General features: G+C 39.4%; 3 protein-coding genes, 1 long non-coding RNA gene and 2 pseudogenes across 4 annotated transcripts; 5 read left to right on the top strand and 1 right to left on the bottom strand.

The window, feature by feature from the left end:
- Window positions 1-13,472: 13,472 nt before the first annotated feature.
- LOC148730347 (uncharacterized) lies at window positions 13,473-14,820 on the top strand (annotated as a pseudogene).
- Window positions 14,821-15,818: 998 nt separating this feature from the next.
- On the top strand, window positions 15,819-19,774 carry LOC148730346 (endonuclease domain-containing 1 protein-like). Its single transcript, XM_088759289.1, has 3 exons — window positions 15,819-16,081; window positions 18,107-18,457; window positions 19,031-19,774. The coding sequence occupies exons 1-3, from the start codon at window positions 15,976-15,978 to the stop codon at window positions 19,636-19,638; spliced, it is 1,065 nt and encodes a 354-aa protein (XP_088615415.1). The 5' UTR covers window positions 15,819-15,975; the 3' UTR covers window positions 19,639-19,774.
- A 4,105-nt stretch (window positions 19,775-23,879) lies between these two features.
- Window positions 23,880-24,117, top strand: LOC148730345 (uncharacterized). Its single transcript, XR_016002181.1, has 2 exons — window positions 23,880-24,030; window positions 24,061-24,117. It is a non-coding gene; the product is annotated as an uncharacterized LOC148730345 (long non-coding RNA).
- Window positions 24,118-32,510: 8,393 nt separating this feature from the next.
- LOC148730344 (uncharacterized) lies at window positions 32,511-33,653 on the top strand (annotated as a pseudogene).
- A 1,089-nt stretch (window positions 33,654-34,742) lies between these two features.
- Window positions 34,743-38,604, top strand: LOC148730343 (endonuclease domain-containing 1 protein-like). The gene is made up of 3 exons (XM_088761333.1): window positions 34,743-34,914; window positions 36,929-37,279; window positions 37,851-38,604. Exons 1-3 carry the CDS (start codon window positions 34,809-34,811, stop codon window positions 38,456-38,458), a joined length of 1,065 nt encoding a protein of 354 aa, XP_088617459.1. The 5' UTR covers window positions 34,743-34,808; the 3' UTR covers window positions 38,459-38,604.
- A 10,320-nt stretch (window positions 38,605-48,924) lies between these two features.
- Window positions 48,925-61,082, bottom strand: LOC111335333 (adhesion G protein-coupled receptor L4-like). The gene is made up of 14 exons (XM_088761777.1): window positions 60,968-61,082; window positions 60,388-60,472; window positions 56,217-56,307; window positions 55,904-55,953; window positions 55,607-55,739; window positions 55,283-55,377; window positions 54,684-54,786; window positions 54,279-54,429; window positions 53,532-53,613; window positions 53,201-53,267; window positions 52,644-52,726; window positions 52,332-52,452; window positions 51,078-51,119; window positions 48,925-50,400 (listed from the first exon to the last, which is right to left on the bottom strand). Exons 1-14 carry the CDS (start codon window positions 61,080-61,082, stop codon window positions 50,296-50,298), a joined length of 1,323 nt encoding a protein of 440 aa, XP_088617903.1. The 3' UTR covers window positions 48,925-50,295.
- Window positions 61,083-72,089: the final 11,007 nt, after the last annotated feature.

Here is a 72,089-nt window from a genome sequence, read left to right as displayed (position 1 = left end):
ATATAAAAATTGATATAATTTAATTTTAAACTATTTACGTTTTTCTTTCCATTAAGGTAATAGGATTTTATGAGATGGTGTGAAATTGCGAGGTATGTATCGTAAAATATGTTAATCTGTTACCCAACACGACCATAATAGACTGCCGAGATATTTCCAATCGTTTTTGCATTTTCATCCGCAATCTTATTAAGGTGGCTCTATATAGTATTTCACAAGGCTTTGGATATTACGTAGGCATAAATGATTTCTCCCTTGGCAATGTTTATCACACAGCACTCGGTAGAAGGTCAGTAATAAAAACCTACAGCGTTAGACTATGTATGGAAGACTCCTTCTGAACCTAACTGTTGGTGCTATGGCAACTACCGATAGAAATACTTGGCTTGTTTTTTATTATTTTTTACCTACCTGACTTCTGTACGGTGTTTCAGACGAGTCCAGAAAATCAAAGGATAAAACACTTTAGGGCGACTTTTTTAATCGACCGAGAGAAAACCGAAAAATGTGGTATATAGTCGAAAAATTGAAAACCTTCATATTTTATGGTGAACATGGAAACGTGGTAAGGTTTTTTCTTTTTTTTTTTTTTTTTTCCAGGCTTGCCTCTTTATCCTAGAAATTTCACGAAAACTTAAATGAGCGTCGGTGGCCGTAAAATGGCGGAAATCAATGCCCCGAGTAGAGGAATATAAACTTTGCTCGTGAAAAGCGCAAAAGAAAGCAAGCTCGTACCAATTTTCTAAATATAGGAAGAATAGAAGTATAGTTTAAGTCTAAAACGGGAGCATTTCATTTGATTTGGAGCTCACGGAACGCTTTTCAAAATCACCAATATTTCACAAGCTAAATATCGCATTTCGTAGCAAATTTTCAATTATCATTTTCCCCTTGCGGTAAAGTTCATAATCGGTTCGGTTAAGTTCATGATATTAAGTGTTGTTTTCGAGAATATAAAAATTAGTTTAGGGCTTTTCATTTCTCCTCGGAATAAAACCAGGCTGATCTTTGTGAAAATCGCAACACTGGCATTTACGTCACGATGTAATCTAATTAGGCACCTTGTGGTTAACTTCGTAATTCCAAGCACATTTAGCAATTATTCCACGAGCGCGCGTTGGATATGAGATGATAGATAGCCAACGAGGCGCGTAGCGCCGAGTTGGCTATAATCACCTCATATCCAACAAGCACGAGTGGAATAATTGTTTTATTAAAAACGTTAAATTAAATTAAATTTTATTAAATTTTTAGCTCTCTTTTAATTTCAAGCTGACACGTACGCTTACCATATTTGTAGATTATGGTATATTGGCTGATATACCATAATGGCTAAGCCAATAAAAAGTCTTGAATTGCATTATCCAATGATCTAGTTTTTAATGATTAGCAGTTAGCACTGTGTTCGATTAGGAAATCAATACAATAAGCTAGCCTTGCAAAACGACGACAAATTGGTTTTTATCGCTGCCTTCCTTTCAAATTCTCATCCATTTCCCATGAGCTTCATTGTGGAATTGAAAGAGGACTATTCTTAACAAATAGAGAAGCCTTCACTGTGCTCTTTTCTCTAGTAAAGCACGCAGGAAGCGGCTAGAGCTCGAAAGAAGTGTAGGGAGAAACACGAGACGTAGTCGAGTGTTTCTCTCCACTTCTTGAGTGCTCTAGCCGCTTTCTAAGTGCTCTACTACAGAACAGAGCACAGTCATGGCTTCTCTGCAGTAAATGGTTTGATTCTCTATTTGTTTTATTTTTTATTTTTTTTATTTTTATTTTTAAGAATCCGTTAAATTCCCCACGAATTACTTGCAATTTTCAAACAAACTTTATTTTCAAAGCGAATGACAGTGTCGTCAGCATGCTCTATACTCTGACAGAGCACGCTTACAATAAGCCAATCAGAATCCGTGTTAGAATGGGCAACCTAATTTGATTGGATGAACAAGACTAAAGCTGTCGAAATGTCAAATCATCAAAAGCTATCACGAAGAATCGCAAATCTTACTTAATAATTCGAAGGCATAAAAGTGTACTTTTTTCGTACAAAAACCAGTATCTTTAGTGACATGATTAATGAAATCCGGCCGAAGTTTCGCCCATGAAAACCTGGACGTTATCAACGTGACAATTTGCAAACAAATTTCTTAAAGCCTGTGGTTGGAACTTGACAAACTGCTGCGCTGTGTTGTTCTGTGAATAAACAACGGTCGAATTTACAGCAGCGGGGGGATTTCCTGAACTGGTGGCTGCATCAGAGGAACTTGGCTGCGATGGTCTTCCATTCAATGCACCAAAGAAGATATCTCAACAAGCCCTCGGCTGTTCACTGGATGGACGAGTGTTGTAATTCCTCAGGCTAGCCTCACTACGATGACGAGAGATCGCCATTCTGTGCCTCTATGGAACTTGCGCGTTGGACCACAGCGTGATTGCAGTGGCTCTGACACTTTGGTTCGTGTAGATTCTCGAAAGAGATGCCAGTTTAGAAATTTCTTTCATCATTCCTTCAGTTTTTTTGACCCCCAGAGGCTTGTTGTCTTCATGACGAGCTTTGCCCACCAAAAAAATTTATGCAAATTAGGCTAAGCCGGATCCGAGTTCCGCCTGGCAATTATTAACTGTAAGAAAAGATCTCAGTTCGCGCCCACAGGACGTTCAAGGTGTTGCGGATGAAGTTTCTGTAATTACTTTTTGGCACTTTTCGGCGTCAAAATTGCATAGTTTGGGTAACCCAAAACCCTTAAGCTGACCTTTCTTGTCATAACACGAATGTTTTCCAGAAAGGGACACGCGGTAATGTCGGTGTCTCTCGTGTGCAGGCATTTTTCCAGGTAAAACCCTCGCGTGGAATCAACTCATGTTTAATTTAACGCTCCTTTTGTGCGCACAATGTAAGCCAAAGCAATTTTATAGTTAAACGTAAAGATCAGAATATTTTCTTCTAAGGATGATAAATGATCGACGCTGAACTAAATCATACGTTGAAGAAAATGCAAAACGGCATAACATGTAAAAGAGGAAATTTGGAAAAATACGAATTTACGGAAACCATGAAAATCTTCGATTTTTAAGAAAGGAAATTTTTATAATTCCAAGCTAAGTAAGCTTTTCTAGTGTTTCATTCTTTAAGGCTTTGTGTAGAGCGGGGCCTTTGTTTTATAAACCGTAAAACTTAGTGACAAGTCGAAAGGGCTCGCTCTTGGTTATGATACCAAAGAGTAGAGGGACACCACGGTGATCTTCCAGGTGTTTGATCATCGTCGCCGCTCGTGGTGTACTTCGCTACTTAGGTGAGCGAGATCGACGTTCTTCCTCTCTTTAATTCTGACAGCTGTGTGAAAGACCTTATCCTTACAATGAAAAACGGTCGATTGTGCTTTTTCAGTGGCGGCTTTAACGCTCGTCCATATTCAGCGCTTATCCTAAACATGCATGGCATCTCTAGCTATCTACAAGACACGTTGCGACGTATTATTCGTCCATGTTCAACACAACAACTGCACTAGTGAGATAGAGAATCGAAAGATCACATTCTTGCGCTCGAAGCAGAGTGCGCTAAGTTTGCCAAGTTCTACAATGGACAACAGATCGTACGGCCTCCCGCAAGAATAAGGACAAGGTCTATCAGTTACAAGCAATGGATAAGTGGAATTGTAAAAAGTTTTAATTCGTCCGTGCATCGAAAGGCCGATGGTATGTAATTTTGCTCTTTTCCGTTCTTCACACACTCGAATAGCTGTTAAAATTACATTTAATTGCGGGTTGTGCAGTCAAAATATAACGTCGCCCAACATGGTTTTAGTTAAACCAGTGTCTTCTGAGGCGCTTCCACCAAAACAATTTAGAAGGGAACAACAGCGCTAACCGATTTAATATCTTCTCAAGAACATGTCAAAATCTATTAAAACGCAGAAATTAAAAGTAGTAAGAATTGGTGGTTCATGTTAAAAATCATTAAAGAACAGTTCTCAGTTTGGCTCGATACTGCTGTCACTTTGCACTAGTTGTTCATAGTGACTTACTCATTACTTTCAGTATTTGTTCGAACTTTTCTTCGACGAAATAGGGGACATACAAGAAATCGCAATTCACCTCTAAAACAAAAATAATAAGCTCTTCTCCCAATTGGACACCAGATATGACTGCGTAGTAATAATTGCGTAGTACGCGAAGTTGCAGTGTGAGAAAAATGAGTGAGGAAAATAATTCTAAGTGCTGTACAGCGCGGTTTTTAACATAGATTACCTAGCTAAATGACCTGCTTGTCTTAGATATTTATGATAATATAAGAAGGTCCCCAAGGAATACTAATAACCCGGCGTGTAATTTTGTGATTGACAAAACCTGATAACTCAGGTTTATGTTTGAAAGGGCAAATCATTTAGTACATTTCACTCCAGAAGTAAATAATCTCTAAACTTTCGAAATTATTATTTTGGTTTCAGGCAAATGGTGTCGAGTTGAAAGATACTAAGTTCCTGAAACATACATCCAAGCTTTGTTAGCAGGCATGCCGAATGCTTTTATAAACGTGCGAGGGTAAAAATACATTTGCGGCCCCCTGTATGGAGAGAAAAATCCAAAGTTTTTTATTACAGGGATGGTAGAGTGAATGATGTTATTTCTGGTCTGAGTCATCAAAGTTCTGTACCATTAGAGTTAAGAAAAGCTATCGGGGGAATATGGATGTTGCTGCAACTAGTAGCTGTTAAACTCTCAACAAGCTTTACAGGCGGCCAATTAAAGAGCATGGGGCAAGAAATCAAGCACGATTCTCACCCATTAAACTAAAATGGTTGTTGGAAATTGAGATGGACGAGCAACCAGAGAATTTGAAGTAATCTGGTGGCCTGATCTTGTCTCAGGCACTAAAAATGGGAAACTGACCTTGCGATTTTATGTTCCTAAAGTGATACTTTGATTTCAATGATGTGTAGTACACAGTCTAGTTGACTTGTTCGTCATGTTTCCATAAATTTAGTAGCTGTTTCTTGGCAGTTTTTGTAAGTTTGTTTTAAACAACTATTAAATGTGTTTTGCATTTAGAGGAACAAACTTGTCTGTAGAAGGCTAACATTAAACCCTGAATACAGCAAAATGACCCTGTAATATTAATGCAATTCATGTCTAGCTGGGCGCACTATACTCTGATGCCCTTCATTCTGTTGTAACCAAATTCAGAGGAAAAAAAAACACCTGGAGAAACTCTTAGAGGGATAATATCTGTGGACTTTCACCATTTCTATGGTCATCAGGAATGACAGAATAAAGCAGTAACTGTTCACAAAGTCTTAATTCACTTAACTGAAAGAATAATGAGTTGGAGGGAACTATAGATCATTTTTTTCCAAGCATCTCTATAATTCATGATGGAAATAATAATAACATTGATAACAATAATAATGTTAATAATGATAATAATAATAACAATGATAATAATAATGATAATAATAATAATAATAATGATAAAAATATTTACAATAGTTAGAGAAATAATGTTCATTATCCTGATGGTTATAATTCCTATGATTATTTCCATTAATCTAATCATTATTATTATCATTCATATTACTATTATGATTATTTCAATGTTTATCTATGAACAAAATAGTGTTATTGTTAGTCTAGCTGAATGAGTATCCAAGTGATTGAAACTGGGGCAAAAACAAATTAAGAAAAGACAGAAAAACCCAAAAAACTGTTCAGGACTGCAATTCTTGAGTTGGCTCATTGTGAAAGGTTTTGGGACTTCATTAAGCTAGTGCTGTCTGTAGTGGGCCCTGTGTCAAAGAGAGAAGAGTAGCAGCTGAATTAATAATAATAATACTAAGGACAATGATAGCATTGTGATGAAATTTTGTGGGCCGAGGCCAGGAACGTGTTCGATAATTGAGTCAGTTTGCTAGACATAACGTCTCGTAGTCACGTTCGACGCACTAAAAAACTACTATAAAACGAATACAAGAATTGTAAAAACGTGTAAAATGGTATATAAAAAGTCACTTGTAACAATGTAGCGGAATTCCAAATCGATTTCGATCAATTACGATCCTCATCAGTAGTACTCCGCCATGTTTAAAATACTCATAAATAATTGTTCATATAAGTGACTCTGAAATGTCCACACTTCTTCCAGGCTTCATGTAAGCGGTCATGATGTATCAATCACAGCTCGTGGGATTTGAAAAAAGTTCCATTCGTTCTTGGAGTTCATAAGCGAGTCTTCGTTCACATTATTTATCCTCACTCCTTCAGTTATTTGTCTCAGCATCGCGTCATTGTGATAAACCCCCGTCACATCCATTCGGAACTGCTTTACCTCTCTATTGTGTTTCTCTTTACAGTGTTTCCACAATGCAGATCGTTCTTCCTTATTGTTAAGTGATTTCGTATGCTCTTTCCCTCTGGTATACGCGCTCCTGGCTGTTTCCCCTACGTATACGCTGTTACACTGGATACACTTAATCTCATACGTCACACTTTCTCTATCACACGGTCCTTTTCCACCTGTGCTACACACTGGGCAGTCTTCTCGTCCACACTGTCGCGGTTTAAATGGGTCGGACTTTTGGAGTAGTCGTTTAATGGCGATTCCGGCTTTCTCCACCACTTTAATATTGAAACCTTGCTGCTTTATTTCTGTCTGGTATTCCTTCCGTAACCGTGAGTTGGGCGTAGCTGGTACAAAAATTACTGATTCATTCCCGCCGCGTTTGTACCAGTTGGATTTCCTTTCGCTCTTTTCCTTTTCTCGTTCCACCTTCCTCCACTCCTTGGGTCGATGTAACGGTCTTTCTCCTTTTCGCTCAGCTCTTTGTCTCGCTCTAAAAGCTTTGAGGGCCGAATCTACAACCTCATATCTGAATTTCTTGCTGTACCCCGAGTATTGCATTCTCAGGACCATCTCGTTAACATTCTCTACTACTCGTTCCCATGGTAACAATCTGCTACAGTTAAGTAAGACCCGAAGGACTTCTTGGGTCAGGACTGTTCTCTTTGTACTCCAGCTTACGGCAGACCTAGCATGTATGACTGTCTTAGAAGCCATGCTCTTGGAATAAAACTCATACATGATCACTGAGGCTGAGGCTTTCTTGTCCTGCCTGTCTGTCTCTTCCCCTTTTGTTTCCATCCACACCTTCAAGTCAAGGATAGGTAGCTTTCCGTCCTGGTGTTTAGAGGGGTAATCTATTTCGAGTTGTATTGACGGGGGTATGTCGTTTCCTATCTGTTTTATTTTTTTTTTTTTTTTTTTTTTTTTTTTTTTTTTTTTTTATCTGTTTTATTGTTTCCCGGGAATGAATCAGTAATTTTTGTACCAGCTACGCCCAACTCACGGTTACGGAAGGAATACCAGACAGAAATAAAGCAGCAAGGTTTCAATATTAAAGTGGTGGAGAAAGCCGGAATCGCCATTAAACGACTACTCCAAAAGTCCGACCCATTTAAACCGCGACAGTGTGGACGAGAAGACTGCCCAGTGTGTAGCACAGGTGGAAAAGGACCGTGTGATAGAGAAAGTGTGACGTATGAGATTAAGTGTATCCAGTGTAACAGCGTATACGTAGGGGAAACAGCCAGGAGCGCGTATACCAGAGGGAAAGAGCATACGAAATCACTTAACAATAAGGAAGAACGATCTGCATTGTGGAAACACTGTAAAGAGAAACACAATAGAGAGGTAAAGCAGTTCCGAATGGATGTGACGGGGGTTTATCACAATGACGCGATGCTGAGACAAATAACTGAAGGAGTGAGGATAAATAATGTGAACGAAGACTCGCTTATGAACTCCAAGAACGAATGGAACTTTTTTCAAATCCCACGAGCTGTGATTGATACATCATGACCGCTTACATGAAGCCTGGAAGAAGTGTGGACATTTCAGAGTCACTTATATGAACAATTATTTATGAGTATTTTAAACATGGCGGAGTACTACTGATGAGGATCGTAATTGATCGAAATCGATTTGGAATTCCGCTACATTGTTACAAGTGACTTTTTATATACCATTTTACACGTTTTTACAATTCTTGTATTCGTTTTATAGTAGTTTTTAGTGCGTCGAACGTGACTACGAGACGTTATGTCTAGCAAACTGACTCAATGATAGCATTGATTGACCAAAGTCACCCTATGACTAATAACAGATGATACGTGACAAACAGCATAAGCAACACACTTTTCAAAACAAAAAGAGCAAGCTAAAACTGCCATCAGATAAAAATAACTGTCCATAAAAGACTGACAGCATAGAGCTAAAAAAAAAAAATAGGGACTGGTTCTGCCATCAGATAACAACAGTCCATAGACTGACTACCCAAGAGAAACAGAACAGATCGGTGGTTCTGCCATCAGATAACAACAGCCCATAATGGACTGACTACCCAAGAGAAACAGATCCACCTGTTAGTTCTGCCATCAGATAACAACAGTCCATGGAGTAACTACCCAATAGAAACAGAACTAGGCAGGTGGTTTTGAATCAGAAAACAACTATTTAAGACCTCTGTACAATGTGTCTTAGAAAATCTTCTGCATTCTAACAATCTATTGAAGAGACAAACTATCAGAAACCCTTGAATTTCTATTTGGGGGGAGGGGGGAGGAATTAAATGAAAATCTACTTGCCTCAGCATGCCATCCTCACTGAGCAGCCTATTTCAATTTGAAAATGATGATCACAATCATAAAGATAATGATAATGACAACAATAACAAATCATTATTATTATCATTTATATTACTATTATGATTATTTCAATGTTTATCTATGAACAAAATGGTGTTATTGTTAGTCTAGCTGAATGAGTATCCAAGTAATTGAAACTGAGACAAAATAATCTCAAGAAAAGCCAGGAAAACCCCAAAAACTGTTCAGGACTGCAATTCTTGAGTTGGCTCATTGTGAAAGGTTTTGGGACTTCATTAAGCTAGTGCTGTCTGTAGTGGGCCCTGTGGCAAAGAGAGAAGAGTAGCAGCTGAATTAACAATTATAATAATAATGAAGACAATGATAGCATTGATTGACCAAAGTGCCTCCGACTAACAACAGATGATACGTGACAAACAGTATAAGCAACACACTTTTCAAAACAAAAAGAGCAAGCTAAAACTGCCATCAGATAAAAATAACTGTCCATAAAAGACTGACTGTATAGAGCTGAAAAAAATAGGGACTGGTTCTGCCATCAGATAACAACAGTCCATAGACTGACTACCCAAGAGAAACAGAACAGATTGGTGGTTCTGCCATCAGATAACAACAGCCCATAATGGACTGACTACCCAAGAGAAACAGATCCACCTGTTAGTTCTGCCATCAGATAACAACAGTCCATGGACTAACTACCCAAGAGAAACAGAACTAGGCAGGTGGTTTTGAATCAGAAAACAACTACTTAAGACAAGCCCTCTGTACAATGTGTCTTAGAAAATCTTCTGCATTCTAACAATCTATTGAAGAGAAAAACTATCAGAAACACTTGAATTTCTACTTGGGGGGAGGGGGGGGTAAATAAATGAAAATCTACTTGCCTCAGCATGCCATCCTCATTGAGCAGCCTATTTCATTTTGAAAATGATTCAATCACAATCATAAAGATAATGATAACAATAACAAAATCATTAATAATAATGATAATTATAATAATCATAACAATAACTACAATGACAAAGTCCGTGTTAGTCTGGCCTCTACCTTGCAGAAAATACAGCCCACTAATTGAAGCTGAATTCTTTAAAGGCATTGTATTGCAATTGGTCATTGAGGCACTCAAGCGACCTCACCACGACAAGGTACGAACATTGAGGTGGAAAAAAGGGTCTGTAAAATTGACTCCATGCTGATTCGAGATGAGAAATCTGTGTTCGAAGCTTCTTCAGTTCCACTCCAAGGGAATTTACTCTAGCTGATCTTTCGGTAAGTTAGGAAGCGAGCTCTTCGGAGTCGTGACTGAGTTTGGCGCCAAAAGATAAATTTTTCGCGCCTTCGGGCTCAAAGTCTAGCGTGGCGGAGTTCACCAGATTTACGATAGTCATAAATCCCGCAGATTTAATAAGTTCGTCGGGGATTGTTTATTACGAAGAAGATAGACCAGCTATTAGACAGAACGTGAACACAACGTGAACGAGGTCGGGAATCCTGGCTAACCCCACTACTCCGAACGATGAGTTGGCCGGCTGAAGTTCCCGTGTCGCCACACTTTGGATTTCGTCGGGAAATATCTTAAATACATCGCATATGAAATATTTACGCAAAGGAACGTCACATACCTCTTTCAAAAGTAGATACCAATGCTTGTAAGGGTCAAGTGTGGCACTTGTAATCCTGCAAAGACTCTGCGTGGTTAAGTAAGCCGGTGGAAAGCCGCACGTCGAAAATCCGACTGCCTCTATGACTTCATTTCGAATGGTTTCGAAATCGAAAACATGATGCTTTTCGACATTTCGACATGAAAAATCTCGTCGAGGTTTAATATTATAATATTGGTAAGAATTTAACCAGGATACGAGGCCAAGTCGTGCGACCGCCACAGGTTTTGTACCAAAACAATAACATCGTGTACTACGATCGCAAAGCGTGAACACTGATCGATCCACCAAGTGACGCAATACTGGAAATTCGATACGGTTGTTATTCAGGTCGTACAGCACATGAAAATTGCGATATCTTTTGTTACTGTTTTATGGCAAACCAAGCGAAAGAATCATACCTAAATAATCGAAAGAGAGGCTTTTCGAATACGGCGCCTCGCCGGTATTGCCTCTTCTGTGAAAAGGAAGGATCTTTGAAAGACTACGTGATTAAAAATGTCGTTAGAAGGAAACAGGCAGAAACAGAGAAAACGCAGTATTTTATGACCATTACGCGCACAACAAACTTCATTTCATTTCATGATTTTGATTTTCATCGCCAACAGATGACCCCGCGTTAACTCGCACGCAATCGCTTATCTCTCGTGGATTCGTGGGCGCTAATCTGTATAATTACATTGTGGTGTAATTAATGTGATGACATCCACCCAACGCCTTCTTCCCCAAACCTCGGCATCAGTTTACGATGCCTGCTGAGAATTTTTTTCTTGAGCAAAGCTCGTCATGCAAACTTCATCTTCAGATTACACGGCTCGCTTTGGGTACTGAAAATGTGCTTCGCAGGCAGGATTTAGCTTCTGGAGATAGTTTTTGAGGCAGTTGAGGCCGTCAAAAAGTGGATCTTACGATGTTGAATAGATCCTGGCCTAATTTTCTACAATGCTGATGTCTTCAATCCTCCCTGAATGATTCTTAGTAGCCTCGTTATGAGTCATTGAAGCGTACTCCCGTCCGTTGTCGTCGAATAAGAACTGAAAACTTTGCTTAGTCAACTGTCGTAGACCTTTTCGTCCTCAACGACACCAGTACAAGGTTATATGAAGCCAGATATTCCGCAGAAGACACCAAGGATTGTCTCCCTAGATTGTATTTGACGACTTCAACTTTTGACGGTCTGCTACTGGAATTAGAGGTTTGTGTCTTGCATTTTCTTTGTTCTCGCGCTTGTTTAGCTTTATCTGACTCTGGAGGAGCTTACTTGACCGTTGGAAATCTGTGGCTTTTAAAATGAAGATTCCCCTGTTAAATGGTTGGTTTTGGGGGTATCTATCAGTTGCATTTCGCAATCCAAGAAGGTATGACCTTGAATGCAATGCACCATCTTTTGTAATTCGTGCTTCTACATAAAAGTAGCGGAGATTTAGGTCAAGCTCTTTGTTGTTCATTTCGTGGAGGTTTTTGGCAACTTTTCTTTCACGGCACCAAACTATCAAAAAACGACAACGAAAAGAAAAAGATTTTTATTTGCATTTTGGTGTTCATTTTGGAGAGAAAGTTGTAGTTGTTGGTTAGAAACGTGTGTGCCAGCCAATTTTAAAGTTATCCATTTTTCTTGTTTGTTTTTTATCTTTTTTGGCAAGAAAATTTAGCAAATGTGTGTCCACTATATACGAGGTTTTCGTGTTGTATTTATCATATTTTTGCAACAAAAAAACTCATCTTCAAAACCTCGGATAGCCCAGTTGGTGGATTGTTTGGTTTTCTTTGTTTCTGCTCTTGTAATTATGTCGTCTATTGCGGCACTTGACATAATTTCAAACCTTTGCCTGTTTAGGTTGCCGCAGCGCTCATCGTTTTCATGATTAACTTCGTTGGAAACTTCACTTTCAGTTAACGGGTAGGTCGCAATATCATTGACAGTATCCTCTAAATCGATCGACGCTAATTGCTCGTTTTCTCTTTTGTCTTCTAGGTCGTAGAAGACTTCTGTGTCGAATAAAAACCCGATAGAAAAATTCGGGATTTGGATCGCCATGTTACAAATTGGTAGATGGCGTGACAGCTTTAACTCTATGTTCTATACTCTTCAAAACGATCCAGATAAATTACTTCAAAACGATCCAGAGTCAAGCACTATCTTTTCGCAGCCTCCGCTCATTTCATTCAAACGTGACAAAAACATAGGCAATTTTTTGGTCAGAAGTTATTTTCAGACTAATGACCAACCAGGCACTTTTAAATGCGTTCGTGCACGATGCAAAACGTTTCCTTTCATTCGCAACACTGATAAAATATCGGGACTCAAACGATCCATTAAGATCACCGATCAATTCACGTGCACCTCCACCAATGTAATCTATTGCATAACTTGCACTGATTGCAAAAAGACATACATCGGCGAAACAGGCAGAAGACTAGGTGATCGATTCCGAGAACACCTTCGAGACGTGGAAAGGAATGAGATGGACACATCGAAACCAGTCGCTAGACATTTTAATTTACCTAATCATTCTAAGCAACATATGGCAATCTGCGGTCTTTCCTTGCACTTAGGTAGCACGGAAAGCCGTAAAAATCTTGAACAAAAGCTCATCTTTCAAACCGGCAGTCTTAATTCCACAGGGATCAACGAACGCTTTTCATTCCACTAATTTATTCATGTTTTTCTCGTTGCCATGTTCCCACCAATAACGTAGCTCCATTTTCTGCCTTTAAAAGCACACACAACCCACAATCCCTCTATTCGCTCCGACGAAGGGCTAACGCTAGAAACGTCAGCTTTTGTAATCGTTACGGTGGCCAATTTACCACTTCAACTTTGTTGATATATCCAAATTATTTCGTTACTCCCACCGACGCAACCTCAAATAGTTTCTTTCGAAATTATCAGCCTTTTTTGAAATAAAATACCTGCGGACAACCTTTTTCTGACGAATCTTTTTAGAGAGCATTATTCCTGGAAAATAATTTGCGATTTGATACATTTGTATTAGTGGTGTTAGTGTGCCCCGTTTGCTCATCAGACGATATAATGTGGAAAATATCTGACAACTAAGAGCCGCTCTCTAAGGTCATAAAAATTTCTTGTGTCAATATTTCGTTTCTGGTACGATTGTGATCCTTCAAGCCTCAACTTAACTTCTCCAGGTGTCGGCGGTCGCGCAGTCTTGAGCAACAGCACTGAAAAGGGGGACAACCATATCAAATTATTCCGGAGGTCTGTTCACGATCCTTACCAAGCTTGCTTCAGACAATTCTTTTTGAATAACCAACCGCCAACAGGTCTCCGCAAGAATCTACACAACATACAGTGCATCTGCCAACAAATAGCAGGCAGTCACGATGTCTTTTACGCCACTATGTTCGATGAATACTTGGGAATTGCGGTGTATGTCGGGTAAAACTTTGATCGAGGAACGATTAACTTTGGTCAGGCGCAAGGAGCAAGAGGATGGAAGAGAGAACCAGGTAAGGACAAAGGAGTTAGACTTGGGGAAAACAATTGTTAAAGGCGTAGGATTCTCTGTGAAAATCGTGACGATTCAGAACGCTGAATTTTGGGGAAAATAGCGATCTACCCCAAACCCACCCCCTCCCCCCCTTCTGTATTCTCCTTGGGTCCATTATCGTCGATGATCAGTGCAGATCTCACTTTACGTTACCGAGGGTGCCTCAAGCATTTTACGTTGAAAGGATGTAACTTTAATCGCTAATTCTGCCAGAATCAAAGGATATCGAGTGTTCGTTCATGAAACGTAAAACTGTAACATTGATAAATCCAGTTACCTGCATGACATTGTTATCTATACATGTAATATGTAAGTGTAATGTTAATTCATGTTATTGCAAGAAGCTGAATTTCGATACGATAAAATGACCTATCAAACTTGACTTTTTAAGGTATACTGAGGCAAGGCAGCGACGCCCTTCACCAAACTCAACCATATCAAAGAGGTCATTTAGTCCCAGCGGAGACTTACTCGAGTTCTGAAGAGCGCTTGTGTTCAACTTATAGACACACAGACGCCGTTCCACAAGTGGGAGCTTTTAACGGCGGTCAGTGGTCCCAGTTTGAAAGGAGAATACGGACCTACGCTCAAAACAACTGTGTGCGGAACAATGGAGTGCTATTTCTGTTGACTGGCACTTCGTTCGTTCAGGTTCAGAACAACCAATTGCAAGTTACCCTGGTACAAGTTAACCAATTAGGTCCAGTCCTACATTACCAACCAATAGCTTTCCCCAACTCGATGTGTACTGCTGGTTGTTACGCGGCTCCCAATGGCCAAGCAGAGAGTTTTGCAGCGATTGGAAATAACGACGCAAACCAGCCGTTCACACAGCAGATAACCCTTTCACAGCTGCAAAATATCCTCACAGCCGATGTAACCCAAAGGGTCGTTGGCGGACCAGATGTCAATCTTTTCCCAGACCTTGCAAACTGCTTAAATAACAATCTCCAACAGCTTCCTCAAGCAGCAGCGGGTGGATAGAACGAAAACAAAACAAAAGTCTTGTCATAAAGTTTGCTGTGAAGTATTTGTTGTTTGTCCTAAATCGTAGAATTTTTCGATGTAAATGGCAGCGTTTCGTCTCCATACCAGTCGTACTCGGACGATGGGTTCGACTTATTACAGTATGTGTTCCCTTCAACTTAATAAGCATTTTGCTCCGCCATGAGTGCATGAGGTGAGTGCATTTCGATGATTTGCCCACTGTCGTATGGTTCTCTTTTTTTGTGTGTTCTTGATCCTTGCTATCCACCTTTCTAAAATTTCGATACTACTGCTACTTGTTTATTTCAAGTAATTTTCGGGTATTCTGTAAGGTTTCTTGGCCAAGGAAAGCTCTGTTGCTTACGTGCATCATGGAGCAGAACGACAGCTTAGATTAAACGCATATTAAATTAACTACTCTTTCTTTCTCGAGATCTTCGTTTTCCTAATTAGCACTTGGATGACTTTACAGCCGTTTGCTATAATTATAACTGATATAAAGCTTTTTTTGAACTGAGGGTGAAATGAAAATGAAAAAAATAATAAATACTACACAAGAAGTATTAATTTGCGATGTGAGTTTAAAAAAACTTCATCTTGGTTCATAAAGGCACAAAAGAACTTGGTAAATTAATATTTAATGATGTTGACCTCACAATAAGTCAAAAACCAATAACCCAGTTATTCATTAACAGTATTTTAACAGACACCAGTCTTGTTCTCAAAAAGTGATGTCTCCATAGGTTACTTTTGACAGATTTTTGAAAGGTTTCACCGGTTATTTCCCTATATTAAAATTTCATTTCGGAGAAACAGTTTTCATCTATAGTTCGAAGCTTAATTAACCATTTTTGTGAAATTGCAATAGTCAGCGGGAAGATTTAATTTCTTACTAAGAGTGAAATTCCTCAACTGAAAGAGATTCTCTTCGCAAATGATTCACCGAAGTGTCATCATCTTTCAAGACGTTTATGGCATTATGGTAAGAGATGACGTAGGTGAACTAGAATCCTATTGGATTGTCTATTCGGTTGAAAAACCTGAACAGCTTTCTCGTCATCAAATCGTATGCAGCCCTTTTGTTTGGATTTCGAGGAGGTTTCATCACCTATTTATTATCAGTTGACAAAGTTCTAGAGCATTTCTCCTTCTTGTGAACGATGAAGGGATCCGTCATGAACGTTTTGCCGTCTTTGATTGCTATTGTCTTGGTGTTATCAAATATAGAAACTACTGAATGCGGGTTGATCAAGAACTACAAGAAAGGTGAGATAACAAATTGTTTTGTTTTTTTTTAAGAACGAAATTTGTGAAGCCGCCGCTTCATAACAAACGTGCTTTGTGATCGTTTTAATTTTGAATCTACATTTATCATCGCCGAGTTATTCGGGGCATTGATAGGATTTTCATTTCATTTACGCTCTCATGTTTTATTTTTGTTTTATAGTCAAATATGATTGCGATCCTGCCGGTTATAAACTCCCATCTTTATCATATAATGTACGAGTTTCCACGAAGTATTACAATTTCACAAAAAATGTCCATCATTTGAGCTCTGATTTTAAGTTTGTATTGTCAGATGTTAAGCAGATCTCTAGAAGGAAACAGCCATTGTTCGCAAAAAAATAAGAAGGCAAACCACCACTCAAATGCTTTGATTGACTTTTAGTTAAAGGCGAAACATGTTGCATCATGATGATGATTTGTATCATTATAAATCCGATGCTGATATCAGTATAATGAATTCGAAGTCGTGGCTATACATGGTGATATCGTTTCACTGCAATGCACTGATGTCATATCACTTTATGGGCGGAGTTGTCCAATTAAAGACTGTCGTGCTAAGCTACTTTGATGATATGTACTCCCATGATTCACGCTGACACCAGTCGCCAAATTTGGAAATTTGGTCGAAATAGCTTTCTTTTTAACAGTTTGGTCAACCATCTTGGACTGTATACCTATATCTTATTCGGAAGTTTTGTTGTGTAGTATCGCTGAATATTTTTACGAGTTGTGCAGTATTTTGACGAACCCTCAGGGCAAGTCAAAATACAAATAAAGAGTATACATACTCAGCGACACGACATACCAAAACGCCTAATAAGTTATTTATTATCCAACACACCAAATTTTTATTTTAATGCGGGCGATTTTCGCGGGTATTTATTTACGGGGAGAACGTGACAGAAGTCATGCGAAGCGGAACGGAATTGGCGCGTTGTCGTGTTGCTGTTTCTATTATTTTCAACAAATAATGATATCTTATTGTCGTCTAACTGCTTTTTTTCATTCGATCCATCCAATAAACCTGGATCAATATTCGCCAGCCACTCCGACTCCTTAATTTGTCCGCCATTTTTTTGGGTTTTTTTGGTTTTTTGTTTTTGTTTTGTTTTTTTGTGTATTTTATTTTTTTTTTCTTTTTGTTTTTGTTTTTGTAACTTCAATCTAATTCTTCGCTTGCCCTATGCGAGAAAACCTGTCTAACCGGTTCTCTAGAGCACAAATACCGCGTGATATTTGTACTCCACAGAGTGTAGTTGGATAATGAATATACCTTATCAGACGTTTTGTTTTGTAGTATCGCTGAGTATTTTCACGAATTTAGCCGTACACGCCAAATTCTTATTTCAGTGCGGGCGAATTTCGAAGATCTTTATTTATTGGGAGTGCGTGACAGAAGTAGGCGAAGCGGAACGGAATCGCCGCGCTGTCGTTTTGCTCTTTACATTTCCTTCAGTAAATGAAGAAATTTCCTGGTCGTCAAGCTGTTTTTCTTCGTTTGATTCATCTAATTAACTTAGATCGACATTTACTTTACACTCAACAATTCAAATTAACAAGTTCCGTTTTACCATCTATTTACTCTTTTTTGATCAGAGGACGTTAAGGTTACAAAAATGCTTCATTTAGTAACTAAGAAAATCCACACTCATATGCTTAATTCAGTGGCTTTCCTACGTTCTTCAAAACTTCTTTAAAACTAATTTCCCTTGAAACTTGGGTCACTTGACAATTATACTGATTAGTCCCTACGTGCTTAACACCCTAAAAATACCCGATTAGAAACATCGCTGTTCGCAGAACTGATTTTGATAAATCCATGCAGCAAAGCTTCCTGTTACATTCTTCCAATATAATTTGGCATGAGTGAAAAAGTAAATTGCCTAATAAACAATTAACTATATGATAAACAACGAAATCACCTTTGAGCGTGAAAACGCTTCAAGGCAAAAAATACATCAAGATCAATAACCGATATGTTGTTTAATATTTACCTGTCAATAGAAAATGATTATTCGCACAGTACCAACAACAGATCTTACGAAGCCCACATCCAGGATAATGCGCAGATTCGAGCAGTGCCTGCTCAACAGATGGTCTCCCTTCTTCCTAACCAACCTTGCTACACTCAATTTTTCGTAAATGGAAACCCACCCAGAGGTTTGCGATCGGGCAACAACATCCTACAGCATATGAGGTATATTTGCCAGCAAGTCAATGGTCAGGTATATTATGCAACGATGTTTGACCAAAGTCACGGCATTGCTGTGTTCTCAGCTTATGTAGTGACAGCTACAAACGTGAATTTTAATACCAATAATCAACGACCCGCGCCATCATGGACGCAAACACCAGGTAAATACATGCAAGTTAAATGTAAAAATGTGATACCGATCTTGTTGTCAATGAGCAAGTCTGCTTCCCTATCCCCCATTACTCCCCCCCCCCCCGTTTTGATTTCCTTGAAAAAATGTTTGTTTTCTTAGTGCCTTTTTCTGTCTTTTTTCCTCCGTTCGTCCAAGGCCTGCGTGCATTTATCTGCCTGTCCATTTGTCTGTTTGCCGTTTGAGCGTTTTTCTGTCTCTCCATTTGTCCACTTGTCCATCTGTGTGTCTGCTGTCTGTTTAACCTAGTGTTCATATGTCGGAAAGGCCTGGACGGTAGGAAATTTCACGATTTCCTGACCTGTCCAGATTTTTCTAACATATGAAAACTCCAAATCGTCTGTCTTTCTAGCCATCCGCCGGTCCGCCTGTCTCTCAGTCAGTTACTCAAAACGTAGATCAGTTTGTTTCCTTCTCTTTGTCCGTCCGTTGGCAATTATATTCAAGTTGTCCGCCCCACTTCGCTGCCTTTCTGTCTTTCAGACTAAATGATGCTTTCTGTTGGAAAATAAACCTAATTAGCAATTTCTTTTTATAACTAAAGGTATTGCGCGACAAGGAAGCGACGCAATATATCGTGGTCAGCAATTTGACAAAGGCCACCTTGTCCCTGGGGCCACTTACTCCAGCACTAGAGACAGCGTTCGTTCCACTTATGTTTATACCAACGCTGTGCCACAAAAGCCTTCCTTTAACCGCGGCCAATGGTGTCAGTTTGAGAAGAGGATACGAGCATACGCTCCGCAATGCACAAACAATGGCGGACGACTGTACCTGTTGACAGGCACTTCATTCCGTCGCATTCAAAACACCGCTCAAGGAACAAACGCGCCGCCTGTGGCCCAGTTAGGTCCAGTAGTCCGGGGGCGCACTACTTATCCCGCAATATCAATTCCAAATTTAATGTGGACCGCAGGCTGCTGTGTGCTTCGAAATGGTCAGACGCGGAGCTTTGCAGTGCTTGGGAACAACTTACAAACCGCAGCGCAGATGTTGACCACGCAAATGCCCGTTTCATTTCTGGAAAATATTCTGTTGCAAGATGTTCTTCACCACGCAATCGGGGGACCAGCTGTTAGCCTCTTTCCAGGGAACGCGGCCTGCTCCAATATGCAGAATAACATACAAAACCTTCCGGCAGCACAAGGCTAAGGACGCACAAATTTATAATGATGTTGATAAGAAATTGTTACGGCAATTGAAATGCGAAAATAAAGCTGCTATTTATTTGTCCAAAAATAAAAATTGAAAAGAAAATGAAGTAGTTCATTCACATAAACAGCAAGACTGAGCGGGATTAGGACTCGCTGTGATATTCCCATATCATATGGATCATGAATTGAATTACATTCCTCTTTATGCCCTTCTGCATCCTCTTATCTTGTAGTTATTCATTAGACTCTAATCTGTTGAAGTGGAGGAATACAAATACAAACTACATGTCTATTAGGTGCTGAATTTTCAACCTTGAAGGCCCGTCAGGGTCTCAAGCTATTTTCAGCTCGTCAGCTTTGGATGGTGCATGGCAGGATATTGCCTGAGGGTCTACCCTAAGCAAAATTTGTCAATTTTAGCGCCTGAAAGCTAAACTTTTTGGCACTTTTACGGCTCAGTTGACCTCATTGAGACCCTCTTACCTATTCATTGTATCGTTCTAAAGCTTGCTAGTGTTCTTTGCCTTGTTTTCTGCTTGGTCTGTCATCGATGGCAAACACACAGGTATGTGTACTTTAGAATCTTACTTACACCTTCTCTTTTAATAATATCGATCGCTAACATCCAAAATAGTTTTCCTTTAAATACATACATAGGTTAATTGACCACTCCCCATAGGGGCTTTTCAGGCCAACACCCACCCATCCCACCCAGGGGAGGGCATCCACCACACAGTAATCTCGAGGGTGAGGAATTAACGTCTCCTACCCTTAACCCTGCAGGAGACGGGGCCTACGGTTTATTCGTCCTTATCCGAGAAGACTAGAATATCTATACATTTCTTGATTATAGAAAGGTAGCAAATTCTCCTCACTTATTTTAAGACCATGGGTATTGGTCCGGCCGGGGCTCAAACCCTCGACCTCCCGCACAACACAATCCAGCGCTCCAACCAATTGAGCTAACCGGGAGGCGGTTAGCTCAATTTAAATGGATCCTTTATCCCCATACTTTCTCAAGAAGAAGAAGAAGAAGAAGAAGAAGAAGATGAAGATACTTTTTTCCGGTTAGGGTAACTCCTACAGTTACGAAAACTGATATCCTTAAAGGCCCTGATAAAAAGAAATATAAAAAAGTTAACAATACATAAAACTAGTCCAACTAAGCTAATAAAAAAATATCCTAAAACAGCATTAAAATTGTTACAACCATTAATAAAAACTATAAATTACGTTTAAAAACTTCACATCCATGATAATAGAAAACTTTTTACGTACATTCTAGTTTGATAGAGGGAAAACGGAGATGATCACTTTGCCACGTTTTTCTCTGTACATTATCTCTATTAAAAGAAAAGTAATCTATTAAAAATTGCAGGCAGCGCTTATTTAGACATTTCTTCACAAGGTTTAACGCATGAGTCTCCCGTCTAAGCCCCAGTGTATCATTTCTAAGGTGAGCTAGTGCTTCATGACTGCTGTTGGTTTGCATGATAATCCTTGCCGCACGTCTCTGTAGTTTTTCTCTACAATCAGCATTTATACGTCCGCAACAATTCCGAACGGTATCACAATAATCAAGAACAGGAAGAATAAATAATCTATAAATTATACCAGCAGTATGCATACTAATGCTCCCCCTAGTGCGGTCAAGAATTCCTAATCTCTTACTGACTTGAAATAATTCACGTATGCGTTCCATGAAAGCGACTCATCCAAAATTACTCCTAGTTATTCATACTCAGCAACCCGTGTTAGCTCCTTACCATCGATATTCACTGAGAGATTAGCATATACTAGCCTAGAACCAGTACCAAATAAAACACATTCTGTTTTGCCTTGGTGAATAAAAAGACTATTGTGTACAAGCCAATTATTGACCTTGGCAAGTTCACTGGTAAGAGTACTACTGATTTCTTGGGCGTTACGAATGGCGAAATACATAACTGTATAGTCAGCGTACATCAGAATCTGGCATCGCTCTAAAACTATAGGAAGGTAATTCAAAAAAAGGACAAAGATTAAAGGGCCTAAGATTGACCCTTGAGGGATTGAGGGACACCCGATGAGACAAGGATCAGATATTTCTTTACCAAAACTCACGAGTTGTTTTCGATCTGTCAGGTAGTTTCGGAACTAGTCTAACTCAATGTCCTTAAGACCATATGACTCTAGTTTGCTAATAAGTATTTCGTGATCAACAGAGTCAAATGCCTTGCGCAAGTCAATAAATACCGCCCCAGTGAGCAATCCGAGGTCCATTCCAGGCCGGAATGGTTCTCCGTATACAAAAAAAACAAAAAAAACACCTTCACAAAACAATATGATAATGATTTTTTTTATGAAACTTAAACTTAATTTTAATTTTTGGACTCTTTCGTCGTCGTGGTGTTACGAGTCAATCCCTGCACTTCCTTCCTATTGGTTAATATTTTTTATTGTAAAGCTTTAAGATAAACAATAATTTTTCGATGGTTTGAGTCATGTTATAGCCGAACCACTTTCAAGGAGGATGTAATCGCCCGGCACTGGTTCGTAACCATCACGATGCCATTAAACTCAAAGTTTAAAATATTCCCTTTTGAAATCACACAAGATTTGAGTCCCATGTTGAAGTCTGATGTTTTCTTAATTTTCCGAAATTGCAGCTCACCTATATGGCTACATGAGTCATTTAAAAAAATAAATTGATAAAAACTAATGGAAGCTAAGGGACTAGTCATTATCAATGATGTCATTATTTGTGGCCTGGAGGGAGGGGCGGAGTAGGATTGCATGGTTTTCAGGGGAACAAAGGAGGGATCAGTCGCCGTCAACGGAGTTTTAATGAAAGGGGGTACTATAGATAAGTGGCTGCTAATACGGTGAGGGAATCATAACAACATTAGACAGCGATAGGGGAGAACGACGAAAATTTTATTGCGACACAACCAAACTTCTCCGACAAACACCCCACCCTTCCACCGTCCTCCGTCCTCCACGGGGCGATGTTAAAAAGAGCAACCGATACCTAACTGATACGGTTTTTCCACAAACCGGAAAAAGACGGCTCGCTCTCAAAATTATGTCAATGGATATAAACATAACTTAATTTTAAACTGTTTCCTTTTTTTTCTTTCCATTAAGGTCAAAAGATTTTATGAGATGGAGTGCAATTGCCAGGTACCGTAAACGATGTTATTCTGTTACACAATACGACCAAAATAGACTGCCAAGATATTTCCAATCGTTTTTGTTTTTTTTTCATCCGCAATCTTATTAAACTACATCTCATACCCTTTTTGTTTTTTCAGTTATTCTTTTAGTCTGCAACGGCCAAGAAAGTGACTCCCCAAATTGTCATTATAACATAACCAAAGTAAAGCGCGCGCTCTGATTGGTCAATTTAGCGTCCCCCATTTGCCGACGGGTGTACGCTGCTGACGTGAGCAAATGCAAAGACTATTTTTCCGCGCGCGCTTGTTTTTTCTGGTCGCGTAAGATTTGTTAAATAAAAGGGAACTCTTTAGCTACAATGTATCAATGTTATGTTATAAAACAAATAGTAAACACCACAGCGTACACTATTGAGTTATGGATGCACTTGGGAGGTTTGCTAAGCACTCAAGAAGCTAGAGTGGCCCTCGGTTATCGCCTCGAGCGACTCTTACGCTTCTTTCGTGCTTAGCAACCTCTCGCGTGCATCCATAACTCAATAGTGTACGCTGTGGTGTTTACCATTTGTTAAAGAGAGGGAGTTATATATCGTCGTGGTCGGAAGACTTGACTCTACGTGTTTACCAGTGTGGGGAAATAATAATGGACCTGAGTCCCGTAAATTAAAGGAATAAACACTTAACTGCTTAAAGAAGTAAGGGATTAAAGTGTTTGAAAAATACATGAAGTTTTAATTGTCATTGACGTAACACAGCTGCAGTGAAATGTCTGACATTCGCATTTGGATGAAATCAAAGTTTGGCCTTCCTCACGGCCCTAATCCCAGCTCATAATTTCAAACAGCACGAATATAAAATTTTCAATGAAGCATTCTAGATATCTGTTTTAGTAAAAAAGAAGTTAGGGAAAATTTCTTAATATCTTGGCTTACTGTGGCCCATTTGACGCCTCTGGGATAAAGCAGCAATGAGGCGTATTAGCCGGCAAAATATGACACAGCGAGTTCTAATCCAGTTCGTTCTTGCTGTCCATGTGAATGAACTACTTAATTTTCTTTTCACACTTTATTTCTGAACCAATAATATACATGAGAAAATTTCTCAGTTCTGATTGGTTAAGATGAATGCAGTTTTCAGTTAATTCAGTGCAGAAGAGAGTTCATTCAGTGCAGAAGAGGGTTAATTCAGTGCAAAGAAAGAAACAAACCAGACATTCTGATTGGCCAGAATGATTGGTCAATGTCAATGTGAAGGTCAAGTTCAAGGTCAATGTCACGGTCAATGTCACTTGCAGGGTTTGAATAAATTATTTTTGCACGTGATGCGCGCGCTTTTCTTCTGCGTAGTTATGAGAAGCTACCTCGTATTTTTTCATGTATATTATTAATAGAGAATCACATGATTTTCTCGTGCAATTTGGAATAAATAGGTACTTGTAAATTTTTTCAAAGATCACAAATTGCACTCGCCCTACGGGCTCATGCAATTTTGTTAGTCTTTGAAAAAATTTACTCGTACTTATTTATTCCAAATTGCACTCGAAATCATGTGATTACCTATACAAATAAATAGTCGCTCTATCTTTGCATTTCAATTGTCGTTGCAATTTCTTATCAACATCGTTAATGAATTTTAGCATCCTTAGCCTTGTGCTGCTGGGAGGTTTGCTATGTTATCATATATATTGGAGCAGGCTATATTCCCTGGAAAGAGTCTAACAGTTGGTACTCCAATGATGTCATAAAGTACAACTTGCCATAACATATCTCCCAGTACTACAACGGGTATTTTCCGAGATAGCATCTGCGCTAGGTTTGGTAAGCTGTTCCTAATCACTGCAAAGCTCTGCATCTGACCGTTTAGAACCCTACAGCAGCCGGTGGTCCACATGGAACTTGGAATTGATATCGCGGGATATCTATTGCGCCCCTGGACTACCGGACCCAGCTGGGCCACAGGCGGCGTGTTTACCCATTGAGACGTGTCTTGAATGCGACGGAATGAAGTACCCGTCAATAAAATTTAATTTAAGTGCGCGTTCTGGCGGCTCGGCTATCTTAAGAATAACAGCTGATTGCATGGTTAGTGGTTCTGAAAGTTGATGTGTGATGTTTGGCGGCGTACGGTTTACCCGGCCATTTTGCTGATCATTATGATGACGATTTTCGGTCAAGACGATAAAAACTTCGGCTTTATCTTCACTCACAGTCACTGAGCATTTGAAAACCTAAGCTCCTTGATTAGTAAGGAAAAAATGGTACATTTAAGGGCTTAATTCCAACGCGTTGACAAAGTTTTGCTCCATATCTGATCAAATCAGCTGAATTGGGACACTTTGCACATACGAAAAGTTGTCTCAAGAACGGAATGGAGATGCACCTTTATATTTAGAAAAAATACGTAATAGCCCAAAGATAAAAGCAAATAAATTACAAGTGGGTACCTGAGGCATAAGAATATAGTTTAGTTTATCAAAGCCATACACTGTGGCTCGGTGCAAGTCGCCGTTTTGCAATTTCCGAGGAAGAGGACGGATTTTCATACATGTCGTAGGTTTTACAATTGTCCTCTACGTAGCCGTGATACATTTTATTGGTGCACTGGCGAAGGAATGTACCATGATCATACGAGACTCCTTCATACATTGGGTTCTCTTGGGTGCACGTTACCATCCTGATTTTCCCATCACAATTGGCTTGGCCTGATTTTTCATTTCCTTTCCGGCCGTGACAGGTAGGACACTGAAATTCTTTCAATAGGAAAACGAGTACATCATACACCCTTTAAGAGTCTGAGTTTCGTTGTTCACAATTGGTGGGATTTTTGGGTAGTGTTTATCGAATGACCAGTTCGATAATGAATGAGGCCAAATGATATATCACCCTTTCTAAACTAGGCAAATATTTTTTGCTGAAATAATTTTGACAGCACAATAGTTTGGAAATTAATTTCCAAGTAAGAACGGCTGATTAAGCATTGCTATCACCCGGCCGGGAGGGGGAAGGCAGCCGGAGGACTTCGGTTATGTCTCAATAAAATTATCTAATCTCTATAGGGCTCTCTAATAAGCTTATGTTCCTCTATATACTCCGTCGAAAGACTGATCCCCCATCCATTACCCTAGGCCTGAAAACCACATGATATTCAAATCTGTCTGATGTTTCATGTTCAAAGCTCCTACTTCTAGCAAAGACGACCCGTGATCTACTCGAGGAAGAGGGCTGGAGAGGGGCATAAACGGATTTTCATACATGTTCATTTAGTGACGGAATTTAAGCCAAGAAATATGAATCCGCACCTCAACATTTAGTTAACGAGTACATCAAGCTTTGGGCTTGATTCCGGTCTGACAACAGGGTTTATAAGCGCATCAATTAGTGTCATGTTCTTTGTTCGAGGGGATTATGACTGAACGCATCGAAGGCCAACTGAAGGTAGCAAAGGAAGGTTTCTGATCCCATTTGACACACGAATTTTAGAAAATTCACGCCCCGCATATACTTTAAACAGCATTTCACGCATCACGAATTGAGCTTGCAGCTGTTAACAGGCTAGAGGGTTTCACGAAATGAAAGAAAAAATTTACCGGTCACGTATATTTCTAGATGGCAAATTGTGGCGCGCCCACACAAGCTCGTTAATTCGCCAATCATGCGTCGCGTTAAAAACTCTTTGCCAACCTCCAAACGTGATTATCTCACTAGGCAAGATATTGGAGAGAGTTGAGAGTTGTGATTCGTCATTTAAAACTATACTTTCAATAGTATTTACCTGCAGGGGTTTTTTTTGCGGCGCACTGGTGAAAGCAAGTGAGCAGCGGGAACAACAGTCAGCAACTGCAATAACATCATCAACATCATCGTTATCTTCATCATTTTGCCACAGTTCCTGTAAGTAAATAAAGGAAAGAAGTAGCGGAAAACTTTTAAATATTTGGAGAAGTGAAAATTTTGCATCCTTTCATTTGCTTCGAACGAAGAAAGGATTTTCGTTCATTGTCCATTGTCCTTTCGAGTTTTCCCTTCCTGGTTTCAATAATGTACTCTGACAAGGGGTAATGTTCGAGAGGCAGCTGGTTCTTAAGCCTAGCCATAACGCATGGATCATATCCACGACAAGCTGTACATGATCTTCACCATTTCCCGCTCTTTTAACTTCAATTTTTTTTACTTGTTAGTGATTGATTTTTTAGCAGAAATCTTTCTGTACAACTCTAAATTAAGAATTTTGCAAGAGAAAGAGAGTTCTGTACCTTGGAAAAGATCTGGGATGTTAAGTTTGAGCGTCATTTTTCGGTGTAGAGTCCACCGGAATTTGTTACCATGATGAACGGCACTGAAATAAGGAATGGAACAGATCGGGTATTTGAAGGAAATCATTGGGAAGAAGGAAACAGTTTATAAAAATACGTGTTCGCCTTACATCTAGTTCCCTTGCTAAAGTAAAGAGTCAGCTGAGGTGAAGTTTTGACTCAATAATACAGCAACCGACGTTTGTAAAACGTTGCTCAACTTTTGAGTACATGACGAGAACTTTTAACTGAAACCCTTTTACGAATCATAAGCGGGGCTGATCTCTCCTTCCTTTTAACTGTTATATTAACTTCATTCAGTTTTCAAGTGACAGAGCAAACGATGAAAAAACAGCCTTAATTAGCTGCAACAAAAAAAAAACGTATAACAGTGGCCAAAAAAATTGGTGGCTTCTTGAAAGGGACAAAATCAAAAGCTCCAAAGGCATAGGTACTCGTTGAATATTTTGTTCCTCGTCGGTGGGCAAAAACGCAGTCTGGGAAAGTTGATCAAAGTGAATTACGCGAAATTGCGCCAGAACGCTGATTTTCAATGAAAAAGAAGCTTGTAAATGTTTTCTCTTTTGAGATGAAGATCTTGGATAATCGTTGAAAAACCTGAGGTTCGTGGAACCCAAAAGATTGCTAGAATTCGAGTCGAAAGAAAGTAGTTATGGCTTGTTATTTAGAAACTAGATATGAGTGATATCAAAGTTTTATAAAACGGCTTTGCAAAACTTAAAACATCCCCAGAGACGCTTAAACGTTTCAAGATGCATAGATTTTTTCAACAAAAGCGGGATGAAATCAATTACAGGTATGGAAAAAAAGGCGGGAGAAGAAGGGAATGATTGTGGAACAAACATCAAACAAATATGATAAGAAAGAGGACAAGTTTTGAACTCGCTGAAGAAGAATGTTTTTCGTCTTGTCACGAACGTAGGACAGAGAAAAATTGTGAGTCCCCATGAGGAATCGAATCGAGGCTTATTCGTCCTTATCCGAAAAGACTATAATATCTATCCATTTCTTGATATTATATAGAAAGGTAGCAAATTCTCCTCAGTCATTTTAATACCATGAGTATTGGTCCGGCAGGGGCTCGAACCCTCGACCTCCCGCACAACACAATCCGGTGCTCTAACCAGTTGAGCTATACTGTAGAACGGTTAAATTTAGTGGTGCTTTAATTTCGCGCATTCAGTTTCATCGTTTTTAACGGTGTTTTAATTTCGCGGTTTCCTCTGTTTCATTGTTCTAATTTTTCCATAAACTGAAATACGTGGAAATGAGTCCCAAGAGCATTATTTAATATTATAATAGTGTGCCAAGGCTTTGAAAGACGTGTGAAAGAGTTGAGAGTAATGATGCCATTACGTGCTTCTCACTTTCGCAGGCGCTGCTCATCATGAGTTCATATGTCTTCAGTTGTTTCGTGGTTAAAAAAGGCACCTTTGCCGTCACCAAGTGTCCTGGGTTTACCCGATCCAAACAACGTTGATGTTGTCGTGCAGTGCAACATTCCAGCAGAAGCTATAATTCTGCGTTTACTGGATTTGGGTGTCACACTTATAAATTCAAGATGGCGGCGGCCAACTCCGACTTCGCAGGGTTTAAATTTCGCGCAAAGTCCGCTTGGGCGAAAATAGCGAAAATTAAACACCGCTAATAATTAACCCCCCTACAGTATTCTGCGCGCCCTCAAACTTGAAATTCCAAAAATATGATTTCATGCAATAAGACCAAGAACACCCCAAAGCTGCTTTAGCTGAACTGAATAAAATAAGTGCTTTGTTGTTCCATGGTTTTCTATAGGGTTTTGAATTGAAGATTCAAAGGAGACAAAGAGATTCTCTTAAGTAAGTAGAGAAGAAAGCAACTTTCCAAAAAGCCGCCTTTGTTCCTCACTTCAGTTTCATTAAAATCATAGCGTCTCTGAACTAAGTTGGAAAACTATCTCGTAATAATTTCCCTTTAATTTTTACTAAATGTGCAGTCGATCTTGTCAATCCTCTGTTTGTGTATTCTCTGCTCCTTGAACCTGTGGTCAGAAATCTGACCAAAGAGTGCAAGATTAAGCATGTGCTAGAGATTAATATATCACCGAGATGGTAAGTGTTTTGTGACTTATGCGATCAAAAACTCGTCCCTCGGAAAAAGCCCGCTTAAATTAAAGAAAAGTTTGATTGTGATCAAGGGGCCAATTTCAAAATTTTTAAAATAGCTTTTTCGTTCCTTTTCGATCGAGAAGACCTTTTAAAGCCTAAAATCAACTTCATAGGTTGTTAAGAAGAACTCACTTTCAAAACACTGAACAGCAAAGTTTTAAAAACGTTGATATTCATTGACTTGTATTTAAAGTGTTCTTAATTTTGAGACGCTTTTCAACAACTTTGGTTCTCAAATTATGCAAATTATGGCTAAAGAATGAATATTGAGTTAATTGTTCAAGTAAAGCTCTTTAACCCTTGGAAAAGTCTTCAAACCTGAACCTACTATTTAACAGTAGATTCTTTTTAACAACTGGAAACAACTTTCGAAATAATAAAATGCAATGCGGAAAAAAAAAAAAAAAAAAAAAAAAAAGAAGGAAAAAGAATTGTTCGATTGTTAAATCATAGCAGGTAAAAACGGAATCACGCAAAATGACTATTTATAACTTTCACAAGGAATTTTTCATAATCATCTGATCGGACTTTGTGAAGACATCAGTACGAAACGAAGATATTTGTTTTGTTCTATAACTTTTTACGTTAAAATAAGGTGGCGTCATGGCTCTCAGTCCTCAGACACTGTCCAAGGGCCGTCATTTGCAAATGAGATAAATGAGTCTACATGGAATGTTGGAATAAGCCGAAGAGCGTAAATTTAAATCAACTTCAACGGAAAACATCGGCCTGTATGGGAGGGGCCATTCGAAACGGAGGTCCCTTTTTAGGGTACGTAACAGCTCAGAGCGGGAGGAAAACCATTATCAGAGCTGTCTGAAAGGATTTAGTATTAATGCTATCATTATATATTTTCAAAAAGATTACTCTAGATTTTCTTCGAGTCGGTAAGTTTTCGTACGAAACTGAAAGCATTTTGAGGTGAACTGGAACCAAATGGCTCAACTGAGGTCATGATACTGGTAACGAATGTATCCATTTTACATATATATATTTATTAAAAACTAGATCATTGGATAATGCAATTCAAGACTTTTTATTGGCTTAGCCATTATGGTTTATCAGCCAATATACCATAATCTACAAATATGGTAAGCGTACGTGTCAGCTTAAAATTAAAAGAGAGCTAAAAATTTAATAAAATTTAATAATTTAATTTAACGTTTTTAATAAAACAATTATTTAAGACTGGATCATTGGATAATGCAATTCAAGACTTTTTATTGGCTTAGCAATTATGGTATATGAGCCAATATACCATAATCTACAAATATGGTAAGCGTACGCGTTAGCTTAAAATCAAAAGGTAGCTAAAAAAAATAATTTTTTCTTGGGGGCGTTTTTAATAAAACAGTTATTCCACTCGCACTTGTTGAATATGAGATGATTATGGGTAACGAGGCGCGTAGCGCCTCGTTGGCTATCTATCATCTCATATCCAACGCGCGCTCGTGGAACAATTGTTAAATATAATTTCTGGTAAGTTCCAAATGATAAATCCAGAATGGTGTTCAAGAGTAATGGAGCGGCAAGAAAATTTAGCAAATGGGTGTCCACTATATACGAGGTTTTCGTATTGTATTTATCATATTTTTGCAACAAAAAAACTCATCTTCAAAACCTCGGATAGCCCAGTTGGTGGATTGTTTGGTTTTCTTTGTTTCTGCTCTTGTAATTATGTCGTCTATTGCGGCACTTGACATAATTTCAAACCTTTGCCTGTTTAGGTTGCCGCAGCGCTCATCGTTTTCATGATTAACTTCGTTGGAAACTTCACTTTCAGTTAACGGGAAGGTCGCAATATCATTGACAGTATCCTCTAAATCGATCGACGCTAATTGCTCGTTTTCTCTTTTGTCTTCTAGGTCCTAGAAGACTTCTGTGTCGAATAAAAACCCGATAGAAAAATTCGGGATTTGGATCGCCATGTTACAAATTGGTAGATGGCGTGACAGCTTTAACTCTATGTTCTATACTCTTCAAAACGATCCAGATAAATTACTTCAAAACGATCCAGAGACAAGCACTATCTTTTCGCAGCCTCCGCTCATTTCATTCAAACGTGACAAAAACATAGGCAATTTTTTGGTCAGAAGTTATTTTCAGACTAATGACCAACCAGGCACTTTTAAATGCGTTCGTGCACGATGCAAAACGTTTCCTTTCATTCGCAACACTGATAAAATATCGGGACTCAAACGATCCATTAAGATCACCGATCAATTCACGTGCACCTCCACCAATGTAATCTATTGCATAACTTGCACTTATTGCAAAAAGACATACATCGGCGAAACAGGCAGAAGACTAGGTGATCGATTCCGAGAACACCTTCGAGACGTGGAAAGGAATGAGATGGACACATCGAAACCAGTCGCTAGACATTTTAATTTACCTAATCATTCTAAGCAACATATAGCAATCTGCGGTCTTTCCTTGCACTTAGGTAGCACGGAAAGCCGTAAAAATCTTGAACAAAAGCTCATCTTTCAAACCGGCAGTCTTAATTCCACAGGGATCAACGAACGCTTTTCATTCCACTAATTTATTCATGTTTTTCTCGTTGCCATGTTCCCACCAATAACGTAGCTCCATTTTCTGCCTTTAAAAGCACACACAACCCACAATCCCTCTATTCGCTCCGACGAAGGGCTAACGCTACAAACGTCAGCTTTTGTAATCGTTACGGTGGCCAATTTACCATTTCAACTTTGTTGATATATCCAAATTATTTCGTTACTCCCACCGACGCAACCTCAAATAGTTTCTTTCGAAATTATCAGCCTTTTTTGAAATAAAATACCAGCGGACAACCTTTTTCTGACTATTCTTTTTAGAGAGCATTATTCCTGGAAAATAATTTGCGATTTGATACATTTGTATTAGTGGTGTTAGTGTGCCCCGTTTGCTCATCAGACGATATAATGTGGAAAATCTCTGACAACTAAGAGCCGCTCTCTTAGGTCATAAAAATTTCTTGTGTCAATATTTCGTTTCTGGTACGATTGTGATCCTTCAAGCCTCAACTTAACTTCTCCAGGTGTCGGCGGTCGCGCAGTCTTGAGCAACAGGGGGGGACAAAAAGGGGGACAACCATATCAAATTATTCCGGAGGTCTGTTCACGATCCTTACCAAGCTTGCTTCAGACAATTCTTTTTGAATAACCAACCGCCAACAGGTCTCCGCAAGAATCTACACAACATACAGTGCATCTGCCAACAAATAGCAGGCAGTCACGATGTCTTTTACGCCACTATGTTAGATGAATACTTGGGAATTGCGGCGTATGTCGGGTAAAACTTTGATCGAGGAACGATTAACTTTGGTCAGGCGCAAGGAGCAAGAGGATGGAAGAGAGAACCAGGTAAGGACAAAGGAGTTAGACTTGGGGAAAAAAATTGTTAAAGGCGTAGGATTCTCTGTGAAAATCGTGACGATTCAGAACGCTGAATTTTGGGGAAAATAGCGATCTACCCCAAACCCACCCCCTCCCCCCCCTTCTGTATTCTCCTTGGGTCCATTATCGTCGATGATCAGTGCAGATCTCACTTTACGTTACCGAGGGTGCCTCAAGCATTTTACGTTGAAAGGATGTAACTTTAATCGCTCATTCTGCCAGAATCAAAAGATATCGAGTGTTCGTTCATGAAACGTAAAACTGTAACACTGATAAATCCAGTTACCTGCATGACATTGTTATCTATATATGTAATATGTAAGTGTAATGTTAATTCATGTTATTGCAAGAAGCTGAATTTCGATACGATAAAATGACCTATCAAACTTGACTTTTTAAGGTATACTGAGGCAAGGCAGCGACGCCCTTCACCAAACTCAACCATATCAAAGAGGTCACTTAGTCCCAGCGGAGACTTACTCGAGTTCTGAAGAGCGCTTGTGTTCAACTTATAGACACACAGACGCCGTTCCACAAGTGGGAGCTTTTAACGGCGGTCAGTGGTCCCAGTTTGAAAGGAGAATACGGACCTACGCTCAAAACAACTGTGTGCGGAACAATGGAGTGCTATTTCTGTTGACTGGCACTTCGTTCGTTCAGGTTCAGAACAACCAATTGCAAGTTACCCTGGTACAAGTTAACCAATTAGGTCCAGTCTTACATTACCAACCAATAGCTTTCCCCAACTCGATGTGGACTGCTGGTTGTTACGCGGCTCTCAATGGCCAAGCAGAGAGTTTTGTAGCGATTGGAAATAACGACGCAAACCAGCCGTTCACACAGCAGATAACCCTTTCACAGCTGCAAAATATCCTCACAGCCGATGTAACCCAAAGGGTCGTTGGCGGACCAGATGTCAATCTTTTCCCAGACCTTGCAAACTGCTTAAATAACAATCTCCAACAGCTTCCTCAAGCAGCAGCGGGTGGATAGAACGAAAACAAAACAAAAGTCTTGTCATAAAGTTTGCTGTGAAGTATTTGTTGTTTGTCCTAAATCGTAGATTTTTTCGATGTAAATGGCAGCGTTTCGTCTGCATACCAGTCGTACTCGGACGATGGGTTCGACTTATTACAGTATGTGTTCCCTTCAACTTAATAAGCATTTTGCTCCGCCATGAGTGCATGAGGTGAGTGCATTTCGATGATTTGCCCACTGTCGTATGGTTCTCTTTTTTTGTGTGTTCTTGATCCTTGGTATCCACCTTTCTAAAATTTCGATACTACTGCTACTTGTTTATTTCAAGTAATTTTCGGGTATTCTCTAAAGTTTCTTGGCCAAGGAAAGCTCTGTTGCTTACGTGCATCATGGAGCAGAGCGACAGCTTAGATTAAACGCATATTAAATTAACTACTCTTTCTTTCTCGAGATCTTCCTTTTCCTAATTAGCACTTGGATGACTTTACAGCCGTTTGCTATAGTTATAACTGATATAAAGCTTTTTTTGAACTGAGGGTGAAATGAAAATGAAAAAAATAAAAAGTACTACACAAGAAGTATTAATTTGCGATGTGGGTTGAAAAAAACTTCATCTTGGTTCATAAAGGCACAAAAGAACTTGGTAAATTAATATTTAATGATGTTGACCTCACAATAAGTCAAAAACCAATAACCCAGTTATTCATTAACAGTATTTTAACAGACACCAGTCTTGTTCTCAAAAAGTGATGTCTCCATAGGTTACTTTTGACAGATTTTTGAAAGGTTTCACCGGTTATTTCCCTACGTTAAAATTTCATTTCGGAGAAACAATTTTCATCTATAGTTCGAAGCTTGATTTACCATTTTTGTGAAATTGCAATAGTCAGCGGGAAGATTTGAATTCTTACTAAGAGTGAAATTCCTCAACTGAAAGAGATTCTCTGCGCAAATGATTCACCGGAGTGTCATCATGTTTCAAGACGTTTATGGCATTATGGTAAGAGATGACGTAGGTGAACTAGAATCCTATTGGATTGTCTATTCGGTTGAAAATCCTGAACAGCTTTCTCGTCATCAAATCGTATGCAGCCCTTTTGTTTGGAGTTCGAGGAGGTTTCATCACCTATTTATTATCAGTTGACAAAGTTCTAGAGCATTTCTCCTTCTTGTGAACGATGAAGGGATCCGTCATGAACGTTTTGCCGTCTTTGATTGCTATTGTCTTGGTGTTATCAAATATAGAAACTACTGAATGCGGGTTGATCAAGAACTACAAGAAAGGTGAGATAACAAAATTGTTTTTTTTTTTTTAAGAAGGAAATTTGTGAAGCCGCCGCTTCATAACAAACGTGCTTTGTGATCGTTTTAATTTTGAATCTACATTTATCATCGCCGAGTTATTCGGGGCATTGATAGGATTTTCATTTCATTTACGCTCTCGTGTTTTATTTTTGTTTTATAGTCAAATATGATTGCGATCCTGCCGGTTATAAACTCCCATCTTTATTATATAATGTACGAGTTTCCACGAAGTATTACAATTTCACAAAAAATGTCCATCATTCGAGCTCTGATTTTAAGTTTGTATTGTCAGATGTTAAGCAGATCTCTGAAAGGAAACAGCCATTGTTCGCAAAAAAATAAGAAGGCAAACCACCACTCAAATGCTTTGATTGACTTTTAGTTAAAGGCGAAACATGTTGCATCATGATGATGATTTCTATCATTATAAATCCGATGCTGATATCAGTATAATGAATTCGAAGTCGTGGCTATACATGGTGATATCGTTTCACTGCAATGCACTGATGTCATATCACTTTATGGGCGGAGTTGTCCAATTAAAGACTGTCGTGCTAAGCTACTTTGATGATATGTACTCCCATGATTCACGCTGACACCAGTCGCCAAATTTGGAAATTTGGTCGAAATAGCTTTCTTTTTAACAGTTTGGTCAACCATCTTGGACTGTATACCTATATCTTATTCGGAAGTTTTGTTGTGTAGTATCGCTGAATATTTTTACGAGTTGTACAGTATTTTGACGAACCCTTAGGGCAAGTCAAAATACAAATAAAGAGCATACATACTCAGCGACACGACATACCAAAACGCCTAATAAGTTATTTATTATCCAACACACCAAATTTTTATTTTAGTGCGGGCGATTTTCGCGGGTATTTATTTACGGGGAGAACGTGACAGTAGCCATACGAAGCGGAACGGAATTGGCGCGTTGTCGTGTTGCTGTTTCTATTATTTTCAACAAATAATGATATCTTATTGTCGTCTAACTGCTTTTTTTCGTTCAATCTATCCAATAAACCTGGATCAATATTCGCCAGCCACTCCGACTCCTTAATTTGTCCGCCATTTTGTTGGGTTTTTTTTGGTTTTTTTTTTTTTTTGTTTTGTTTTTTTGTTTTGTTTTTTGTTTTTCTTTTTGTTTTTGTAACTTTAATCTAATTCTTCGCTTGCCCTATGCGAGAAAACCTGTCTAACCGGTTCTCTAGATCACAAATACCGCGTGATATTTGTACTCCACAGAGTGTAGTTGGATAATGAATATACCTTATCAGACGTTTTGTTTTGTAGTATCGCTGAGTATTTTCACGAATTTAGCCGTACACGCCAAATTCTTATTTCAGTGCGGGCGAATTTCGAAGACATTTATTTATTGGGAGTGCGTGACAGAAGTAGGCGAAGCGGAACGGAGTTGCCGCGCTGTCGTTTTGCTCTTTGCATTTCCTTCAGTAAATGAAGAAATTTCCTGGTCGTCATACTGTTTTTCTTCGTTTGATTCATCTAATAAACTTAGATCGACATTTACTTTACACTCAACAATTCAAATTAACAAGTTCCGTTTTACCATCTATTTACTCTTTTTTGATTAAGGACGTTAAGGTTACAAAAATGCTTCATTTAATAACTAAGGAAATCCACACTCATATGCTTAATTCAGTGGCTTTCCTACGTTCTTCAAAACTTCTTTAAAACTAATTTCCCTTGAAACTTGGGTTACTTGACAATTATACTGATTAGTCCCTACGTGCTTAACACCCTAAAAATACCCGATTAGAAACATCACTGTTCGCAGAACTGATAAATCCATGCAGCAAAGCTTCCTGTTACATTCTTCCAATATAATTTGGCGTGAGTGAAAAAGAAAATTGCCTAATAAACAATTAACTATATGATAAACAACGAAATCACCTTTGAGCGTGAAAACGCTTCACGGCAAAAAATACATCAAGATCAATAACCGATATGTTGTTTAATATTTACCTGTCAATAGAAAATGATTATTCGCACAGTACCAACAACAGATCTTACGAAGCCCACATCCAGGATAATGCGCAGATTCGAGCAGTGCCTGCTCAACAGATGGTCTCCCTTCTTCCTAACCAACCTTGCTACACTCAATTTTTCGTAAATAGAAACCCACCCAGAGGTTTGCGATCGGGCAACAACATCCTACAGCATATGAGGTATATTTGCCAGCAAGTTAATGGTCAGGTATATTATGCAACGATGTTTGACCAAAGTCACGGCATTGCTGTGTTCTCAGCTTACGTTTTGACAGCTGCAAACGTGAATTTTAATACCAATAATCAACGACCCGCGCCATCATGGAAGCAAACATCAGGTAAATACATGCAAGTCAAATGTAAAAAGGTGATATCGATCTTGTTGTCATTGAGCAAGTCTGCTTCCCTATCCCCCATTATCCCCCCCCCCCGTTTTGATTTCCTTGAAAAAATGTTTGTTTTCTTAGTGTCTTTTTCTGTCTTTTTTCCTCCGTTCGTCCAAGGCCTGCGTGCATTTATCTGCCTGTCCATTTGTCTGTTTGCCGTTTGAGCGTTTTTCTGTCTCTCCATTTGTCCACTTGTTCATCTGTGTGTCTGCTGTCTGTTTAACCTAGTGTTCATATGTCGGAAAGGCCTGGACGGTAGGAAATTTCACGATTTCCTGACCTGTCCAGATTTTTCTAACATATGAAAACTCCAAATCGTCTGTCTTTCTAGCCATCCGCCGGTCCGACTGTCTCTCAGTCAGTTACTCAAACCGTAGATCAGTTTGTGTCCTTCTCTTTGTCCGTCCGTTGGCAATTATATTCAAGTTGTCCACCCCACTTCGCTGCCTTTCTGTCTTTCAGACTAAACGATGCTTTCTGTTGGAAAATAAACCTAATTAGCAATTTCTTTTTATAACTAAAGGTATTGCGCCACAAGGAAGCGACGCAATATATCGTGGTCAGCAATTTGACAAAGGCCACCTTGTCCCTGGGGCCACTTACTCCAGCACTAGAGACAGCGTTCGTTCCACTTATGTTTATACCAACGCTGTGCCACAAAAGCCTTCCTTTAACCGCGGCCAATGGTGTCAGTTTGAGAAGAGGATACGAGCATACGCTCCGCAATGCACAAACAATGGCGGACGACTGTACCTGTTGACAGGCACTTCATTCCGTCGCATTCAAAGCACCGCTCAAGGAACAACCGCGCCGCCTGTGGCCCAGTTAGGTCCAGTAGTCCGGGGGCGCACTACTTATCCCGCAATATCAATTCCAAATTTAATGTGGACCGCTGGCTGCTGTGTGCCTCGAAATGGTCAGACGCGGAGCTTTGCAGTGCTTGGGAACAACTTACAAACCGCAGCGCAGATGTTGACCACGCAAATGCCCGTTTCATTTCTGGAAAATATTCTGTTGCAAGATGTTCTTCACCACGCAATCGGGGGACCAGCTGTTAGCCTCTTTCCAGGGAACGCGGCCTGCTCCAATATGCAGAATAATATACAAAACCTTCCGGCAGCACGAGGCTAAGGACGCACAAATTTATAATGATGTTGATAAGAAATTGTTACGGCAATTGAAATGCGAAAATAAAGCTGCTATTTATTTGTCCAAAAATAAAAATTGAAAAGAAAATGAAGTAGTTCATTCACATAAACAGCAAGACTGAGCGGGATTAGGACTCGCTGTGATATTCCCATATCATATGGATCATGAATTGAATTACATTCCTCTTTATACCCTTCTGCATCCTCTTATCTTGTAGTTATTCACTAGACTCTAATCTGTTGAAGTGGAGGAATACAAATACAAACTACATGTCTATTAGGTGCTGAATTTTCAACCTTGAAGGCCCGTCAGGGTCTCAAGCTATTTTCAGCTCGTCAGCTTTGGATGGTGCATGGCAGGATATTGCCTGAGGGTCTACCCTAAGCAAAATTTGTCAATTTTAGCGCCTGAAAGCTAAACTTTTTGGCACCTTTACGGCTCAGTTGACCTCATTGAGACCCTCTTACCTATTCATTGTATCGTTCTAAAGCTTGCTAGTGTTCTTTGCCTTGTTTTCTGCTTGGTCTGTCATCGATGGCAAACACACAGGTATGTGTACTTTTGAATCTTACTTACACCTTCTCTTTTAATAATATCGATCGCTAACATCCAAAATAGTTTTTCTTTAAATACATACATAGGTTAATTGACCACTCCCCATAGGGGCTTTTCAGGGCCAACACCCACCCATCCCACCCAGGGGAGGGCATCCACCACACAGTAATCTCGAGGGTGAGAAATTAACGTCTCCTACCCTTAACCCTGCAGGAGACGGGACCTACGGTTTATTCGTCCTTATCCGAGAAGACTAGAATATCTATACATTTCTTGATTATAGAAAGGTAGCAAATTCTCCTCACTTATTTTAAGACCATGGGTATTGGTCCGGCCGGGGCTCAAACCCTCGACCTCCCGCACAACACAATCCAGCGCTCCAACCAATTGAGCTAACCGGGAGGCGGTTAGCTCAATTTAAATGGATCCTTTATCCCCATACTTTCTCAGGAAGAAGAAGAAGATGAAGATACTTTTTTTCCCGGTTAGGGTAACTCCTACAGTTACGAAAACTGATATCCTTAAAGGCCCTGATAAAAAGAAATATAAAAAAGTTAACAATACATAAAACTAGTCCAACTAAGCTAATAAAAAATATCCTAAAACAGCATTAAAATTATTACAACCATTAATAAAAACTATAAATTACGTTTAAAAACTTCACATCCATGATGATAGAAAAAGTTTTTCGTACATTCTAGTTTGAAAGAGGAAAAACGGAGATGATCACTTTGCCACAATTTTCTCTGTACATTATCTCTATTAAAAGAAAATTAATCTATTAAAAATTGCAGGCAGCGCTTATTCAGACATTTCTTCAGAAGGTTTAACGCATGAGTTTCCTGTCTAAGCCCCTGTGTATCATATCTGAGCTGAGCTAGTGCTTCATGCTGTTGGTTTGCATGATAATCCTTGCCGCACGTCTCTGTAGTTTTTCTATATTATCAGCATTTATACGTCCGCAACAATTCCAAACGGTATCACAATAATCAAGAAAAGGAAGAATAAATAATCTATCAATTATACCAGCAGTATGCATACTAATGCTCCCCCTAGTGCGGTCAAGAATTCCTAATCTCTTACTGACTTGAAATAATTCACGTATGCGTTCCATGAAAGCGACTCATCCAAAATTACTCCTACGTATTTATACTCAGCAACCCGTGTTAGCTCCTTACCATCGATATTCACTGAGAGATTAGCATATACTAGCCTAGAACCAGTACCAAACAAAACACATTCTCTTTTGCCTTGGTGAATAAAAAGACTATTGTGTACAAGCCAATTATTGACCTTGGCAAGTTCACTGGTAAGAGTACTACTGATTTCTTGGGCGTTACGAATGGCGAAATACATAACTGTATCGTCAGCGTACATCAGAATCTGGCATCGCTCTAAAACTATAGGAAGGTAATTCAAAAAAAGGACAAAGATTAAAGGGCCTAAGATTGACCCTTGAGGGATTGAGGGACACCCGATGTAATGAGACAAGGATCAGATATTTCTTTACCAAAACTCACGAGTTGTTTTCGATCTGTCAGGTAGTTTCGAACTAGTCTAACTCAATGTCCTTAAGTCCATATGACTCTAGTTTGCTAATAAGTATTTCGTGATCAACAGAGTCAAATGCCTTGCGCAAGTCAATAAATACCGCCCCAGTGAGCAATCCGAGGTCCATTCCAGGCCGGAATGGTTCTCCGTATACAAAAAAAAAACAAAAAAAACACCTTCACAAAACAATATGATAATGATTTTTTTTCTAAAACTTAAACTTAATTTTAATTTTTGGACTCTTTCGTCGTCGTGGTGTTATGAGTCAATCCCTGCACTTCCTTCCTATTGGTTAATATTTTTTATTGTAAAGCTTTAAGATAAACAATAATTTTTCGATGGTTTGAGTCATGTTATAGCCGAACCACTTTCAAGGAGGATGTAATCGCCCGGCACTGGTTCGTAACCATCACGATGCCATTAAACTCAAAGTTTAAAATATTCCCTTTTGAAATCACACAAGATTTGAGTCCCATGTTGAAGTCTGATGTTTTCTTAATTTTCTGAAATTGCAGCTCACCTATATGGCTACATGAGTCATTTAAAAAAATAAATTGATAAAAACTAATGGAAGCTAAGGGACTAGTCATTATCAATGATGTCATTATTTGTGGCCTGGAGGGAGGGGCGGAGTAGGATTGCATGGTTTTCAGGGGAACAAAGGAGGGATCAGTCGCCGTCAACGGAGTTTTAATGAAAGGGGGTACTATAGATAAGTGGCTGCTAATACGGTGAGGGAATCATAACAACATTAGACAGCGATAGGGGAGAACGACGAAAATTTTATTGCGACACAACCAAACTTCTCCGACAAACACCCCACCCTTCCACCGTCCTCCGTCCTCCACGGGGCGATGTTAAAAAGAGCAACCGATACCTAACTGATACGGTTTTTCCACAAACCGGAAAAAGACGGCTCGCTCTCAAAATTATGTCAGTGGATATAAACATAACTTAATTTTAAACTGTTTCCTTTTTTTTCTTTCCATTAAAGTCAAAAGATTTTATGAGATGGAGTGCAATTGCGAGGTACCGTAAACGATGTTATTCTGTTACACAATACGACCAAAATAGACTGCCAAGATATTTCCAATCGTTTTTGTTTTTTTTCATCCGCAATCTTATTAAATTACATCTAATACCCTTTTTGTTTTTTCATTTATTCTTTTAGTGTGCAACGGCCAAGAAAATGACTCCCCAAATTGTCATTATAACATAACCAAAGTAAAGCGCGCGCTCTGATTGGTCAATTTAGCGTCCCCCATTTGCCCACGGGTGTACGCTGCTGACGTGAGCAAACGCAAAGACTATTTTTCCGCGCGCGCTTGTTTTTTCTGGTCGCGTAAGATTTGTTAAATAAAAGGGAACTCTTTAGCTACAATGTATCAATGTTATGTTATAAAACAAATGGTAAACACCACAGCGTGCACTATTCAGTTATGGATGCACTTGGGAGGTTTGCTAAGCACTCAAGAAGCTAGAGTCGCTCTCGGTTATCGCCTCTAGCGACTCTTACGCTTCTTTCGTGCTTAGCAACCTCCCGCGTTATATATCGTCGTGGTCGGAAGACTTGACTCTACGTGTTTACCAGTGAGGGGAAATAATAATGGACCTGAGTCCCGTAAATTAAAGGAATAAACAATTAACTGCTTAAGGGATTAAAAGTGTTTGAAAAATACATGAAGTTTCAATTGTCATTGACGTAACACAGCTGCAGTGAAATGTCTGACATTCGCATTTGGATGAAATTTGGCCTTCCTCACCCTAATCCCAGCTCATAATTTCAAACAGCACGAAGATAAAATTTTCAATGAAGCATTCTAGATATCTGTTTTAGTAAAAAAGAAGTTAAGGAAAATATCTTAATACCTTGGCTTACTGTGGCCCATTTGACGCCTCTGAGATAAAGCAGCAAGGAGGCGTATTAGCCGGCAAAATATGACACAGCGAGTTCTAATCCAGCTCGTTCTTGCTGTCCAGGTGAATGAACTACTTAATTTTCTTTTCACACTTTATTTCTGAACAAATAAATAGTCGCTCTATCTTTGCATTTCAATTGTCGTTGCAATTTCTTATCAACATCGTTAATGAATTTTAGCATCCTTAGCCTTGTGCTGCTGGGAAGTTTGCTATGTTATCATATATATTGGAGCAGGCTATATTCCCTGGAAAGAGTCTAACAGTTGGTACTCCAATGATGTCATAAAGTACATCTTGCCATAACATATCTTCCAGTACTACAACGGGTATTTTCCGAGATAGCATCTGCGCTAGGTTTGGTAAGCTGTTCCTAATCACTGCAAAGCTCTGCATCTGACCGTTTAGAACCCTACAGCAGCCGGTGGTCCACATTGAACTAGGAATTGATATCGCGGGATATCTATTGCGCCCCTGGACTACCGGACCCAGCTGGGCCACAGGCGACGTGTTTACCCATTGAGACGTGTTTTGAATGCGACGGAATGAAGCACCCGTCAATAAGTACAACCTTCCGCCATTGTTTGTGCATTGCGCTCGTATCCTCATCTCAAACTGAGTCCATTGACGGCCGTTAAAGGAAGACTGTTATGGCACAGCGTTGGTTCTAACCTCTACAGAGTTTACACATGCAGAGACGTTTGACCGTTGTGTTTTAATTGTTCATCTTCACATTTAACGAAACTGACTGGAATTTTGCTTTCTTTATTAAAAAGACACTCATTGGCAAAATTAATCACAACGAAGAAAAAATTACGAATGAAATAAAGATGATTTGCATTAAATTTCGATTTTTTCCCCGTGAATTCCCTTCATTTCCACTGTGTTCAAGAGAGTAGAACACGTCTACAATGCAAGAGAACAAAATAGAGGGTTTTGAATTAATCAAGAATTATGACTAAGCCGGCCCGCACACAAATTCCAAATTGAACCAGTATCAGAAGAGATTAGAAAAAACAACGAGGACATTTTGAAAGCACACACAAAGCAAACAAATGAACAAACAAATTAAAGGGAAAATATAATGCAAAATGGGAAACTAGCCATCCTTTATAACTGTGCTATATTTACGTATGATGCACTATCCTCGCAGTAGAGAGCGCTATTTATGCAATAGCGAAAATCAGACCTGAAAAAAATCAGGCCTGTACGGGATTCGAACCACTGACCTCTGCGATACTAATGCAGCGCTCTACCAATTGAGTTAACAAGCCAACTGGGAGCAGGCTGTTAAGCTGATTCGTAATAAGCCCTTGATGATAAATCAGATACGATGAATATATGAAGTTCATACATTTTGAACTGCGGTATTAGATACGTATGATGCACGATCCTCGCAGTAGAGAGCGCTATTTATCAGGTCTGATTTTCGCTATTGCATAAATAGCGCTATCTACTGCGAGGATCGTGCATCATACGTATCTAATACCGCAGTTCAAAATATATGAACTTCATATATTTCATTGTATCTGATTTATCACTTTCACGGATTTATTACGAATCAACTCAACAGCCTGCTCCCAGTTGGCTTGTTAGCTCAATTGGTAGAGAGCTGCACTAGTATCGCAGAGGTCAGTGGTTCGAATCCCGTACCGGCCTGATTTTTTCAGGTCTGATTTTCGCAATTGCTTAAATAGCGCTATCTACTGCGAGGATCGTGCATCATAAGTATCTAATACCGCAGTTCAAAATATATGAACTTCATATATTTCATTGTATCTGATTTATCCCTTTCACGGGTTTATTACGAATCAACTTAACGGCCTGCTCCCAGTTGGCTTGTTAGCTCAATTAGTAGAGCGCTGCACTAGTATCGCAGAGGTCAGTGGTTCGAATCCCGTACAGGCCTGATTTTTTTCAGGTCTGATTTTCGCTATTGCTTAAATAGCGCTATCTACTGCGAGGATCGTGCATCATACGTATCTAATACCGCAGTTCAAAATATATGAACTTCATATATTTCATTGTATCTGATTTATCACTTTCACGGGTTTATTACGAATCAACTTAGCGGCCTGCTCCCAGTTGGCTTGTTAGCTCAATTGGTAGAGCGCTGCACTAGTATCGCAGAGGTCAGTGGTTCGAATCGCGTACAGGCCTGATTTTTTTCAGGTCTGATTTTCGCTATTGCTTAAATAGCGCTATCTACTGCGAGGATCGTGCATCATACGAACCTTGAGAATGTTCAGTTTTGTCTAAATGAAGACCTAGCAAACGTCTTCAACTGGCTACAAGCGAACAAACTCACATTGAACATGACCAAAACCGAATTCATGCTAACAGGGTCGAGGCAGAGACTGGATACTCTCACAGCTTCACCAACAATTAGAATGAACAATACTCAAGTGCATTTGATAATAAAAATTAACGGTAAAAAACTACGACGTTTCGAAGTCTGCATGACCTCATTATCAAGTAAAATGTTAAAACTGATGTAAAATTGTAGCTCAGAGATTATATACAAATAAAATGTGATAACTTCATTAGAACAATGAGCGTTCATTGTTATTGGTGTTTAGCATGTCAGATCGTGCAGTATATGTTTAAATAAATACTTTTGCACGTATTGAGTCAGACTGCGTGTTTAGCTTTGGTTTTTGTTCGCGAATGAATAGCATTTCGTGAATTAGGCAGTCCATTTTTCCGCGGCATTTCTTGAGAACGGAAAACATTTCCTCTAGGCTAGTGGACGCTACACTGTGGGCTTCTTTCAGATGCTTGCCAATGACAGAGGCTTTATGTTCTTCTATGCGTTGATGAAGATGGCGTGTGGTATAACCGATATAATCCGCATCGCACGAATCACATTTAAAAGTGTAAACAACGCATTGGTGGCCGTCACGAAACCCCAACTGAACTTGACGCGGCTACACAAAAACCTGTCAGAATAACTTTACCATTTAAAGACCAAAAATCGGCCGACACAGTAAGACATCAGCTGAAAGATCTTGGCCGGAAAATCGGAACTGACCTACGACCAGTTTTCACGAGTCGTAAGATCGAGGGAAAGCTCAAGATACAAGAAGAGAAGCCCGCTTTAATTAACCACCAATGCGTTGTTTACACTTTTAAATGTGATTCGTGCGATGCGGATTATATCGGTTATACCACACGCCATCTTCATCAACGCATAGAAGAACATAAAGCCTCTGTCATTGGCAAGCATCTGAAAGAAGCCCACAGTGTAGCGTCCACTAGCCTAGAGGAAATGTTTTCCGTTCTCAAGAAATGCCGCGGAAAAATGGACTGCCTAATTCACGAAATGCTATTCATTCGCGAACAAAAACCAAAGCTAAACACGCAGTCTGACTCAATACGTGCAAAAGTATTTATTTAAACATATACTGCACGATCTGACATGCTAAACACCAATAAAAATGAACGCTCATTATTCTAATGAAGTTATCACATTTTATTTGTATATAATCTCTGAGCTACAATTTTACATCAGTTTTAACATTTTACTTGATAATGAGGTCATGCAGACTTCGAAACGTCGTAGTTTTTTACCGTTAATTTTTATTATCAAATGTATTTCTAAACATTCTCTGATTAGAATACTCAAGTGAGCCAGAATACTCAAGAATACTCAAGAATACTCAAGTGAGCCAGGTTACAGCTACAAAATCGCTTGGTGTGATAATAGACGATAAACTCGATTGGCATAGTAACATCGAAAAACTAACGAAAAAGATCGCCTTTGGTCTCGGGGCCCTAAAGCGAATTAGGCACCTGATCCCAGCATCAACCTTACATCTCATTTACCAAGCTTTAGTAAAACCTTACTTTGATTACTGTGACATTGTTTGGGGTAGCTGTGGGAAAACGCTACGAGACAAACTACAGAAATTGCAGAATAGAGCAGCCCGTGTGTTGACATTCTCTAACTATGATGCTGATGCAAATGAGCTACTCAAGTTTTTAGGGTGGAAAAATCTTGCACGCCAGCAGGAAATTCATAAAGCCACCATGATGTTTAGACGTCTGCACGGGCTAGCTCCAGAGTATCTGTATTTTAAGTTTACGTGGCGTGACTCTGCTTGTGACCTCGGGGACTCTGAAAATAAGCTCAATGTTCCATTACCACACACTAATTATTACAGAAAAAGCTTTAACTACAATGATGTCACATTATGGAACAGTCTACCATGCGATTATAAGGAACACAGAGTCTCTGGGGGTATTTAAATGTAAGATCAATGGTACTATTTTAGTCTAACGCACGGCATTCACGGAAAACAGCTTTTACTGTTATAGTATGCAGTTTGAATTTTAAATATCTTAGCGTATGTGATATGTATGAATTGATCGTGTTTAAATAAAGATTACATATCTATGCAGCATACCACACTTTCTGTGGACTTATCTGCGCAATAACCCAAGTGGGATGAAATTAAAAAAACAATAGAAAAAATTCCGTGAATCGCTAGTCGGTGATCAGCAAAACGTTTCAGTTTCTCGGGTTGTTTTGGTAGTTTTCTCTTTGTCGTGTTTTGGATAAGTCAATTTACAAAAACCACCTCTTGGAGAACGTTCGCACAATACTCTGCCACTGGAAGGTCTACCTTTTTTTATTATTTCTAACTTACCACAATTTTAATTTTCCTTCTTTTCTCTTTTCATTTTTTTCAAATGCAAAATAAATGGAAAATTTGCCAAATTTAGCAGCAATGATCACCCAAAGCTCGAGACGACTGGCAACAAGCATAGACTTGTTTTCCGAGTACCCGCCGATCAATTTAGCAAAACCATCGAAGTTGACCAAGGGGTGACATTAGGGGATACAATTGAGGACGAAGATGAAAACGTAGACAACAAAGACGGCGAAAACGACAAAGACAACAAAGACGACGCGGTATCTGTTCAGCTGAATCTCTTGCTGCTTTTTGTGGTGCGGGCAGCCATATTCACGTTCAACCGAGGACTTAAAAGTTCGTTCTTTAGGCTTTAGAGAAGTTATACACGCTGCTTTAATCTGATGTAGGGGGGGATGGGGGTTGGGGAGGGGACACTCAACTTATCACTAGGATAGTGCGTGCTGATGACACTCGATGCATTGGTTGCACATGTATACCTCTTTTCGATGTATGTTCCATTTTTTTTATAGTCTACCTTGAGCTGTATCATGATTCAAACCCAAAAGCGTGGTTACCTTTAGGAACCATTTTGAATAGCCCTGAGCCTTGCTACTACCATTCAAAAAAATTTTCATAACCTTCGAAGTTTTCTCTGCAAAACAAATCAGCTTGTTTTAAAACAAAATTGTTTGATTTATAGCAGAATATTTCAAAACCAAACTGATAGTTAGCGGGGGGGGGATACAGAAACCCCTGCCTAGTTCATATCAAGAATCTTATGGAAGTACCACCTCTCCCTCCTTTCCTCGCAATCTGTTTCCAGTTGGCTATATCCAAAATTTCCCACTTACAGTAATACAAGCAAGCAACCGTTGTCTGTACTCTTATCGACAACGGAAAATTGGCCAATCAGATTGCGAAATTACGGCTAATTGTGGTGTGTCGTTTTAAAAGGCAGCAGAAAATAAAAAAGATGGTGGGGACACTGCGGTGCCTAAAGGTTGTATCCAGTCTCTTCTCATTTTCATGACCCCCCTTCGCTTCGCTAACAGGTTTTTTATTTCCTCTTTAAGATTATTAGCATAAGCATGGTGTCTATGAAAATAACGATGAATACCCGCAAGTTGTGCTTGTATGGTTGTCTGATGTTTTTATTATCGATGTCAAAGTGCGATAGTTGAATGAAGTTGTCTTCATGTTGCTTACATTCTACACACTGACTTGATTTTTTTACTTAATAAAATCACTTGCACCAAAGCCAATCATAATTTGAATGGTCAGTGGCTGTTTGCAGATTCTAAGATTTACCTCTTTCTAAAAATCGAAGGCTTTTCTGGAATCTCAATCTTAGATCTAAATCTTGGCTACTTAATTATAGAATAATATAAATGTCCTAGCATCAAGAAACAAGGTCCTTAAAAACTTCCTGAAACGTTTGAAAGAGGAGAGTGAAAAGCTTAAATTGGCTAAAAAACTTCAGCCAAAGTAGTAACTCTCTAATTCTCATGACTTCCCGAGAAAGAAGTTTTCTGTACAACATTAAACAGAATTCAGAGTAAGTAAGGGATGAGAGTAAAGAAAATTATGGTGGAACAGAGAATTAACTATTACGCTACGAGTTCGTTGGACAGAGAAAGTCTGGGTAGATCGGGTTAGCTTAGTCGGCAGAGCAACGGTAAATCTAATCCGGAGGTCGTGGGTTCGATTCCAACCGAGGTCATAAGAATTTTCTCTTTACCTCGTGTGGTTCCCTGTTATCCTTTACCAGGGCTAACGCCCAGTGGGTTTTTCATGGGTCTCACTTAGCACTTTAATTTACGCTTCAGAGTTAATTCTCTGTTCCACCATTTGTGTTTATAGTGCTACGCGGCACAACATTTATATGTAGAGAAAATAAAGGTCCATCAGATATTTATGCTTGCGCGCGATTGGTTGAAACGCATCACGTGACCGATTATTTCCCTGCTAAAGCTGGGCGACATCCGAGATCATTAAAAAATGGATCATTGGATAATGTAATTCAAGACTTTTTATTGGTTTAGGTATATGAGCCAATATACCATAATCTAATATCTGTACATTATAACATCCGGTTTCTTCTTACAAAATAAAGTCAAGAAGATTTGTCTAATGTCTTGGGGGCGTCTTTTTAATTAAACAATCATTCCACTCGCTCTTGTTGGATATGAGATGATTATAGCCAACCAGGCGCTACGCGCCTCGTTGGCTATCTATCATCTGATATCCAACGCTCGCTCGTGGAATAATTGTTAAATATCACCTAAGTGAACGAATACGATCATCTATTCCTATGGAATCGGAGTATATGTGCATTATATAATTAAAACAAAAGAGAACAAAATGGAAGGTCACGATTCAGTTTTAGGACAATTTGTCGAGTTACCGCTATGGTGAGCTCCAGTCAGAAATAAAAACCTTCCATTATCTATATACGGGCACTATTCATATTCGAAACTATGCTGGTGAACAACTTCTTATTTGTTTAAGAGAACCAAAACTGAGACTAAAATTTTGTTTGTTTCTGTTAGAGAGTGAAAGTAGATTCCTAAGGCCTTTAAGCATAACGAAAATACCAATATTTACCAAGACTGGGTAAAATCCAATCCGGTCTGTAATCATATACGAGTGATAGTCAAGATGGCAAAGCAGGCGTCAATTTCATTTGTTAACTTCGAAAAGGAATGCAAAACATTGGGCGACAAAAAGGCTGGTAAAAATTTACCAAAACTGTGACTTTTATGGTCACCATCTGCGGTTACCATCAGTATGGTAATCATATGTACACGCATAAAATAAATAAAAAAGACTTGCTGCAGTTACCGCCATGTTGTATGGATGTTTTTGAAGTTCTCTTGTCGGTACATGACTGTAACCAAATTTCGGAAAAAATTTACTCATCGGATAAAAGTAATTTTGATTAGATAATTTCAGCTGATGTATACTGTTCAGTTCTACAGATACGACTCGTAATCTATCCCATCATATTGACCGATTACAAACATATAACGTTTACACTCTATTACTACTGCTTACATCGGGCTGTTATTACATGAGTGAACTTCGTCACAGTTTTCACGAAAAGTCCAGTATCCACTCTGGAAGTGCAAAATTATTGATCGTGAAACTGACTGGTGTACCTTAGATTAGACTCAAATTGCATCGACATTCCTTATTTTCAATCATAGGTAGATTGTCTGCAAGTGCGCAAGCTCTCTGAAGTCTTCCTTTGAAACGGTCTCTTATCTAAGTGAGAAAAATTAGGTAAATTAGAACATATCGAGGGCGCAAGTCCTACCTACTTCCTAAAGAGCTACTATAGAAAAAATCCTTATGTACGCAAGGCCGTGCATTTATAACGTGACGTGTGCAGTTTCACTTCGGCTGCAAGTTCCCGTCGAGTTTTTGCCGCGAGGTTTTATTAAATATCATTTTACCGTTCCATTCCGATTGAGATAGACCTTTTGGAGCTCAAAATGAAAAGTAAATATGCTAAACAGCAATATTTATATGGAAAAAGAAAGTATCATTTAATGTACCTTCTTACATGTACCAGCAAATTCACAATTATTTGAATGACTATTTGGCCTCAAAATATTTCTTGATATTTTTTTCCCGGTATTTTGTGCATAGTTTTCGGGTAGATAGCGATTAACCTGGTAAATCCGACGCAATGATGATAAAACTCTCTCTTCAAACACACGTTGTGTCCACTATGTTATAGAATAATTAGTTCATGCTTTTGTCGCCTAAAGGAACTCTTACGCTTCCCGTGTGCTCTCCAAACTTTCCGCGTGCACCCATAACTCAATATACAAACCCTAAGCATGAACCAATTCTTTACTAGAAACTTTCCTTCCGCTAGCAAAGTTTTCTTGCTGTAGAAAATGTGTATATCATGCAGTCTCAAAACTAATCCATACCTCACTATTTCTCAAGCAGTGAAAGAAGAAAATCGAGAAGCCCTAGAAAAAAAGGTATTAAGGGATTAAAAACAGAAAAGAAATTTGCCAGATAAATGATTACCAAAAAGAAAAAAGCCTTTAGATCAAGTAAGCGAAAAAGAAGCATTAACCCTCTTTTTTTAACGTGGGTTGAAGGTCTCTGTCGTAACAGCTATCCGTTAGCACTTATTTTCAAATCAAACTTTCCTTTCCAGTCGCATGCCATGCTTTATTGGTACATCTAAATTTTCAGCAGATCTGTAGTTTAAGAGATAAGCCCCTGTGACAGGGGTTTCACTATTTCTCTCTAGTTACCTTCTCTTTAGGGTTAGGGTTAAGTTAAAAAGATTCTGACCTTGAATGTTAATCCGCGTTACACTTGCTTATTGATTAGTCTTTTCGAAACTTTAGACGATCGTCGTCTTGAATGAGCAAATGTGTGATTCTGAAGCATTGATCGCCTTTCTTACACCCAGCAAAATCAAAGAAAATGTGAGTAATTACAGAAATTTCTCCCACATAGTAAATTTGCTCATTTTTGAGCCTTTGATCGATCTTGCAGCCAAGAGCAAATGGTAGTAATAGCAACTCTTTGGACACATTTACTGCCCTAACAAATCTGTGCAGTTTAAAGAATTTGATGGTCTTTTACCTGCCGAAGCAAAATACTGGTAATTACATAGTTTTGACCTGTTTTGCCATGTGGAGCAAACGAGTTCAATACCAAGTCTTTACACATCTTTGCCACGAGGACAAAAGTGCTCATAGCAACAAATTTGACCTGAACTTTGCTTCAACAGGAAACATTTGTCAATTCGATGGTTGCACTTCACTTTTGCAAAGCAGTCAAAATCAAATACAAATGTAACATTTAAGAACATTGCCAAGGTGGGAAAATCTTGCGCGTAAATAATATTTGCTCAAACATTAATGTGCGTAATTCATAGTAAATGTGGCTTTTACCACAGTTTTGCCTCATCTTTATTTATTTGTTTATTTATTTATTTATTCATTTAAGGATTTATACAAAGTACTGTTATATAAACAATAGGACATGAGTCCCCTACTGGATTTAAATACCAACCCAAGCCTCAAAAACTAAGCATCCTATCCCATCTATCTATCTTGGACACCTATGTAAATCCATTTTTTCGTGCAGTGGCAGTGAGTACGCCCTTACCTCCCTCTAGAAGTAAAACCTCAGATCAAACCTATATAAGCTTTCCATTTTACCTGAGTAGAGTTCAGGATCACAAACATGTAGGAAAAGGCAATATGCAATGGCGACAGGAAACCGATCAACCATGTGACTCCCAGCAATGGAGTCAACACCACGCATGATCGGAGACCTACCCTGAAAAGATGAAGAAAAAAATTTTTTCTCGAGAAATCGACCCTCAGAAAGTCGGATTTCGAGCTAAGATGCTCTACAAAGGAGCTACAAAACTCGAAAACGAGCCAAAACACTATGTGACAAGTACTCTGCACTTTGCTGGGAACAGCGGTGTCGTATGATACACAGAAAGAAGAAGATAATCATCTCACCGGATCTGTTCAGCCTGGTTTTCTTTTACATATTGGATTGTGGCAATTTCCTTGATGACTCGCGCAAGGATTGCTATGTTAGTCTTTACAAACAAAGAAAAGACGAATGTTGGCCTACTTTACTGATTTGTCCATCTCTAATAGTGTGAAATATGAGAAAAAGAAAAGAGGACAGGGGAGGACAATGCGGGCGGCAGCTAAACGTAAAGTCGATTCCACTAAACAAGGCTTTCAATAAGAACTGTTGCAGCTTGAGAATAAAAAAACCGTCGAGTAGCCTAAATTCCTTTGTGGATGTGGAGTCCGTTCTGAAAACCTTTTATAATTATTGTAGCGGAATGCATGAGAAAATGGTTCTTCCCTCTCTGCCTACTCGTTGTCTTCTATGAATAATATTATTTTTTTACGGGAGCACGGTGTTTGCCTTAAAACTGAAGTAAATAACTTAACTTAAAATAACTTAAATAGAATATATATTGATAAAATAATTTAAACAGATTCAAGTTGAGGTGTATCAGTGCTAAACTTATGATAGAACAAGTAATGTCGCCACATACAAGTTCGATAAGCCCAATAAAGGAAACAAATATCCAGAGTATTTTGTTTCTTGACGATAACCAGCAGCTTTCCAGAGGGAAATAATAGATTAAAAATTAACATATTAGTAAAACAAGGAATAAACTGAAAATTGAAAAGTACGATAGGCCAGATTTTCCAATCTTTTCAGCACAAATCAAGATAGACGACGCAGTTTCGATACAAGCCCATGGAGGAGGGAACTCGGTACCCTTTCCCTGGGTTTCCCTCTTCAGGTCGTCGAAAACTCACTCACATATGAATCTACAGTGATGCTTCCAGAATATAAAATAGGTAAACTTTCAAACTTACTACTGATCATTGACAAAATTCTCGATTCCGTCTTTTCCTGCAACAACACCTAGAGATGCAGCAACTATGACCGCAGGAAGTCCTGGAAAAAAAGCCACAATGAGTAAAAAGAGAAACAGCTGAAAATTATAATTTACTGAGTAATATTTAAGAGGGCAGCGAGAATTTTAAGAGAAGGCTATGTTGTGTACCCTTACATACGGCTGAAACCAAAAGTGATTATACCCGTCTCTTTGACCCTTTCACTCCCAAGAGTGACCAAGACAGAATTTCTCCCTACAATATCAATACAATATTAAGCAGACGAGTGTAGAAAATAAAGAAAAATATCAATTAGGATATTTTTAGTTGATACAAAACCAACGTCTCTAAACTAACATCATAAGAATTTTTATGGCAAAATGTAAGGAGAATTACCATTCAATCTTGGGAGTGAAAGCGTTAAGGCGAAAATAGAACTCAATGCGTGTTTCCCACCCCGCACAGCGTGTCAACATCCCAGCTCCGTTTGGCCGTAAGAGAACTTTAATTTCTTACTGCGTGGCACTTTTTTCGTTATGAAATCCCGACTGGTGAGTGCTAAAAGCCAATAAGAATTTGAGGATTGACACATCTTACAAATTCAGGTCAAACTGGCATATCACTTTTTTTCCGTTGATACTTGTTTTATTGAATTCAATTTACTTCAGTGCTCTCGTGTATTATGACTTCAGCTCTTATCACATCTTAACAAGTATTTTTCCATACCCCAACAAAGGCCATGATAGCGGCGGATTTTATCACCAATGTTGTACACCTTTACGACAAATAAGTAAATATAAATGCCCTCGACCAGCATCCAGCAGAATGCTGCCATCAGACAATACTGTAAGAGAGCTGCTACCGTAACACAGACAGCCTGCAAAAGATTATCATCAGTTGCCTGGTGTATGGGTAAGCGAAAACGTTTTCGGGAAAGGGAACAAAGACATATGTAAATAAGGGAAAACTTAACAATAAGCAATACAATAAACCCTTAGAAAGCAACAACAACAACAACAACAAAAGCTATATGTAAAAGCATCCAGAAAAAAATAAGATATAACATGAAATAATCTAGTAAAAATTACAATTAACGAATAGGATGGAAATTGATTTGTCCCAGCCTCTTACCTTGTTTTCTGTGGCATCAATTCCCGCAAGGAAGACAATATGTCCCGCTCCAATGCAAGATGTTAGACCCACTCGAATGTGGGACAAGGGTGCATGCCTGTCTCTATATAGGCCCAAGCAAACCGAAATGTAAAGAAATGTGCAAACCAAAATAAAATGTCTAAACCTCAGCTTGGGAAGCGAAGAGAGGGAAACCTTACCGCCCTAACCGTTTTCATTTACTAAATTTAGATCCCATGTCCTGTAAATGACCCTCGTTTTTAATCCTTTCTCTGCTTCTTTCCCATTTTACAGCTGTTTGTCTTCATGAATTTTATAAGCTTATGCGTTTCTGATTAGACATTACTTTGCCCAAAGAAAAGTCTGAAACCTCCGCAAGTGTAATCCTCAACCCAGGTTTGCTCAGGCTGTCGAGATGTAACTCATCTCTAAGGACAACGCCCTCTTCACCCACTTCTATCACCTGGACGACTATGAGACACGACACAATCAGAGACCACTTCCTTCATGCTGAAGAGACTACTTCATCCATACTTAATTGGCTAAGATTTCAACTGATAAAATTCTCAAGTTATAAAAAGTAACTGAAGAGGACATACGAGAGCAGAATATAGCTGATGATTGTAATAGAAACTCCTGTCAGCGATAAAGCCATCCCCACACATGTAAGAACTGTCAGAATCCTGTCATCTCCCTTTAAAATCAATTTTAAAAGACCATAGATTGTTAAGTATTCAATACTTATGCCCAGAAGCGTACTTTCTGAACTTCAAGAAGACCTTCAAGAAAATAATGTTTTAAAGAATATTCCATGATTTTTTCTGGAAATATCTTGATTTTTGTGACGCCTGAAATTCAAAGTGAACATAATATATACTTAGTAACTTCTAAATCAAATCAAAACTATGTAGTTTAGGTGTTACCTCTACATTCCTATTTTCATTGTTGGTAAAATCCATTAGAACAGCAAAGTGAGTTAAGTGATTACACTTGCACTGCGTTTGAGATTCGCTAATAATTCTGGTGTAACACCCTTGGGATGACCAACTCTCAGGGCTGTACGAGAAATAAAAGCAACTTCTTAGTGGTTCACTGTATATTCCTGTAATGAAATCTAATCCAGCTTTCTACATGGCCTACACAATACATGTAGGTGCCTCTAAACTGGAAAGACATATCATTTTGCAAGAAGATGTCTTTCAAAGATTAACGAGGCTTACCTGTCTCCAAGCATGTCCCAGAATACACACTCTCTACTTTTTCCGCCGGCCTGAGAAAAATGACAGTAGTATAAATCAAGAAGAATTTTATGGAAAATATCATGTTTGAAAACTGAGATTTTATACAGAGGCTTAAAATCATGACATCGTTTAACTTTATCAACTAAGTTGATAATGTGGATAGGCCACCGTGAAGAGATTTATAAAGCCGATGCTTCGAGTGTTATCCCAACGTTCATGGAGAAAGCTAAAGATTAAATAGAGTTTAAAAGGGGGAGGTGAGCTTCTGTCATTGTAGAGAAAATGTGGATACCTTTAAGTGTTTAAAAACCAAGGTGATGTTCTCCTGTAATACATCAGGATCAGGGTATATATCAACGGACATGATTATAGTGTTCAACTCCCTGATAACAAAAAAAATATATATTTTTTTATCATTTCGCATTTTAAATAACTACAAGACAAACAAATATGTATTCTGTATGAAAATCGCTTGTAAAAGTAGTCATTACTCACTTAATTAGTCAGGTCAGGTCAGGTCAGGTCGCTGTAACCGCAACTTGATTCTGCAACAGGTCAGGTCGCTGTAACCGCGGGTAACCTGCTACTGGTACTATGTAACCCAGTACAACCTGTCGCGTAGTCGAGTCGTCGGCAACTAAACCGACAACCCCCCCAGGCTTGCCTGAGGAGGAGGGTGTGTGGACACCCAGTTTGGATTAAAAACAAGACCTTCAAAGGGCGGATGAGCTCCTCGCGAGCCAACGGCCATCCACTGCAGCAGAACTTGTCCTCCAGTCGTCGAGATATCCTTGCCATTGGAACCAGGACATGTGATGTCAAGCACCGTGGGAACTTTGCCGTGCAACTTTGTACTCACGTTAAAAACTCACGCACAGCTTCCACTTGGCCAAAAGTCCTACGGCGACTGGTAAGCGGCGACGGGGGCAGGATTGTGAAGTCTGGAAGCCTTCAGTTGTGAACCAGCACGTAGGCAGTGGAGGTCAAGTTACAGTCGCTCTGCTCTTGGAGTTGGGAACAGAAGAGTAGTTCGGTAGTCGCCCCATGTCTGAGCAGTCCTCTTTAGGAGCCACTCTGCTCACCCCGCATGGGGAAAGGATTAGAAAAGGTATCCTAAACATAGTCTGTTTCCTTATATTCCCTGGCTTGGTTACCGCACCCAGCGGGTTCACCTTTGTTGCGGTCGAAAACAAAGAAAGCAACAACTCCTTTTTGGTACATGGAATGTACGTACTTTTATGGACACTGAAAATAGTGAAAGACCAGAAAGGCGAACTGCCTTCGTTGCTCGTGAGCTTCGCCAGTATAATATTGATATCGCTGCGCTTCAAGAGACCCGTCGCGCTGGTGAAGAACAACTGACTGAGAAAGGAGCAGGATATACCTTCTTCTGGAATAGGAAGGAGGAGAATGAACAGAGAATACATGGCGTGGGCTTTGCCGTAAAAAATGAGCTGATGAGGAACCTGGAGGAACTCCCGGTTGGTGTAAGTGAACGCCTGATGACACTCCGTTTGAAGCTAAAATACAGTCAACAAGCGACAGTAATCTCCGAATATGCACCAACTCTACAGGCTCAACCTGAAGATAAAGAGATATTCTACTCCACTCTTGACTCTGTGTTAACACAGATTCCATCCAATTACAAGATCATTCTCCTTGGTGACTTCAATGCTCGGGTTGGCAGAGATCACTCTGTATGGGAAAATGTCATTGGGAAGGAAGGGGTAGGCAATGCTAACTCTAATGGGATCCAACTCCTGACCAAATGTGCGGAGCACCAGCTGGTGATAACAAACACCCTCTTCCGCCAAAAGAACAGGAATAAGACTTCATGGAGACATCCTAGATCACGCCACTGGCATATGATTGACTATGTCATTGTACGTTGCTGTGACAGAAAAGACGTTCTGATCATCAAGACAATGACATCATCTGACGAGTGCTGGACCGATCACAGGCTAGTATGATCCTCTATGTCCTTTATCATTCGCATAAAGCAGAGAATGACGCCGAAACGGCAGAGGCCCATATATAACCTAGGGAAATTTGATCACCCTGAGAAACAAGCTGAGTTCCAGTCCAAATTGACTGCAGCGCTGCTACACGTTGATGACATCGATGTTGATTGTCTCTGGGAAGGCTTAAAGACTGCTATTAAAACAGCTTGTGACGAAACACTGGGCAGCCAGAGATAGAGCAGATGATTGCTGAGAAACGTAAAAGATTCTCTGTTTGGCAGAATGAAATCAGTAATGCTATAAAGAAACAGCAATACCACGAAATGAGATCCAAAGTCCAACGCCGGGTCCGTGAGATGGAAAATAATTGGTGGATTCAAAAAGCACAGGAGATTCAAGCTCTATCCGACAGCAATAACAGCAAAGCCTTCTTTGCAGCCACCAAAAAGATCTATGGGCCAACATCCCAGGGTGTTAGGCCAGTTGCAGGCAAGGATGGAACCTTTCACAAGGACTTGGTTGGCACTCGTGACAGATGGAAAGAACATTTCTGTGAGTTACTGAATCAGACTCCCTCGGTGAACATTGACGCAATTGCGAATTTGCCTCAACTCTCCTTAAAAAGCCATCTTGACGAGACGCCGACTCTAGAGGATATTGCCACAGCTATAGGTGCTATGAAGAAAGGCAAAGCTGCTGGCCCTGATGGTATCCCTGCAGAAGCAAACAAGGCTGGTCCAGCTCTCATTGAGAAACTGCATGTACTCTTCACGCGAATCTGTGACGAGGAAGTAATTCCCAGCGATCTTCAAGATGCCCTGATTGTCACCATTTTCAAGAAAGGCGACAAGGCAAACTGTGAAAACTACCGAGGTAAATCCCTGCTTTCCATTGCTGGGAAGATCTTTGCTCGCATCCTTGCATGCCGCCTCTTCCCCATTGCCGAGGAGGTCCTTCCAGAGTCTCAATGTGGTTTCAGACTAGAACGTGGGACTGTGGAAATGATTTTCTCGGCACGACAGATTCAGGAAAAGTGCAGGGAATAGCATAAAGACCTTTATATGGCTTTCATTGATCTGACTAAGGCGTTTGACTCCGTACATCGGCCAACACTGTGGAAAGTGCTCTCTAAAATTGGATGCCCAGAGAAATACATCAGAATGATCCGTCTGCTGCATGACAACATGTCTGCATCAGTACTTATTGATGGCGAGTCTACCGGAAGTTATGTAGTGAAGACTGGTGTCAAGCAGGGCTGTGTCATAGCCCCAACACTCTTCTCGATTTTCATCTCCGCCGTGCTACACCTGGTGTCGGAGAAATTACCTCGTGGTATAGATATGCAGTTTAGGATGGATGGCAAGCTGTTCAACTTACGGCGTCTGAAGGCTAAGACATTAACCACTCACATGGCTATACTCGAGCTCCAATATGCTGACGACAACGCCCTAGTGACCCACACAGAAGGAGACCTTCAAGTGGCTGTGGATGCCATCAGTTATGCCTATGATGCGCTTGGCCTCACACTTAATGCTCGGAAGACACAAGTTCTTTTCCAACTATCACCTGATCACACACTTGAGCGAAAACAACCAGAGATCACAGTTGGAGACACACGCCTTAGCTCTGTTGATCATTTCTCGTATCTTGGTAGTTGCCTGTCATGCAAGGCAGATTTGGATGTTGAAACAAAATTTCGTCTAAAATCAGCTAGTGCTGCCTTCGGTAGCCTCAGAGACAGGGTGTTTGATAATAGAAACCTCTACACCAACACCAAAATAAAGGTTTACAAAGCCGTAATATTGCCAACCCTGCTGTATGGCTCAGAAGCTTGGACAACCTATAGCCGTCATCTCAAAAGTCTTAAGAGGTATCATCAGTGTTGCCTTCGCTGTATCCTCAACATCAAGTGGCAAGACAGACGAACAAACAGCAGTGTTTTGGAAGAGGCTAATGTCAAAAGTATTGAGTCCTATATTATCAAGAACCAACTTCGCTGGGCTGGTCACCTTGTCCGTATGCCTTCATCTAGGCTCCCAAAGAAGATTCTGTATGGTGAACTGTCCAATGGAAGACGTAACCAGGGGAGGCAACGAAAACGCTTTAAGGATAGCCTTAAACACAACCTGAAGCAGTGCGGTATCAACCCCGAGAACTGGGAATAATTGGCCAATGACCGGCCTAGCTGGAGAAGTGCTATCCACACTGGTGTGGCGCATAGTGAGCAACGGAGGAGGGAGCACTGTGAGAGTCTCCGCTTGGCGAGAAAAGAGACAACAAAATGCCAGCGTAGTTCCAACCTCCACTGATTTCAGATGTCCAGTCTGTCAGAGAATTGGCTCTCCCCGAATCGGACTGTATAGTCACCAGCGAACTCATGTAAACTAATTTGATTTAATTTAATTTAATTTAATCACTGCCAAGTGGACATCTTACTCGTTACGAGGGATTGCCAACACAATTAGCTTCTTTGATTTCCCGGCTTACTGCTAAAATACAAACCTTGTCTTTTTGGTTCCTTTGGTGTTCTTCTTTGATATAAACAGCTCGGTAAGATTATTATACAAAATTCCCACAACCAAAGAACCTAGATAGAAATAATTCCAGGATTTTTGTTGTGTCACGATAAAATTTACCTAATTCCTCCCCCCCCCCCCCCCCCCATCTCTTTATGGGTCTGATGGGTCTGTGATAATGTTATAATTCCACCTCGACTGGAGTTGATTAGCAGATTTTTCTCTGTTAGTGACGACTGATCCTCCCTCGGATACCCCCCGTAAGCAATGTGATTCCCCCCAAGGGGGCCATCGAAACTTCTCCCCCCCTCCCGTGATAAATATGGACTATAACCCTTATTATCTACGTCTGCGATGATCGACGATATTTTGTATTTTGTTTACGCGCTCTCGTTTTTAATTCTATATTAAGATAAACTACCATGGAATTGTTTGCGTCTCAACTTCGAAAATAAATGTCTCTCTCCGTGCCTTTTTTGTTTTTGTTTTTGTTGCGTTTTTTTCTCGATTTGTGTTAATCACGGGCTAAGATATTTTTTAGTGAGATTACCCACTAGTATACCCACCATTCTCATGGGCATTTCCAAATGGAATCTCCATCATGTTTTCTTCTTCAAGATCAGCAAAACGAAAGTTTTTGCCTCTGTGTTGGAAAGCGTGACTAGCAAAAACATCTACCATCACGGGTTATAGAGCAAAAGTCAGTATTTTCTCATGATTATTCAGATCTACTTATTTGTAATGTGGTGATAAAGCTCGATAATAGAATATAAAACCTCATGACTGATCAAATGAATTTTCACGAGTTCGATTGGTCTTGTCCCTACTAAGTGAGACATCCTCTAACAGTAGTTGTACTCCCTAATATCAGGTAGGAAGGGAGATATCCTTTTAAGATTAGAAATTAACTGACATTAACAATTCGGATCAAAGAATGAGCTTCGTAACTAAATTATTCAAAACTGAAGAAGAAAACATATCTGAGAGTGCTGCAAGGAACAAGCTTCGTCACATGGCTTACCTGCAAAGTCGCTGGAGAGGGATAAATTACTAGTTGTAGCGTTCGAATGTGCTTGAATCCATCTCCTCAGGAAGTCCACAAAGGCCACTATGGATACTATCCTGTTGTCCTTTGTGCTGGAAGACGTTACACTTTTGAATAAAGAGACTGCGCCCTGTTTATAGAAATCGGAGAGTGATAAACAGATAACAGATATAATATGGATATATCAACAAAGTTGAAATGGTAAATTAGCCACCGTAATGATTACAAAAGCTGACGTTTCGAGCGTTAGCCCTTCGTCGGAGCGAATAGAGGAATTGTGGGTTGTGTGTGCTTTTAAAGGCAGAAAATGGAGCTACGTTATTGGTGGGAGCATGGCAACGAGAAAAACATGAATAAATTAGTGGAATGAAAAGCGTTCGTTGATCCCCTGTGGGATTTAGACTGCGGGTTTGAAAGATGAGCTTTTGTTCAAGATTTTTACGGCTTTCCGTGCCACCTAAGTGCAAAGAAAGACCGCAGATTGCCATGTGTTGCTTAGAATGATTGAGTAAATTAAATTGTCTAGCGACTGGTTTCGATGTGTCCTTGTCATTCCTTTCCACGTCTCGAAGGTGTTCTCGGAATCGGTCACCTAGTCTTCTGCCTGTTTCGCCGATGTATATCTTTTTGCAATAAGTGCAAGTTATGCAATAGATTACATTGGCGGAGGTGCACGTGAAGTGATCGGTAATCTTAATGGATCGTTTAGGTCCCGATATTTTATCAGTGTTGTGAATGAAAGGAAACGTTTTGCATCGTGCACGAGCGCATTTAAAAGTGCCTGGTTGGTCATTAGTCTGAAAAGAACTTCTGACCAAAAAATTGCCTGTTTTTGTCGCGTTTGAATGAAATGAGCGGAGGCTGCGAAAAGATAGTGCTTGTCTCTGGATCGTTTTGAAGTAATTTAAAGTTTTTAAGAATGATGGATTTAACTGAGTGGTTGTGAGGGTGAAACGTGAGAGTGAATGGAATGCGGTCGGAATCTTCCTTATGCGACGTTTGTAGTGCTGAATGTCGATCAATAAGTTGAGCGCGGTGGTAACCCGCTTGAACGACGGAAACTGAAGAACTGGCACATGGACTCTGATTTGTGGTGGAAATCAGAGTCATCACTACATAAACGACGAAGTCTTAGAAACTGAGAAAAAGGAATGGAATTCTTAACGTAAGATGGATGCGAAGACGAATATAACAAGTAATTATGCGAGTCTGTAGGTTTGTAATACACACTAGTGCATAAACCGTTACCTTCAATTGAAACTTTGACGTCTAAAACGGATAAAGAATTGTCAGAAATTTCCTAAGTATATTTCAGAGCCGGGTGAAAAGAATTGACTGCGGTAATGAATTGAGTGAGCTCCTCTCTGGTAGAGGAGGTAGCGCCGATACAGTTGTCGATGTAGCGACCGTAGAGTTCAGGTTTGGACCCGTTGTATTGGCTGAAAAATTGATGTTCGACAAAACCTACAAAGAGATTGGCATAGCTAGGTCCCATTTTGGTGCCCATGGCTACAGCATTGGTTTGTTTGAAGAAGTTGTTTCCGAATGAAAAACAATTGAGTGTGAGCACTAGTTCGGCTAAGCGTAATAGTGTTTCAGATTTAGGTTCCTTAACAGTACGTTGATCAAAAAAATGTTTAAGGGCCAGAAGGCCTTCGCAATTAGGAATGACAATGTAAAGAGACGTAATATCCATGGTGAAAAGAAGTTTGTTTTGGCCAAGGAAATTAAAGTCTCGAAAAATTTGAAGAGCGTGTTGGCTGTCTTTAATATATGATGGTAAAGTTTTGACGATGGGAGCCATAATTTTGTCTAGATAGCTGGAGATAAGTTCGGTAGGGCAACTGCAAGCCGAGACAATGGGCCGACCCGGGTTGTTAGGTTTGTGAATTTTAGGTAAAAAGTAAATACGAGAAGTTCTAGGAGTGGTTATGGTGAGATTTTTTGCTGTGGCCGGCAATTCTTGTTTTGTTATGAGTTGGTTGATCGTATTCTTGACGGAGTTTTGATTGCTGGCAGTGAGGTCTTTTTCAATCTTTTGATAACAGATATAGATAACAGATATAGCTTGAGAGGCTTAAAAATTAATCCTTGATTTACTTTATTGCAATCAATTGGGTCTAAAGGTAGTAGTGAACTCGTAGTTTTCTATAGGGTGAACTCCTCGAGATGGGGCGGTGTACCACATTTTATCTGATAGGGGTAAAATTTGTACTGTTGCAAAATCCTTCGATACTCCATTTACTCTACATAAACATGGCTTGCGCGCCTAGTGTTTCGCAATTTGTTCGAGTTTTACAACAACTTGCAGCCCTTTATTGTGATTGATGATTAATGATGTCAACCAAAGCAGCGTTATCAGTGTTAAAAATGACACATCTGTTGGCGATCAAAGGCCCCCAGATGCGCATTTTCGGCATACTTACCCAGCATAAAGCCCTTTTGTCACGTAATGTATCGCGGTTTTGTGCCTTACTTAATTGTTTTGCCGTTAACTACACCAAACTTCCACTCAGTTCTCACATTATCTATGCTTTAAAAACAATATAATTATCAAACAGTATTACCTGAAAAGCGTTTGTCCCGTTAGGGTTAAGTTTTCCGAAAGATTTCAGAATCCGACATCTCTACATGAATCAGATAAATAAATCAAGGGATCAAAATAATTCAATCAATCAGTCAAGTATGACAAACTTTCAGTGAATCTGCCAGATTTCAAAATCATTCAACAAGTAAATTAGTCAGTCAATGAGGCAATAAGTCGATAAGTCAAACAGTCAGGCAGTCAATCAGTCAATTAGTCTGTCAGTAAGTCACTCAGGCAGTCATTCACTCAGTCAGGGAGTCAGTCATTTAGTCAGGCATCCTGGCAGTCAGTCAGTCAGTCAGTCAGTCAGTAAGTCAGTCAGTCAGTCAGTCAGTCAGTCAGTAAGTCAGTCAGTCAGTCAGTCAGGCAGACAGTTAGTCAGTCAGTCAGTCAGTCAGTCAGTCAGTAAGTCAGTCAGTCAGTCAGTCAGTCAGTCAGGCAGACAGTTAGTCAGTCAGTCAGTCAGTCAGTTAGTCAGTCAGTCAGTCAGTCAGTCAGTAAGTCAGTCAGTCAGGCAGACAGTCAGTCAGTCAGTCAGTCAGTAAGTCAGTCAGTCGGTCAGTCAGTCAGTCAGTCAGTCAGTTAGTCAGTCAGTCTGTCAGTCAGTCAGTCAGTTAGTCAGTCAGTCAGTCAGTAGTCAGTTAGTCAGTCAGTCAGTCAGTCAGTCAGTCAGTCAGTCAGTCGGTCAGTTAGTCAGTCAGTCTGTCAGTCAGTTAGTCAGTCAGTCAGTCTGTCAGTCAGTCAGTTAGTCAGTCAGTCAGTCAGTAGTCAGTTAGTCAGTCAGTCAGTCAGTCAGTTAGTCAGTCAGTCAGTCAGTCAGTTAGTCAGTCAGTCAGTTAGTCAGTCAGTTAGTTAGTCAGTCAGTCAGTCAGTTAGTCAGTCAGTCAGTCAGTTAGTCAGTCAGGCAGACAGTTAGTCAGTCAGTCAGTAAGTCAGTCAGTCAGGCAGACAGTTAGTCAGTCAGTCAGTCAGTCAGTCAGTCATTTAGTTAGTCGGTCAAGCAGACAGTCAGTCATTTAGTGATTTGCCCTTCCCTGCTTTTGTCATTGTTCCAAAAAGGAATCTCTTACCATTACCCTTCTTTGTACTCCCTGCTTGTCTCGCCGTGTTTTTGTCTTTCCTGAAAGAAATATTGAAGGGAAGGGAGAATCGGAGGCTAAATAAGTAGTGTTTCTCTTTTTTCTTTACCAAGTTTTATTTACCCTTTTTTTTTCTCATATCTCTTAGCGAAAGAGTTGGCTCTTATGGAAAACAACAGTAACAATGACTGCTACTACTAGAAGGTGAGAATTAGACTTATTAGGTTTATATTACAGTTTTATAACATATCGCGGGCGCGAGTCCTACCTATATTTCTAGGGAGCTACTATGGTAAGTCAATATTATATAAATCCATATGTACTAATAACATGACGTGAGAAGTTTCACTTTAATTTTCACTCAGGAAGCTCTAGTTGCTCTCGGTTGCGCCTTGAGGAACTCTCACGCCTCTCTTGTTCTCTCCCAACTTCCCACGTTAATCTCTTGCTCAATAAACAAACACTTAGCACCAACCGATTCGTTAGGAATTAACATGCAGATGGTGATAAATTAACTAAAGATCTCGTTCACCTACCCCAATTTCTAAATGCTTTGATTAAAATGCCTCGATAACGCCCGCTATTATCAAGTTCGGGTATGATATCAATTCCCCACAGCCTTTTACTGCCAAGTATTGTAAGATTTCGACCATTTCCAATTTCAAGATTGCGATGGCAGTAATCTAAGTTGGATTCGTTGAATTTAAGACAAGAGTGTAGTTTATGACACCAGGTAGAGCAAGGCTGCTTAAGGCCGAATTTGAAGGGGCCACAGAGTTTCAGATTCCATCGGCCGAGCAGTCCATCCTTTTTAAGATTCCAACAAGTTTCTCTCCTCCCGAAGAGGGGGTCAACGGGGCGGATACCGTTGCATTCGTCCTCTGCAAATGAAGAACATTAGACAAAAATAGAGCTCTACTGAATATTTTGAAAACCTGAAGTAACAACATGGCGATAAAGTTTCAATATATTTCAATCATAATGAAAATGAACTTACCTTGTACTGGATTTCTAAGAGCAGCTACATACAAACATAAAAATAATCGGTAATCGTTGTAGTGTAGGCGTAAAAATTTACATATTTACCACTGTGAACGTAAATTCATTGCGTCTATAGCGCGTAAACTGGCATACCGTAGACATGGTCTCTTTTAGGAGTTGTTGCGTGAAATTTTATACTTTTTTCTGATAACCTTTCTTGAAGCAGGTGTAAAAGCGTCAAACTACACTGTTACTAATGCCGAATTCATATCCACATTATCGTTCCAAAAATCCTGTCTTGTTTGCCGTCTTAATCTTCTCTCTTCTAATTAGGCCTAGCCACAAGTTGCCGATGAATCCCAAAAAAGTTGCCGATAAAAGTGTCTAAAATTTGCCAAAAAGTTGCTATTTTTTTCAAAAAGTTGCCGAAAAGTTGCTGAATTTCCAAAAAGTTGTCGCAAAGTTGCCAAAATTTTTCTGCTTTTCGTACCTTTTTTGGGTGTTAAAGATTAAAAATTCGCACATTGCTTCTTATCAAAACTTTATTTGTCAAAGTCCAATGATAATACCAGAGGTTCTTTCCATTTTACTTGATCAACAAAATAGTCACTGTAATTGTCCGCCATCTTGAAAAACGTGCAACGCGATACCGCTGACCTCGTGGTAAGGCATCACAAAAATCAACCCATGGGGGGGGGGGCCTTAATTATTGTATTTTAGAATAAATTGAATAAATGTCTACCGAGAACTGACCAATGTGGCTGAAAACGTGAAGAAAGTGGCTTCAAAGAACCTCAAAAAGCCCAAAGTTGCCGAAAATTCTAAAAGTTGCCAAAATTCTAAAAAGCTGCCGAAAATCTCAAAAGTTGCCGGAAAGTTGCCGAGCAACTTGTGGCTAAGCCTATTTCTAATAGCTCTTAAATCTCTAGATGTTGACGGTTGGTTGGTACAATATAAATTTGTATTGATTGCCATATGTTGCTTAGAATGATTAGGTAAATTAAAATGTCTTAAAATGTCTAGCGACTGGTTTCGATGTGTCCTTGTCATTCCTTTCCACGTCTAGAAGGTGTTCTCGGAATTCCGAAGAACACCTTCGAGACGTGGAAAGGAATGACAAGGACACATCGAAACCAGTCGCTAGACATTTTAATTTACCTAATCATTCTAAGCAACATATGGCAGTCTGCGGTCTTTCCTTACACTCAGGTAGCACGGAAAGCCGTAAAAATCTTGAACAAAAGCTCATCTTTCAAACCGGCAGTCTAAATCCCACAGGGATCAACGAACGCTTTTCATTCCACTAATTTACTCACGTTTTTTCTCGTTGCCATGTTCCCACCAATAACGTAGCTCCATTCTTTGCCTTTAAAAGCACACACAACCCACAATTCCTCTATTCGCTCCGACGAAGGGCTAACGCTCGAAACGTCAGCTTTTGTAATCGTCACGGTGGCCAATTTACCACTTCAACTTTGTTGATATATCCAAGTTATTTCATTACTCCCACCAACGCAGCCCCAAACAGTTTCTTTCGAAACTATCAGCCTTTATTCATTTAAATTTGTATTGTCTAACGGATGTAACTAAACATAAAATTTTTTTGAGAGGAAATAAAGGGTCTGTTTCGGTTGGTTGGTATAATTTAAATACGTATTGTCTAACGGATTTAACTAAGCATAAATTTTTTTTAAGCGGAAATAAAAAGTGAGTTTGTTTCAGAGGGAGAATGTATGAGATCTAAGTCGACTCAGTCAGGCTAAAATGATAACTTTTCAAAAAATATATCTAGAGGTTTGTCATTCCCCGGCTATTCGCCAACTGAAAAAAAAATAGTCTTCCTTTCATTTCCAACGTTAAAGTGTTAAAACCTCTATCGACAAGAGGCGCCAACAATTCTCCTTGATGCTCAAATACTAAATGTTCTTGATCAAGAATCTTAAGCGTAATTCAAATATCCAGACGGACTCCATACGTGCGAAACTTTTTGTTTAATATTTATAATCATCTTTTTCGCACGTTACAGCCTTTAATCAGCTATTGTTTTTGAAGTATTTACAGACTGGAACTCACAAACATATTTTGACTTGATAATGACGTTCAGCTAACGTCGAAACGTCGTCGTCTTTTAGCAATTTTTTAATCTTAAAATGATTTTAAGAAATGTTTTATCGCAATTTTTATTGTTAAATGCTTTTCAAAATCACTTCTTGTTCGTATTTTTCATAATGTTGAATTAGAACGCATATTCTTTTATTTTTGATGTGAGGAAAATTAGTAACCACGAAATGTCAAAAAAACCTTGGTAATGTTTTTCTGTTAATGGATGATTTTTCGACAGCATTTTTTTGAAACATTTATAATGGTATCTCTCGCAAAAGAAGAAAACGCAACTGACAATATAAACAGTTATTAAAAAATCCAATTTGAACACATACAGAGACATGATGTTGCTATCGTGAGGAAAAACTTAAAATTAAATGCAAAATAATTTGGCATTAATTTTTGTGCAATATTTGCCCTGTCGTATACCCTTACGCTCAAGTAACAACAACAGAGATCGGCGTCACACTTTTTTTTTTCCTCTCAAAGGTAGTAATAATCCGATATAGTCTGCTGATTTTTATTTTGACTGAAACGTTTTGAAATCCTGCTTTTCTCCGCAAAGGGAATATGGACGCAAAAAAATAAACTTGTACTCCAAGAAAAATTGCTGGCAATACGCATGTTTAATGCCACATGTCATCCATTCTATATGTTCTTTTTGTGGTTTTGAGGGGGTTTTTAACCTAAAGGAGCAGTTTCGTGTCGATAGACTGTTAGCTCAGTTTGGGCTTTAATTATTCAGCAGATAAGTCAAATGAAAGATGATATCCTCCTCACCTGAAACGACCGTCATGAAGTAAACTGCACCAAATGCCAACGCATAAGAAAGGTTTTTCATAATATCAAGCTTGAGATTCATGTACACCCAACTGTGAGATGAAAGTTTTTCGCCAAGGTAAGTTTCACTAATGTAGAACGTAAATTTTCATTTACTGTCAGATATCGCCAGCTGTGTATTTTTTCAGTGCTATACTGATCTTATGGCGCGCGAACAATATTAAACAGTGAATTACTTTTTGTCCCCTAAGAATTATGGGTAATGAAGTAATATATATGCGGGTGTTTCGAGGAGAAAAAACCCGCATTACCTTTCTCCCGAAAGGAATCAGTTGCTAACTTTGCAATAATATACATTTTGCTTTCATAACAATTGCATCAAAAGCAGTGATTTACAAGAGGGTCTTAATGGGCTTAGCCGTTAGACGTGAAATTAACCAATTTTAACCGTTAGTCGCAACGAAAAGAAATCAATCTTTAGCCGTAAAAAGACTAAAATTTTAATCTTTAGCAGTTAAAAGAGACCCTCCTACATGTACAAGCGTTTCAGGTATAGCTGTAAGCGGATATAGAAGCTTGCTGCCGATGGAAATCGAAACGTAGTATGAACTAATCTTTCAGAATAACCTTTAACTTTACAAACATGGTTTTACACAAAAATTACTGAGGAGAACATCTACTCTCCTCTACAGAAAAAAAAAAAAACTGAGTAAGGAGGCACGACGTGAGGTCCACGAATTAAGTTCCTCCAAAGAAGACGATTCGGTTGACTCAAAGAGAACGCCGAGAACGTAATCAGAATTACCTGTTAATGAACTCGTGGATGGACTATGCACAAAGTAATACGAAGTGATTGTACTAAAAGGCATGATCTTTTGATTCCAGGAGACAGATTTGAGCCTTCAGCTCACAAAAGTCCTCTCCGAATGATCTGTATAATTAACAATCGGTCCGCCATCTTTGATAAGATCCGCACTTACCCCAGACTCCTAAGTCCGCTCGTTTTTAAACCCTTCAATAATCTTTTCTATGCTTCTCATATACAAGAATAAAAAGGAGTGCTATACTGAACAATTCTCAAAATGAAGGTTACCATCGTCGAATGTTTCGCCCATGAGAAGAGACCTTCTTTAAGCTTTGCCCACGCCGTCTGTATATAATTATGATTAAGTCGTTGTAAAGGTCTAAGGATTGGCAGAGGAGAGAAGATCAGAGGAATGGCGGGGACATGGGACCAGAGAACGGTATAGATGGTCAAAATCTTTCAATTTTTTCTACTGTTGTTGTTTTCTTTTTATGGTTAATTCGCCAGCTTTAGGTGTAGAAGCTTTCTAAGCTTTTCGTCGTCTTCCGACGGTGGGAATCAAGTTTAAGCTTGCATTCCGAGTGGTGGCTAAATTTTTAGCAAAAGCGAGGGACAAGAACAGACATGAAGTTGGTGAAGACGAGAACGATAACGGCGAACCAGCTTTCTCTTTAGCACCTATTCCAATTCAGTGTCGAATCTTCTCTGAGGTAGTAATGGTTAAGGGGAGGCGAGTGTGTGTCTGTAAGTGTGTGTGTGGTGAGGGGGAGGGCACTTCTTACATTTTACCAGGGTATAAGAGTGTATGTAGATTACACTATCTGGTCTATCTTCGTTCACATACACATTGTACGACCTCCTCATGACGGAATGGCCACTGTAATGCCACGGAGTTTCCCTTGCTAGCCTGTGCGTCCGTGCAGGTTTGAATATTATTCCCTTTATTGGCTATGAAATGTTGTAGTCTCGTAAAGTTTTCATTACATCTTTGTTTAAAGTATATGATAAGCTTGATTGCTTTTCTTATTATCGATATCAATTGCACCAAAATTGATTCATACGGCTATTGACTTATTACAGATTAAATGATTCATCAATATATTATAAACCGCTCTTCTCTGGCAATTTGATTCTAAGAAATCATTCCACTTGATCATAGAATGACAATGGTGCTAGGTAAACGTCCTAAAATATCATTAATCTAAGTGTGTAGTCAAGAAAGTTACTCAGCAGCTGGAAAAAAAGTTTGAATTTGCTATAGAGCAAAATAAGCTCAACAAAATAAGTTCAACATAAAAACAAATTATCTCCACTACTTCCAACTCATAGCAGCTATTCCAACTGACTTGAAGAAAGCCAGGGAATGTGAAGCTCCCTTGCACGAGCTACTGAACACTACTACGATATCCTTGTTTCCTGGACGCAATCTCGTATATTTGGCACACATGCGCTGCAAACACTACAATCATTTCCATTCTCTTAGTTGGGGGTGGGGCCGATCCTAGGGCCTTTTCTCGCCCCACCCCAACTCCACCCCCAACTAAGAAAAAAGGCTCTGGGAACGAGGTCGTCGATAAGCATCCAACAAAAGGAAGCCATCAGGAAATACTGCAGAAGAGCTGCCACAGCTAAACAAGCGGCCTGCAAGAAATATGTTATCCGTAAAAATGTACTAATTGATTTGCCGTTTGTCGAGATAATCATCCAAAACAAAACAAAAGCGAAACAAAACAGGACGAACGAATGAAAACCACAAAATTGAAATCATGCGAACAAACAAACAAGAAAAGAGAATCACTTGATCAATCATTCATTCTAAATCAATAAATCAAAATAATGAGAGGCTGAAACAAATGAAAAACAAACAAACAAGCAAAAAACAAGAACAGCAACAATCAACTAAGCAGTACTAAAGTAAGAGTTTAATAAGTGACCTTGTTTTCCGTGGCATCTATATCAGCGAAAAAGATGATATGTCCTGCCCCAATGCAAGAAATCAGACTAACCTGTATGTGACACAAAGGTGAATCTCTGTCTCTGCAGGGCACAGAATAAATAACAACAAACAAGCCATTAAATAGCTACGTAATGAGATTGATTAAGTAGAAAGGCAAATGCAAAACTTAGGTAAATAAACTGCGAAGGAAAGCATCAGAAATGCATTTGAAAATAATCAAGCAAATGAGGGGATAAATAAACTGATACAATATATAAATTATATGAGTTCGTTAGTAAATAACAAATGGATATAAGAATATTACTAACGGTTTTTAGTATATATTAAAACAGTGGATAGCGTTGAAGGCGC

Source organism: Stylophora pistillata, chromosome 5 (genome assembly GCF_964205215.1).
Source record: "Stylophora pistillata chromosome 5, jaStyPist1.2, whole genome shotgun sequence".
Lineage (NCBI taxonomy): Eukaryota > Metazoa > Cnidaria > Anthozoa > Scleractinia > Pocilloporidae > Stylophora > Stylophora pistillata.
Note: the sequence above shows the minus strand (reverse complement) of the source record. Positions and strands in the feature narration are given on the sequence as shown.

What these genes read in the sequence shown, in the direction of transcription:
- LOC148730346 (XM_088759289.1), top strand. Translation starts at nt 15,976, where the DNA reads ATGAAGGGATCCGTCATGAACGTTTTGCCGTCTTTGATTGCTATTGTC. An exon ending in GATCAAGAACTACAAGAAAG is followed by an intron (nt 16,082 to 18,106) that starts GTGAGATAACAA and finishes ACCTGTCAATAG; the next exon opens with AAAATGATTATTCGCACAGT. An exon ending in ATCATGGACGCAAACACCAG is followed by an intron (nt 18,458 to 19,030) that starts GTAAATACATGC and finishes TTATAACTAAAG; the next exon opens with GTATTGCGCGACAAGGAAGC.
- LOC148730343 (XM_088761333.1), top strand. Translation starts at nt 34,809, where the DNA reads ATGAAGGGATCCGTCATGAACGTTTTGCCGTCTTTGATTGCTATTGTC. An exon ending in GATCAAGAACTACAAGAAAG is followed by an intron (nt 34,915 to 36,928) that starts GTGAGATAACAA and finishes ACCTGTCAATAG; the next exon opens with AAAATGATTATTCGCACAGT. An exon ending in ATCATGGAAGCAAACATCAG is followed by an intron (nt 37,280 to 37,850) that starts GTAAATACATGC and finishes TTATAACTAAAG; the next exon opens with GTATTGCGCCACAAGGAAGC.
- LOC111335333 (XM_088761777.1), bottom strand. Translation starts at nt 61,082, where the DNA reads ATGGTAGATGTTTTTGCTAGTCACGCTTTCCAACACAGAGGCAAAAAC. An exon ending in TGGTTTTTAAACACTTAAAG is followed by an intron (nt 55,954 to 56,216) that starts GTATCCACATTT and finishes CATTTTTCTCAG; the next exon opens with GCCGGCGGAAAAAGTAGAGA. An exon ending in ATGAAAATAGGAATGTAGAG is followed by an intron (nt 55,378 to 55,606) that starts GTAACACCTAAA and finishes TTGATTTTAAAG; the next exon opens with GGAGATGACAGGATTCTGAC.